Source organism: Salmo salar, chromosome 01 (assembly GCF_965601325.2).
Source record: "Salmo salar chromosome 01, fSalSal1, whole genome shotgun sequence".
Taxonomy (NCBI): domain Eukaryota; kingdom Metazoa; phylum Chordata; class Actinopteri; order Salmoniformes; family Salmonidae; genus Salmo; species Salmo salar.
In genome coordinates this window covers 80691736-80746809 of record NC_138291.1, presented here as the reverse complement: position 1 = coordinate 80746809, position 55074 = coordinate 80691736, and the positions used below count along the sequence as shown (strand labels likewise).

General features: G+C 42.2%; 1 protein-coding gene across 2 annotated transcripts; it reads left to right on the top strand.

Moving 5' to 3' along the window:
• The first annotated feature begins 3065 nt into the window (after nt 1–3065).
• LOC106612554 (1-acyl-sn-glycerol-3-phosphate acyltransferase epsilon) lies at nt 3066–54579 on the top strand. Of its 2 annotated transcripts, XM_014213810.3 has the most exons (9): nt 3066–3580; nt 3753–4054; nt 21907–21976; nt 22109–22224; nt 22341–22430; nt 24487–24577; nt 39236–39397; nt 50797–50920; nt 51400–54579. In XM_014213810.3, exons 2-9 carry the CDS (start codon nt 3836–3838, stop codon nt 51623–51625), a joined length of 1098 nt encoding a protein of 365 aa, XP_014069285.1. In that variant the 5' UTR covers nt 3066–3580; nt 3753–3835; the 3' UTR covers nt 51626–54579. The 2 variants fall into 2 exon arrangements, with proteins under 2 accessions (XP_014069285.1, XP_014069280.1); XM_014213805.3 differs by having other exon boundaries at nt 3066–4054.
• The last annotated feature ends 495 nt before the right edge of the window (nt 54580–55074 follow it).

The following is a 55074-nucleotide window of genomic DNA, read 5'->3' as shown; positions in this document are numbered from 1 at the left end:
GCATCAAATTGTACAAGTCGGCAGCTTGACCGAAATGGTAACAGAATGTGAATGTTTAACTTTCTGTGTGGTCAAGGCAAACAGCATATTCAAATGCTGCGTACCAATTTGTGCAATGTTGGTGTGATCGAGGCATAATGTCTTATTAGTCAACTGTCCTTGCTATCTGGGTTCCTTGGGATGTCCCTACCTCAGTTGAGTTTAAATTTAAGTGATTGCGTTATGGTAAAGCCTTGATCACACTGACAGAGTTGTTGCATTTCTACACCAGAAGGACATTCATTTCCAATGGAATGCTGTTTGCGCCTTGCAGCATTGCAGTGGCAGTTGCAGTGTTGGATTTATCAAACAAATGCATCAAACTGTATGCGTGGACCACTTGACAGAAATGGTAGCAGAAGGTGAATGTTGGACTTTTGTTGCACACATCCAGATGATGCTGCATTCCATTTTGCGCAATGACGCTGTAGGTGTGATCGAGGCGTAAGGGTAGGGTTTAGGGTCATTGTCTTCAGTCAGATAGCGTGACCGCAGTCTACACTGATTGCGCATTTATGTGGTAGTTGGAACTAGGAAACTGACATTTCCGACTTGCCAAATGGTTGTAGTTATACAGGTGCCACTGCCACTTTCAACCAGTTAGCAAGTCGGACATTTCTGAGTTTCCTTGTTTCGAGTAGTGCATGATGATGACGAGGGACGAGCGTAGCATAGGAGTGGCGCCATCTGACATGACACGAGGTGCATTCAGTTTGCTACTTTGCGGAATGGGTTTGTACTGAATGACAAGTTTCCCCAAAACGTTCTTGAACAGACTTTCGCCTTGATCACACCTACAGCATCATTGCGCAAATTGGTACGCAACAGCAAGCTGTCTACAGCATACAATTTGATATATATGTTTGATAAATACAAGGTAAGTGCCACACAGAATGAACTACACCTGCCTCTACAACTCAATGCTGGAAGGAAAACACCTTGATCACACCTACAGTGTCATTGCGCAAAATATACTGCTCAAAAAAATAAAGGGAACACTTAAATAACGCAATGTAACTCCAAGTCAATCACACTTCTGTGAAATCAAACTGTCCACTTAGGAAGCAACACTGATTGACAATACATTTCACATGCTGTTGTGCAAATGGAATAGACAACAGGTGGAAATTATAGGCAATTAGCAAGACACCCCCAATAAAGGAGTGGTTCTGCAGGTGGAGACCACAGACCACTTCTCAGTTCCTATGCTTCCTAGCTGATGTTTTGGTCACTTTTGAATGCTGGCGGTGCTTTCACTCTAGTGGTAGCATGAGACGGAGTCTACAACCCACACAAGTGGCTCAGGTAGTGCAGCTCATCCAAGATGGCACATCAATGCGAGCTGTGGCAAGAAGGTTTGCTGTGTCTGTCAGCGTAGTGTCCAGAGCATGGAGGCACTACCAGGAGACAGGCCAGTACATCAGGAGACGTGGAGGAGGCCGTAGGAGGGCAACAACCCAGCAGCAGGACCGCTACCTCCGCCTTTGTGCAAGGAGGAGCAGGAGGAGCACTGCCAGAGTCCTGCAAAATGACCTCCAGCAGGCCACAAATGTGCATGTGTCTGCTCAAACGGTCAGAAACAGACTCCATGAGGGTGGTATGAGGGCCCGACGTCCACAGGTGGGGGTTGTGCTTACAGCCCAACACCGTGCAGGACGTTTGGCATTTGCCAGAGAAAACCAAGATTGGCAAATTCGCCACTGGCGCCCTGTGCTCTTCACAGATGAAAGCAGGTTCACACTGAGCACATGTGACAGACTTGACAGACGTGACAGAGTCTGGAGACGCCTGCTGCCTGCAACATCCTCCAGCATGACCGGTTTGGCGGTGGGTCAGTCATGGTGTGGGGTGGCATTTCTTTGGTGGGGCCGCACAGCCCTCCATGTGCTCGCCAGAGGTAGCCTGACTGCCATTAGGTACCGAGATGAGATCCTCAGACCCCTTGTGAGACCATATGCTGGTGCGGTTGGCCCTGGGTTCCTCCTAATGCAAGACAATGCTAGACCTCATGTGGCTGGAGTGTGTCAGCAGTTCCTGCAAGAGGAAGGCATTGATGCTATGGACTGGCCCGCCCGTTCCCCAGACCTGAATCCAATTGAGCACATCTGGGACATCGTGTGTTGCTCCATCCACCAACGCCACGTTGCACCACAGACTGTCCAGGAGTTGGCGGATGCTTTAGTCCAGGTCTGGGAGGAGATCCCTCAGGAGACCATCCGCCACCTCATCAGGAGCATGCCCAGGCGTTGTAGGGAGGTCATACAGGCACGTGGAGGCCACACACACTACTGAGCCTAATTTTGACTTGTTTTAAGGACATTACATCAAAGTTGGATCAGCCTGTAGTGGGGTTTTCCACTTTAATTTTGAGTGTGACTCCAAATCCAGACCTCCATGGGTTGATAAATTGGATTTCCATTGATTATTTTTGTGTGATTTTGTTGTCAGCACATTCAACTATGTAAAGAAAAAAGTATTTAATAAGATTATTTCTTTCATTCAGATCTATGATGTGTTGTTTAAGTGTTCCCTTTATTTTTTTGAGCAGTGTAGTATGCAGCATCATCTAGATATGCTTGTGTAACAGTGTAGGCTATTAGCGCGCACCACCGCTAACTAACTAGCCATTTCACATCGGTTACACTTGCACCAAAAGTTCAACATTCACATTCTGCTACCATTTCTGTCAAGCCATCTATGCAGTTTGATGCAAAAAAAAATCGATAAATCCAACATATGCACCACAGAACATACTGCCTCTGCAACACAATGCTGCAAGGCAAACTCAGCATTCCATTGGAAATGAATGTACTTCCTTCTAGTATACCAAAATGCAATGATGCTGTCGGTGTGACCATGTGTAATGTACTGGTGAACCCTGTCGGTGTGAACAAGGCGTTTGAGGTACGTTTGCTCCCGTTTGGTGGGTGTGGCTTCAAGCAATGAATTACGGATTTAAAGGGAAGTAGCGATGCTGACAGCGTCCCACAACCCTTCCGATGTTTCAAATGGTCGTTCTCTACTGCAGCGTAGTACGGGTTACGTTTAGGGTACAGAAGCCCCAAGGACCCCAGATGGCATGACTCATTATTAAACATGGCTAGAATTTAAATAGCCAGTGCTATGCGGGATCATTGGGATGTCCCTACCTTATTCATTTAAACATTAATTTAAAATGTCAACTTCAGTGGAGTAGAGACGTCCCAATGATCCCGGATAGCACGGACCAATCGCAATTGCGTCCTCGCTCCTCCTCAAACCCCATTAGATGAGAAAGCCAGAAGTCCCGCCCCTCCGACCTACTCCTCCAATGGGTTTTGAGGAGGCGAGGAGAACGCGATTGAGATTCCCCCATTGAGTCCATGAGGAGGCGTGTGTGTGACTTTGGTAGAGGCAGTTTTTGAACTAAAACTTCACTGTTGACTGAAGAGAATTTACATGCTAAGCATGTAGTAATGATTTACCACTGCTGTTTTAACCGTGGTTTTGTACGAACCATTCGTTTGGTTCATGTGCCGGTTGAGCAGTGTTTAGCCGCAAAGTAAGTTAGCTTAGCTAGCTAGGTAAAGTTAGCTGGCTATCAGAGATTCGAGGTCGTTTGCTGGTTGTTACATTGAGCTGTTGCGATATGCATAACGTTGACATGTGGTGTTACTATGTGGCCGTTGTATAAGCTATATTTGCAACTTCTCATCCTAGCTTACTTTCAACAGGAAACAGTCAACCGAGAAGTGAACGTGCAGATACCTTATAATTATAGCTAGTTGAACAAGCTATAAGTGTGTAGTAGTACAGAATGCTGCTCTCCCTGGTTGTGCACACGTACTCGTTGCGATACTGGTTTCCTGCGGTGGTAATGCTAGGCACAGCTCCGGCTTATGTGCTGTCATGGGGTGCATGTCGTGTGCTTACCGCTGTCCTACCATCAAGACTATACCGCAGGATGGACGACCACCTCTATAACATCTACCAGAGCCTCGTCCTATTTTTCTTCGAAAACTATACCGGGGTGGAGGTGAGTAGGCCTGCATTTCATTTTAAGGACTCACATTGAACTGTTAGGTCCTAAATGGAATTGCATGCAACCTGTATTGCCCCCTGGCTTGCTATACGATAGCTGATTGCACGTGGGGAATCCTCATTGCAGTCAACCTATCCTGAAAATGATCGGTCAAGCCATACGAGCTGTTGAATTTTAGTGCGCGCATGCACTGTACATTATGGTATCGCGCGGAATATGCTTGAAAGGGGAGAATCTCCGATCTATGAACCTCTTCTGAACATATTTAGTGTTGCCAGTGAATTGTATGATGGCGTGATGTTTACACCCAGTAACTTGATTCAAAAAGTGAGGTGAATTTGTATTGACTTTATTCACCCTTTTTTTTGTTTCGCTTCGGAAACGCGCTAGATCGGTTAGACCATCTTTAGTGATTGAGATTGCTTTTAACTATGATTGCAATTGGATGTCATGACATAAGTTAGGTCAGGAATAGTCTTGCTGCAAAGAAACATCTAACAACTTTATAAAGGCACAGTTCTGATTTAAAATCATATTCGGATTAGTATAGCCATGATTGGAAATTCTAATCATATCCTATTGTCAAATATGATCATGTATAATATTTGAATGGTTATTTTTTTTATTGAAGAGCTAATTCAAATAGATTGCCAATACAAGTATTTACTGGGTTAGTTTCATCTCATATTCCAAAAATATGTATCCTGTATTTGAGACTGAGTGTTAGTTTAACATACTCTTTCAAATACGGTATGTACCATTTTGAAAATACACATCGCATTTGTAATAATGGCATTTATCCCATATTGGAGACTCGATAAAAGGACCTTTTCAAATATTTTGTCAGCTAACTCAGTGTATTTATGTTGTACAACTACTCAATCACATTTTATTTAAATCCCTTTATGCATCAGCAGATGTCACAAAGTGCTTATACGGCTAGATACCCATCCTTAAACCCCAAAGAGCAAGTAATGCCGATGTAGAAGCAGTGGCTAGGAAAAACTCCCCTAGGAAGACAGAGTGAAACCAGGCTCCGAGGAGTGGCCAGTCCTCTTCTGACTGGGCGGAGTGGAGATTATAAGAGTACATGGCCATTAGGGCCAGATCGTTCTTCAAGATTTTCTAACATTCATAGATGACTAGCAGGGTCAAATAATAATACCAGTGGTTAAAGAGGGTGCAACAAATCAGCACCTCAGGAGTAATTGTCAGTTGGCTTTTCATAGCTGAGCATTCAGAGGTAGAGAGAGGTAGAAATGGCAGGTCGGGGACAAAGTAGCACAACCAGTGAACAGGTCAGGGTTCCAACTACTCCACTATCTGTTATGCATTAGAAGCATTTTTACTTTACCATTTTGGAAATGCACCCCTCCAAACATACTTACATCAATCACATAAGCGATAATGGCATTCATCCCTATTAAAGACTCAATTAAAAGACTGTTTCAAATACATGAATCAATTGAGTTTACTTAGTGTTACAACTACTCCACTATCTATCTTATGTACTAAAAGCATTTATACTGTACCATTTTGAAAATGCACCTCCAAACTACTTACACTACATGACCAAAGGTATGTGGACACCTGCTTGTCGATCATCTCATTAAGAAATCATGGACTTTAATATGGAGTTGGTCCCCCCTTTGCTGTTAAAACAGCCTCCACTCTTCTGGGAAGGCTTTCCACTAGATGTTGGAACATTGCTGCAGGGACTTGCTTCCATTCAGCCATGAGCATTAGTGAGGTCGGGCACTGATGTTGGGAGATTAGGCCTGGCTCACATTTGGCTTTCTAATTCATCCCCAGGGTTTAAGGGGTTGAGGTCAGGGCTCAGTACAGGCCAGTCAAGTTCTTCCACACCGATCTCTACAAACCATTTCTGTATGGACCTCGCTTTGTGCATGGGGCATTGTCATGCTGAAACAGGAAAGGGCCTTCCCCAAACTGTTGCCACAAAGTTTGAAGCCCAGAATTGTCTAGAATGTCATTGTATGCTATAGCGTAAGATTTCCCTTCACTGGAACTAAGGGGCCTAGCTCGACCCAAACTTTACAGTTGGCACTATGCATTGGGGCAGGTAGCCTTCTCCTGGCATCCGCCAAACCCAGATTCGTCCATCGGACTGCCGGATGGTGAAGCGTGATGCAAAACTCCAGACAACGCGTTTCCACTGCTCCAGAGTCCAATAGTGTCGAGGCACAGATCTGGGGAAGGGTACCCTAAAATGTCTGCAGCATTGAAGGTCCCCAAGAATACAGGGGCCTCCATCACTCTTACATGGAAGAAGTTTGGAACCACCAAGACTCTTCCTAGAGCTGTCCGCCCAGTCAAACTGAGCAATCGGGGGAGGTGACCAAGAACCCGATGGCCACTGACAGGGCTCCAGAATTCCTCTGTGGAGGTGGTTGTCCTTCTGGAAATTCTCCCATCTTTGCAGCACTCCACCAATCAGACCTTTATTGTAGAGTGGCCAGATGGAAGCCACTCCTCAGTAAAAGGCAGATGACGGCCCACTTGGAGTTTGCCAAAAGGTACCTAAATGACTCAGACCATAAGAAACAAAATTCTCTGGTCTGATGAAAGCACGATTTGGCCTGAATGCCGGTAAAGCATGATGATGGCGGCATGCTGTGGGGATGTTTTTCAGCTGCAGGCACTGGGAGACTAGTCAGGATCAAGGGAAAGATGAACGGCGCAAATTACAGAGATCCTTGATTAAAAACCTGCTCAGGACCTCAGACTGGGGGGGAAGGTTCACCTTCCAGCAGGACAACGACCCTAAGCACACAGCCAAGACAACGCAGGAGTGGCTTCGAGACAAGTTTCTGAATGTCCTTGAGTGGCCCAGCCAGAGCCTGGACATGAACCCGATGGAACATTTCTGGAGAGACCTGAGAATAGATGTGCAGCAACGCTCCCCATCTAACCTGACAGAGCTTGAGAGGATCAAAAGAGAAGAATGGGAGAAATTCCCCAAATACAGGTGTGCCAAGCTTGTAGAGTCTACCCAAGAAGACTCGAGGCTGTAGTCACTGCCAAAGTTACTTCAACAAAGTTTGAGTTAAGGGTCTTGTAAATGAAATATTTCTGTTTTCCATTTTTTATAAATGTGCTTTGTTGTTATGGGGTATAGTGTGTAGATCGATGAGGAAAAACAATTGAATCAATTTTATAATAAAGTTGTAACATAACAAAATGTGGAGAAAGTCGAGGGTTCTGAATAATTTCCGAATGCACTATAGGTCTGCTGATTTAGTCAGTGACAATGGAGTAGTCAATTACTGCTTTCTGTGTAGCAAAGCCATATTGAACAACTGCTTCATTCTTCAGTCATACCTGTTTTGTAGAGAAAATGCCTCAACGTCAAATGGAATATCTACTCTGTGCTCCCAAGCTTGTATGCTAGCTCTGTTAGCATCCTCATACTCTTCAGACTTTGTGGCTGTGTTATTTAGTGGGAACCCGTTAGCATGGCAGGCTCTGGTGCCTTCTTGCCGTGGGCTCCAAACAATTGCTCTAATTGTGTAGCAACTTGTCTGTTCTCTTTTTTTTTTTTTGGTCACCATGTTCTCTGTGGAGTTGGCTATGGGAGTTTTGTCACTTTTCCCTCCTTGGCTTAGTGCTAGCATGCTAGCTGACTGACATCTGGAATCTATGTAATTTAGATTTTCTTGCTATTAGATTTCCCTCAGCCTGGTGAAGTGCCCGCCTCCCCCTTGCTTTTGTAGCTAACTCAACCTGCATTCTTTGAAAGGTTTTATCAACGGATGAGCCCTAGCCAACAATCTGTAAGTCTCTGCTCTCTTTGCTTTTGATCTGTGGTTATGTTTTAGTTGTGGTGGTCTAGCTGGTCTCCAGTAGTTGGGCTCTGGCTTGCTGACCATAACTGTGGTGATTGGCTAGGATGGCGAGGCTAATAGCTATTTGGTTAAATGGCTAACGTTAGCTGGCTGGCTAGGATTACTGCATATAGCTAACATTCTTTGATAACTGGTTAGATGATGTTGAGGTGAATCCAGGCCCTGCAGTGCCTAGCTCCACTCCTACTCCCCAGGTGCTCTCTTTTGATGACTTTTGTAACCGTAATAGCCTTGGTTTCATGCATGTTAACATTAGAAGCCTCCTCCATACGTTTGTTTTATTCACTGCTTTAGCACACTCTGCCAACCCGGATGTCCTAGCCCTGTCTGAATCCTGGCTTAGGAAGTCCACCAAAAACTCTGAAATCTTCATCCCAAACTACAACGTTTTCAGACAAGATAGAACGACCAAAGGGGGCGGTGTTGCAATCTACTGCAGCGATAGCCTGCAGAGTTCTGTCCTACTATCCAGGTCTGTACCTAAACAATTTCAAATTCTACTTTTAAAAATCCACCTCTCTAAAAACAAGTCTCTTACCGTTGCCGCCTGCTATAGACCACCCTCGGCCCCCAGCTGTGCTCTGGACACCATATGTGAACTGATTGCCCCCATCTATCTTCAGAGCTCGTGCTACTAGGTGACCTAAACTGGGACATGCTTAACATCCCAGCCATCCTACAATCCAAGCTTGACGCCCTCAATCTCACACAAATTATTAACGAACCCACCAGGTACCACCCCAAAGCCGTAAACACTGGCACCCTCATGGATATCATCCTAACAAACTTGCCCTCTAAATACACCTCTGCTGTTTTCAACCAAGATCTCAGCGATCACTGCCTCATTGCCTGCATCCGTAATGGGTCAGCGGCCAAACGACCTCCACTCATCACTGTCAAACGCTCCCTGTAACATTTCAGTGAGCAAGCCTTTCTAATCGACCTGGCCCTGGTATCCTGGAAGGATATTGACCTCATCCCATCAGTAGAGGATGCCTGGTTATTTTTTTAAATGCCTTCCTCACCATCTTAAATAAGCATGCCCCATTCAAGAAATGTAGAACCAGGAACAGATATAGCCCTTGGTTCTCCCCAGACCTGACTGCCCTTAACCAACATAAAAACATCCTGTGGCGTTCTGCATTAGCATCGAACAGCCCCCGTGATATGCAACTTTTCAGGGAAGTTAGAAACCAATATACACAGGCAGTTAGAAAAGCCAAGGCTAGCTTTTTCAAGCAGAAATTTGCTTCCTGTAACACAAATTCAAAAAAGTTCTGGGACATTGTAAAGTCCATGGAGAATAAAAACACCTCCTCCCAACTGCCCACTGCACTGAGGATAGGAAACTCTGTCACCACCGATAAACCCACTATACTTGAGAATTTCAATAAGCATTTTTCTACGGCTGGCCATGCTTTCCACCTGGCTACCCCTACTGCAGTCAACAGCACTGCACCCCCCACAGCTATTCGCCCAAGCCGTCCCCATTTCTCCTTCTCCCAAATCCATTCAGCTGATGTTCTGAAAGAGCTGCAAAATCTGGACCCCTACAAATCAGCCGGGCTAGACAATCTGGACCCTTTCTTTCTAAAATTATCTTCCAAAATTATTGCAACCCCTATTACTAGCCTGTTCAACCTCTCTTTCGTGTTGTCTGAGATGCCCATAGATTGGAAAGCAGCTGCTGTCATCCCCCTCTTCAAAGTAGGGGACACTCTTGACCCAAATTGCTACAGTTCTATATCCATCCTACCCTGCCTTTCTAAGGTCTTCGAAAGCCAAGTCAACAAACAGATTACCGACCATTTCGAATCCCACCGCACCTTCTCCACTATGCAATCTGGTTTCAGAGCTGGTCATGGGTGCACCTCAGCCACGCTCAAGGTCCTAAATGATATCGTAACCGCCATCGATAAGAAACAATACTGTGCTGCCGTATTCATTGACCTGGCCAAAGCTTTCGACTCTGTCAATCACCACATCCTCATCGGCAGGCTCAATAGCCTTGGTTTCTCTAATGATTGCATCGCCTGGTTCACCAACTACTCTGATGGAGTTCAGTGTGTCAAATCGGAGGGCCTGTTGTCCGGACCTCTGGCAGTCTCTATGGGGGTGCCACAGGGTTCAATTCTTGGGCCAACTCTTTTCTCTGTATACATCAATGATGTCGCTCTTGCTGCTGGTGAGTCTCTGGTCCACCTCTACGCAGACTACACCATTCTGTATACTTCTGGCCCTTCTTTAGACATTGTGTTAACAACCCTCCAGATGAGCTTCAATGCCATACAACTCTCTTTCCGTAGCCTCCAACTGCTCCTAAATACAAGTATAAGTAAGTGCATGCTCTTCATCCGATCGCTGCCTGCACCTGCCCGCCTTTCCAGCATCACTACTCTGGACGGTTCTGACTTAGAATATGTGGACAACTACAAATACCTAGGTGTCTGGTTAGACTGTAAGCTCTCCTTCCAGACTCACATCAAACATCTCCAATCCAAAGTTAAATCAAGAATTGGCTTCCTATTTCGCAACGAAGCATCCTTCACTCATGCTGCCAAACATACCCTCGTAAAACTGACCATCCTACCGATCCTCGACTTCGGCGATGTCATTTACAAAATAGCCTCCAATACCCTACTCAACAAACTGGATGCAGTCTATCACAGTGCCATCCGTTCTGTCACCAAAGCCCCATATACTACCCACCACTGCGACCTGTACGCTCTCGTTGGCTGGCCTTCGCTTCATAATCGTCGCCAAACCCACTGGCTCCAGGTCATCTACAAGACCCTGCTAGGTAAAGTCCCCCCCTTATCTCCGCTCACTGGTCACCATAGCAGCACCCACCTGTTGCACGCGCTCCAGCAGGTATATCTCTCTGGTCACCCCCAAAGCCAATTCCTCCTTTTGCCGTCTCTCCTTCCAAGTTCTCTGCTGCCAATGACTGGAACGAACTACAAAAATCTCTGAAATTGGAAACACTTATCTCCCTCACTAGCTTGAACCTCTTACATCTAGACGTTCCGCTAGCGGAACACCTGCTCCAATATCCAATGATGGGCGTGGCGCGAAATAGAAACTCCTCGAAAATCCGAAAACTTCCATTTTTCAAACATATGACTATTTTACACCATTTTAAAGACAAGACTCTCCTTTATCTAACCACACTGTCCGATTTCAAAAAGGCTTTACAACGAAAGCATAACATTAGATTATGTCAGCAGAGTACCCAGCCAGAAATAATCAGACACCCATTTTTCAAACTAGCATATAATGTCACAAAAACAAAACCACAGCTAAATGCAGCACTAACCTTTGATGATCTTCATCAGATGACAATCCTAGGACATTGTTATACAATACATGCATGTTTTGTTCAATCAAGTTCATACTTATATCAAAAACCAGCTTTTTACATTAGCATGTGACTAGCATTCCCACCGAACACTTCCGGTGAATTTACTAAATTACTCACGATAAACGTTCACAAAAAAACGTAATTATTTTAAGAATTCTAGATACAGAACTCCTTTCTGCACTCGCTATGTCCAATTTTAAAATAGCTTTTCGGTGAAAGCACATTTAGCCCGGCCATCACAGGCTAGCTATTTTGACACCCACCAAGTGTGTCACTCACCAAACTAAGATTTACTATTAGAAAAGTTGATTACCTTTGCTGTTCTTCGTCAGAATGCACTCCCAGGACTTCTACTTCAATAACAAATGTTGGTTTGGTTCAAAATAATCCATAGTTATATCCAAATAGCGGCGTTTTGTTCGTGCGTTCAAGACACTATCCGAAGGGTAAAGAAGGGTGACGTGCCCGACGCGTTTCGTGACAAAAAAAAATCTAAATATTCCATTACCGTACTTCGAAGCATGTCAAACGCTGTTTAAAATCTATTTTTGTCATTTTTATCGTAAAAAAGCGATAATATTCCGACCGGGAGTCGTTGTTTTCGTTCAAAGAGAGAGAAAGTAAACATTGTGTCTGCTCGTGCATGCGCCTCCAGTCTCATTGTCCTCAGATCGACCACTATCCAAATGCGCTAATGTTTTTCAGCCATGGCCTGCAAAGCCACCATTCATCGTTCTCGCGCCTTCTGAGAGCCTATGGGAGCGTTAGAAAATGTCACGTTATGCCAGAGATCCCCTGTTTTGGTTAGAGATGATCAAGAAGGCCAAGAAATAGTCAGAGAGCGCTTCCTGTTTGGAATCTTCTCAGGTTTTGGCCTGCCAAATGAGTTCTGTTATACTCACAGACACCATTCAAACAGTTTTAGAAACTTTAGGGTGTTTTCTAATTATATGCATATTCTAGTTACTGGGCAGGAGTAGTAACCAGATTAAATCGGGTACGTTTTTTTATCCGGCCGTGCAAATACTGCCCCCTATCCCCAACAGGTTAATATAATACATCAATAAAATCAATTTAGCCTCAAATAAATAATGAAACATGTTCAATTTGGTTTTAATAATGCAAAACAAAGTGTTGGAGAAGAAAGTGCAATATGTGCCATGTAAGAAAGCTAATGTTTAAGTGCCTTGCTCAGAACATGGGAACATAGGAAAGCTAGTGGTTCCTTTTAACATGAGTCTTCAATATTCCCAGGTAAGAAGTTTTAGGTTGTAGTTATTATTATAGGAATTATAGGACTATTTCTCTCTATACGATTTGTATTTCATATACCTTTGACTTTTGGATGTTCTTATAGGCACTTCAGTATTGCCAGTGTAACAGTTTAGCTTCCGTCCCTCTCCTCGCTCCTACCTGGGCTCAAACTAGGAACACATCGACAACAGCCACCCTTGAAGCAGCGTTATCCATGCAGAGGAAGGGAAAAACTACTCCAAGTCTCAGAGCGAGTGACGTTTGAAACGCTATTAGCGTGCACCCGGCTAACTAGCTAGCCATTTCACATCGGTTACACCAGCCTAATCTTGGGAGTTGATAGGCTTGAAGGGGTGGGTATAATTTGTGGAACGTTCCAACAGGAATCGGTTCCAAAAAACGTAAAGTAAAAGGTTGCCAACCAACAACGCATACAAACCTAGCTAACTAGCTGCCGAATAGGCATCAACTCAACACGTAGCTTATTCTTAATGTTTGTCCATAGGCAAACAGACATGTGAGGACAGACATTTTTCGGAATAAACGTGATGAGTGAAAAATGCTATGAAATAGACCACTCCCTACCCGGTATCTTATTCTGCTGCTATACAACTTTGTATGCGTTGTTTTTTGGAAACCTTGTTATTTACGAAGTTTTTGGAATAGATTCCTGTTGGAACGTTTCACAAATTATACCCACCCAGGTTGAAGTCATAAACAGCGCAATGCTTGAAGCACAGCGAAGGGCTGTTTGAATGAATGCTTTTACGAGCCTGCTGCTGCCTACCATCGCTCAGTCAGACTGCTCTATCAAATCATATACTTAATTAAAATATAATAAACACACAGAAATACGAGCCTTGGGTCATTTAATATGGTCGAATCCGGAAACTTTCATCTCAAACTTTTTTTTTTTCTTTCAGTGACATACGGAACCGTTCTGTATTTTATCTAACGGGTGACTAAGTCTAAATATTCCTGTTAGGCATTGATGTTTATGGTTAGGTACATTGGTGCAATGACAGTACTTTTTTCGCAAATGCGCTTGTTAAATCAACACCCGTTTGTCGAAGTAGGCTGTGATTCAATTAAAATTAACAGGCACCGCATCGATCATATGCAATGCAGGACACATTAGATAAACTAGTAATATCATCAACCATGTGTAGTTAGTGATTATGTTAAGATTTATAGTTTTTTTATAAGTCTAATGCTAGCTAGCAACTTACCTTTGCTTCTTGCTGGCCCCGTGTTACAGGTAGTCAGCCTGTTAATCCTTGTGGAGTGTAATGTAAGGCAGGTGGTTAGAGCGTTGGACTGGTAACTGAAGGTTGCAAAAACGAATCCCCCCTGAACAAGGCAGTTAACCCCCGTTTCTAGGCCGTCATTGTAAATAAGAATGTGTTCTTAATCTGACTTGCCTAGTTAAATAAAGGTGTAAAAAAAAAAAAAAAAAAAATCAGCAAATCGGTGGCCAAAATACCGATTACCGATTGTTATGAAAACTTGAAATCGGCCCCAATTAATCGGCCATTCCGATTTAATCAGTCGACCTCTTATTGACTGTATGTTTGTTTTACTCCATGTGTAACTCTGTGTTGTTGTATGTTGTCTAACTGCTTTGCTTTATCTTGGCCAGGTCGCAATTGTAAATTAGAACTTGTTCTCAACTTGCCTACCTGGTTAAATAAAGGTGAAATGAAATGAAATGAAAAGATAGTGTTATGTATTTCCCAAACTTTGGTTTACTTTAATGTAGCTGTAAGCCAGGTGTTGATTGCACTGCACAAGTCAGGCAATTGCTAACGTAAAGTTGATTTGTAACAATAAATTCATAAAGTATTTGCTTGTTGGCTGAAAATGAAGTTATTCATTTGATGTTATTTCAGTTGGAGTTTACATTACAGAGAATATTATATCACCTCAAACATTTCCTGACATGGTTTCGGGAATTCTGATTGGTTTAAGTAATAACTTGAAAAATAGAAAAGTGAGGTGTGACTTTGCGTTGGGACTTTTGATGTGTATACTAATGCAAATCCATATGTTACATGTAGTTACGTTTATGTTAACTACCCTTTTAATAGTTTTATTCTGTGTTAGAGGTCATACCAAGGATCAATTTGAAGACCCCTTGAAGTATAAAATGTATAAAAGTTTTTGATGGAACATTTTATTTGGCCTTACTGCTATTAGCCCATACAAACTCATTGAATAACATATTCACTACATGGAACAACAGATAGTCCTTTCTCAAAATTAAGGCAGTTTGTTCTGTGTCTGACCTATATCTGAGATATAAGATCGGGACACATTTTTGGAACTAAACAGTCTCCATATATACTTCCATTCATTTTTCAACTGTTACTGGGTGTCCTTCAGACAAGTCTTGTGAGGCCTGTAGGCGTCCTAGAGCAAAACAACCGTGTTCGTGAGAGTCTCACCTTTGCACAGAGCGGTCATATTAGTGTATAGCCCAAACGGTTTGGACACTATCGTTTTTGTCTTCTCGAAAACTGATTATTTTTTAACAATCTAACTGAAACCAAACCGGTTGTCATTAATGTTGGGTTACTTCACCATTTACATCATTTAGCAGACGCTCTTATCTAGAGCGACTTACAAATTGGTGCATTCACCTTATGATATCCAGTGGAACAACCACTTTACAATAGTACATCTATATCTTTTTTGGGGGGGGGTAGAAGGATTACTATATCCTATCCCAGGTATTCCTTAACCTCTTGAGCATCTGATCCCGTTAGCGGGATCAAAATCCAGCGAAAAATCATATCGCCAATTAGCATTAAAAAATTATCATAATTTTTATAGATACACCTCTCCTGAATCGACCCACGTCGTCCGATTTCAAAAAGGTTTTACAGGAAAAGCAAATCATTAGATTATATTAGATGAGTCCATCGTAAAAAGCAGCTTCATAGCCATTTTCCGACCAACCACTTCCATCACATATTATCAATAAACAGCTAAATGTAGCACTAACCTTTTACAAACTTCATCAGATGGCACCCCTAGGACATCATGTTATACAATGCATGCATTCTTTTGTTCAATAAAGGTCATATTTATATATAAAAACAGCATTTTACATCTCTGTCTGACGTTGACTACCTAATTTCCCCTCAAAAGCGTCCCGGTAAACAATGCTACGTTTCAATAAATTGCTATACTATAACGATTTTTTAAATGTATATTGTCAATCTAACATTTATAGATGAATATCTCTTGAGAACACCCGTCATACCAGATTTTAAATTAACTTTACTGGGTAATCACACTTTGCGATAAAAGGAGATGCGATACTCAGAAAATCAGCTAATATACAGTGCTCGGCGCCATCTTGGACGCAACAGTATGAACCATCTCATCTTCAATAATATTGTCAATAATCGCCTACCTTTAGTTGTCTTCATCAGAAAGCATCCCAGGTCCACAACAGATGTATTTTCGGTCAAAAAGTCCATACTTCACGTTCCATTAGCCTGATGTTGGTAGCGCGTCCTATGGCTCTCTCCAAACGCAGCTCTGCACTTCATACTGAAAGCAATCCTCGCGCATGTAGGTTCGTTCAAACATGTCAAACGTTGTATAAAATAAATGTTCAGGGCCTCTAACACCAAGAGAGCCAATAAGATTCGAGGGGGATGATTTCATTGCCTTTAAAACCGTTTCCAAAGGTGGGGGCAGACATGGCCGCCGGCGTCATAATGGTGATGGCCCATCCCCTGTGACCAATTTCAAACTCCTGTCATTCACTGAGTTTTGACTCTATAAGGCTCAAACCACTGTGAAAGGACTGGCGACATCTAGTGGAAGCAATAGGAAGTGCCAAAATATTCCTAAACCCCTGTGTTTTTCAATGGGATAGGTTTAAAGTCAATACAACACATCAGGTATCCACTTCCTGTCAGAAAATGTCTCAGGGTTTTGCCTGCCAAATGAGTTCTGTTATACTCACAGACACCATTCAAACAGTTTTAGAAACTTTAGAGTGTTTTCTATCCATATATAATAAGTATATGCATGCCCTATCTTCTGAGTTTGATTAGTAGGCCGTTGAAAATGGGAACGATTTTTTTTCAAAATGCGCTGTGGCGCCCCCTATCCTAGGGTATCCTCAAGAGGTTTTAACCTCTTGGGGCTATGTGGGACGCTAGCGTGCCACCCGTGGTGCACCCTATCAACAGCAGGTGCATTTCAAGAGCGGCAAATTTGAAACCAAATAAATGTCAAAATTCAAATTTTTCAAACATACAACTATCTTACACCCTTTGAAAGATAAACATCTCCTTAATCTAACCACGTTGTCCGATTTCAAAAAGGTTTTACGGCGAAAGCATAAAGTTAGATTATGTTAGGAGAGTACATTGACAATAGCTGTGTGTAATGTTTTGTCAATTCAAAGACAGGCGTCACCAAAACCATAAAACCAGCTAAAATGATGCACTAACCTTTGACAATCTCCATCAGATGACACTCCTAGGACATTATGTTAGACAATGCATGCATTTTTAGTTCTATCAAGTTCATATTTATATCCAAAAACAGCGTTTTACTATGGCGTTGATGTTCAGGAAATCGTTTCCCTTCAATAACCGGCAGTCAAGTCAGCACCACAAATTAAATAATTAAAATTAGAAAACATTGGTAAAATATTATATTGTCATTTAAAGAATTATAGATTTACATCTCTTGAACGCAATCGACTTGCCAGATTTAAAAATAACCTTACTGGGAAATCACACTTTGCAATAATCTGAGCACTGCGCCCAGAAAAATACGCTTTGCGATACAGACAAACGGCCATGTTGGAGAGATCTAAAATCGAAAATACTATGTAAATAATCCATTACCTTTGATTCTCTTCATCAGATGTCACTTCCAGGAATCCCAGGTCCATAATGAATGTAGTTTTGTTCAAAAAAGCTCTGTGTTGTTAGCACATGATCTAAGCCCGCCGGACTTCACTTCATGAACGAGGGGAAAAAATATATTTACGTTCGTTCAAACATGTCAAATGTTGTATAGCATAAATCATTAGTGCCTTTTTTAACCAGAACATGAATAATATTCAAGGTGGACGAATGCATTCTCTTTTAAAACGTATTGGAACGAGGGTACCCAACATGACCTCGCGCGCCAGAGTCTAATCGGCCATCACAGTTCCAAGGCTCTTGTTCGGTCAGATCTCATAGTAGAAGATTCAAAACACTTTGTAAAGGCTGGTGACATCTAGTGGAAGCAATATGAAGTGCCAAAACATTAATCAGCCCCTGTGTGTTTCAATGGCATAGGCTTAAAGGTAATTCAACACATCAGGTATCCACTTCCTGTCAGAAAATGTCTCAGGGTTTTGCCTGCCAAATGAGTTCTGTTATACTCACAGACACCATTCAAACACTTTTAGAAACTTTAGGGTGTTTTCTATCCATATATAATAAGTATATGCATATTCTAGTTACTGGGTAGGATTAGTAACCAGATTAAATCGGGTACGTTTTTTTATCCAGCCGTGAAAATACTGCCCCCTAGCCCCAACAGGTTAAAGAGGTGGGGTTTCAGGTGTCTCCGGAAGGTGGTGATTGACTCCGCTGTCCTGGCGTCGCGAGGGAGCTTGTTCCACCATTGGGGTGCCAGAGCAGCGAACAGTTTTGACTGGGCTGAGCTGGAACTGTGCTTCCGCAGATGTAGGGAAGCGAGCAGGCCAGAGGTGGATGAACGCAGTGCCCTTCGTTGGGTGTAGGGACTGATCAGAGCCTGAAGGTACGGAGGTGCCTTTCCCCTCACAGCTCCGTAGGCAAGCACCATGGTCTTGTAGCAGATGCGAGCTTCAACTGGAAGCCAGTGGAGTGTGCGGACGAGCGGGGTGACGTGAGAGAACTTGGGAAGGTTGAACACCAGACGGGCTGTGGCGTTCTGGATGAGTTGTAGGGGTTTAATGGCACAGGGAGGGAGCCCCGCCAACAGCGAGTTGCAGTAATCCAGACGGGAGATGACAAGTGCCTGGATTAGGACCTGCGCCGCTTCCTGTGTGAGGCAGGGTCGTACTCTGCGAATGTTGTAGAGCATGAACCTACAGGATCGGGTCACCGCCTTGATGTTAGCGGAGAACGACAGGGTGTTGTACAGGGTCACGCCAAGGCTCTTGGCACTCCGGGAGGAGGACACAATGGAGTTGTGAATCGTGATGGCGAGATCATGGAACGGGTAGTCCTTCCCCGGGAGGAAGAGCAGCTCCGTCTTGCCGGGGTTCAGCTTGAGGTGGTGATCCGTCATCCATACTGATATGTCTGCCAGACATGCAGAGATGCGATTCGCCACCTGGTTATCAAAAGGGGGAAAGGAGAAGATGAATTGTGTCGTCTGCGTAGCAATGATAGGAGAGACCATGTGAGGATATGACAGAGCCAAGTGACTTGGTGTATAGCGAGAATAGGAGGGGGCCTAGAACTGATCCCTGGGGGACACCAGTGGTGAGAGCATGTGGTGCGGAGACGGGTTCTCGCCACGCCACCTGGTAGGAGCGACCTGTCAGGTAGGACGCAATCCAAGAGTGAGCCGCGCCGGAGATGCCCAACTCGGAGAGGGTGGAGAGAAGGATCTGATGGTTCACAGTATCAAAGGCAGCAGATAGGTCTAGACGGATGAGAGCAGAGGAGAGAGAGTTAGCTTTAGCAGTGCGGAGAGCCTCTGTGACACAGAGAAGAGCAGTCTCAGTTGAATGACCTGTCTTGAAACCTGACTGATTTGGATCAAGAAGGTCATTCTGAGAGATAGCAAGAGAGCTGGCCAAGGACGGCACGTTCAAGAGTTTTGGAGAGAAAAGAAAGAAGGGATACTGGTCTGTAGTTGTTGACATCGGAGGGATCGAGTGTAGGTTTTTTGAGAAGGGGTGCAACTCTCGCTCTCTTGAAGACGAAAGGGACGTAGCCAGCGGCCAAGGATGAGTTAATGAGCGAGTCCTCTATGGAGCAAAATAATGGCTAGTTAAAAACGTGTGATTGTGGTCTGTATACATTTAGTGCTTTATCAGTCTGGGACATTGCATTAGGCATCCAGTTTTACCTGTGGTATGCTTTTTTTATTGTTTTGGTTATTTTATGTGGCACCACGCCTCTTAAATGTGAAGTCCCCATATTAGATTTGTATTTATTCAATTCTGTCTGGTATGAGAACAGTAGCCCCTTTCTGCAAAAGTAGGATGTCTGCGGAAAGCTGAGTATCTTGGCTATTGATCTGTGCCTTAAAGCCGTTGGTGTGACTTACATTCATATGCCCATATATGGTAGTTAAGAGCAGGCCGAGCCGATGACCTAATTTCAGTATTGCTGCTACCTACGTTCCGGTTAGGGTTGCGAAGCATAAACATGGAATACGTTGATTCACACCTAAATCCAGGACTCCACAGATCATGATGATGTCTTATTTGTCTCTCTGTGACCTACCGCTATTGACCACCAGCCCTGAGTCAAAATGTTTATTTTACACTAGGGCTGGGCAATATGGCCAAAATATCATGTGGTATTTTTCCAATTCAATGGTATTTTATGTTTTTGATTAATAAAAGTTCTACATTTGCTTTGAGTAGTGTGTGACCCTAGGCCACACATATATTCAAAATTATTTCAATGGGTCTTTCTCCATTCTGATTGTTTGTTTTATACTGTTCAATTCAACTTCAACCTAAAATAATTTCCTGCATTTCCATCAATTTCTGCATTTCCTGCGCTCATTTCCACACTGCCACAATATGGGCAAAAAACTAGGCCTTATTTTTAACCAAATGTTGCGATTTAGATCAAAACACTTGGGTGAACTGTTGGAATCATGGAAATAGAATGTTTATTCTAATTCCATAGTTAGAATACTAATAATAGTGGGCACTTTGAATACAGTGTTTGACATGACAACGAATGAAAAATGCAATGGATGAGTTATTGTGACAGGGTAGGAACCAAAGTGATGTTCAGTGTTTCCTAGGGGCCCTATAATCTTTGGCTACATTAAATCTTTATTCATGTAGCCAACATAGGCAAACCATAACTATTTCTCTTTGATTTAGAAGATACTGTTGCACAAACATGCTGATTTAGGCCTCCACCAGCACTGGATCAGGCTGTATTAGCTAGCTACATTTTCTCTGACTTTTAGCCAGCTGACTAGCGATTAGCATTAGTGGCTAACACGATGTAGCTGAACTTGCTAAGACAATACAAACTAGCTGTTTGCTGATGTAAGAAACACAAACTAATATTGTAATTATAGAACGCTTGTGGATTTATATTAAGATTAAAGTGGAAACAACTTTGTTGCATGTACTGCGTTGACCATTAGACATGGCGTATCACATTTAACAAACATTCAAATACTGTTATAGAGGGTAAAGTAAAAACCCAAACCGGTCCGTGCATCAATACCAGTATAGTAAAATACGGTATACCGCCCAGGCCTATTTTACACAACGTTTTCACCAAACAACTAACAAAGTAAGCTTTGATTTGGTCTGTGTTTGAGCTATTGCTACATGGGGGTTATGAAATGAATCCTTAGGTTGTTAGGAACAAATCTAGCCTATTGCCAATGTTATCTGATTTATGTATGACTTAACTTCACAGCCATTCTTTTGTGGTTCATCTTTGTTTGCTATTTAGGCCTAGTCTGGTGACGACTTCATTTATTATGGGTGTTCTTGCATATGGCTTTCAAAATGATATTTCACATAGGCCCACAGTGGGAATACCAGTAGACACGTTGAAGACCTGGAATTCCCTACTATTTTCAAACATTTTGGGTGTTTCTCAATATGCATTATACCGTGCTCCAAGCAAGAAAATTGGAGCATGCAACGGTCAGAGAATGACTCCAAATCAAACTGTCAAACTAGCTGGCTAGCTATATTAATACGATTCACATATAGCTAGCTTCACAAATTCAAATGTTTATGCGTTCTCAACCCTCTCGTCGTCACAAGAACGTCATTGGAGAACTAACTCGGAGCATGAGTGTGGATAACATTAGTATGCATATTGAGAAACACTCTTTGTTTTATGAAGCACACCAACACTTCTGAGTTGTGGTGTTTTAACAAGTGGCAAAGTTGGTTCATTAACAGCTTCTAAAAGGCTAAGACGATGAGACCCGTTTTTATGAACAAAACACTTAAGACACAATTGGCTTGCCTCAGCACAAACCCAGGATTTTGTGGAAAATCCAATTAATGTCTAATTACAAACATTCGCATAAATTTCAGTTTGGTTGCCACCCAAATTTCTTCCATTTTGTTTCTGTTTGTCATTATGTCCTTATGTCTTTTAGGCCAAGTAACAGTATTCATTCTTCTTTAGATTGTTATTTATGGAGACGTGCCAAAGAAAAAAGAGAATGTAGTCTACCTTTCCAACCATCAATGCACAGGTGAGCTGTTCCTTTTCAACAAAATGCTTAACTAATTAATTTCTGTTCATTCTGAGCGAGAATAATTTGTTAAAGTTTGGCACATGATGCAGTTGGACTAAAACCCTTGCTTTCTCTTGTCTTGTCATACAGCGGACTGGATCATTGCTGACATGTTAGCCATTAGGCAGAAAGCACTTGGCCATGTGAGATACGTCCTAAAAGATGGGCTGAAATGGCTCCCATTATACGGATGGTATTTCTCTCAGGTAATATATTTATCTAAAAGTTTTGGACTGTTAGATGCTATAATATATATTGTGCTTATTGGTAAGAGCTATTTAAGCCTATTTGGTATCAGTTTTCTTATCAAATGTTCATTTAGCATGGAGGTGTCTACGTGAAGCGAAGCGCAAAGTTTGACGAGAAGGCAATGAAAAAGAAGCTCTCTTCACAGACAGTGTTGGGAACACCAGTAAGTATTTAAGGAGCACACTGACAGAAACTGTCTGATTTATGAATGTTATTTACTCCCAAAAGCATTTTTGGTGATAAGCATGTTATTTCTTGCATCGAAGCCAATAACTTTTTACATCACTGCCAACAAAACTAATATTTAATACTGTCACTTCATTCAATGGATTTTATTGATGGGCTGTGAGGCTGCCAGTGAAATACCATAAAAGTGCTCTTACTTTATCCCAATTTGTCATTCTTTGAAGAGCATTGCTATTCTAAAATATACAAAATACATGAAACCAACTGAAATATTTATAATGGCCGTTTTGGTCACTGGCATGTCCGTTCTAAATGTTTCCCTGTGCCTAGTCCATATCAGGAAGAACAGCTGTTGCCAAATAACTTTTTCCCAGGACACGAAGATCCACAGCTTGTTGTTTGAGCTTCTGGGCTACCCTTTGTCCCTGGGCTTCTGTGCTAGCATTTTATCATGATTTTCTGACTAGTCTTGTCTTCATGACACCCAGGTTTTCATATGTGCATGGGTACAGTGCATTCGGAAAGTATTAAGACCTTTTTCCACATTTTGTTATGTTACAGCCTTTTCCTCATCAAGCTACACGCAATACCCCATAATGGCAAAGCGAAAACAGGTTTTTAGGAATCTTAGCAAATTTGTTAAATGAAAAACAGCTTATTTGCATAAGTATTCTGACCCTTTGAATTGAGACTCAAAATTGATCTCAGGTGCATCCTGTTTTCGTTGATTATCGTTGAGATGTTTCTAGAACTTGACTGGAGTCCACCTTTGGTAAATTAAATTGATTTGACATGATTTGGAAATGCACACATCTGTCTATGTAAGGTCCCATAGTTGACCGTGCATGTCTGAGCAAAAACCAAGCCATGAGGTCGAAGGAATTGTCTGTACAGCTCCGAGACAGGATTGTGTCGAGGCACATATCTGGGGAAGCGTTGCAAAACATTTCTGCAGCATTGAAGGTCCCCAAGAACACTGGCCTGCATCATTCTTAAATAGAAGAAGTTTGGAACCATCCAGACTCATCCTAGAGCTGTCCGCCCGCCCAAACTGAGCAATCGGAGGAGAAGGGCCTTGGTCAGGGAGGTGACCAAGAACCCGATGGCCACTCTGAAAGGGCTCTAGATTGCCTCTGTGGAGATGGTTGTCCTTCTGGAAGGTTATCCCATCTCTGCAGCACTCACCCAGTCAGGCCTTTTATGGTAGTGGCCAGACAAGCCACTCAGTAAAAGGCACATGACAGCCCGTTTGGAGTTTGCTAAAAGGCACCTAAATGATAAAATCAAGATTCTCTCGTCTGCTACAGTCAATATTTAACTTGGCCTGAATGCCAAGCGTCACGTCTGGAGGAATCCTGGCACCATCCCTACGGTGAAGCATGATGTGGCAGCATCATGCTGTGGGGATGTTTTTCAGTGGCAGGGACTGGGAGACTAGTCTGGATCGAGGGAAAGATGAAGAGCGCAAAGTACAGAGAGATCCTTGGTGAAAACCTGCTCCAGAGTGCTCAGGACCTCAAACTGGGGCGAAGGTTAACCTTCTAACAGGACAACGACCTTAAGCACACGGTCAAGACAACGCAGGAGTGGCTTCGGGACAAGTTTCTGAATGTGCTTGAGTGGCCAGAGCCCGGACTTGAAACCGATCGAACATCTCTGGAGAGACCCATCCGACCTGACAGCGCTTGAGGATCTGCAGGTGTGCCAAGCTAGTAGCGTGATACCCAAGAAGACTCGAGGCTGTAATCCCTGCCAAAGGTCCTTCAACAAAGTGCTGAGTAAAGGGTCTGAACACTTGTGATATTTTGCTTTGTCATTATGGGGTGTTGTGTGTAGATTAATCAATTTTAATATAAGGCTGTAACGTAACAAAGTGGAAAAAGTCAAGGGCTCTGAATACTTTCCGAATGCGCTATATGTAGAGTGTAGAAACAGTCTTAGACTACTTACCTTACGAGTAATGATGTGCTGATCTCCCCTGCAAGTCTTCACTTGCTGTAACTAAACCCCCGTTTGTTTTGATTTCTGTGCAGATGTATCTTGTCATCTTCCCAGAAGGAACCCGATACAACCCTGAACTCAAGAAGATGATCAGCGACAGTCAGGCTTTTGCCACTAAAGAAGGTGCTCTTTCATACTTTCACATTGATTTATAAATTCCGAGCTAGTGTATTCTTTCATGACTAATAGCAAAGCTTTGGGAAGGATTAACGAATAGAGGTCATGTAGGGGTAATGCATTGGAACGGGTACTTCACCTTCTTCCCCTCCCATGCTTAATGGATTCCTTATCCCACATTGAAAGTGATTGTTGTAGCACTGCTTTCTTTTTAAACCTTTAACCTCAGCAACTTCCCAGTGGCCATGTTCAGTGGCAGAATACAGAGGAGGACTCAATCCCTAACTTTTTTTTAAAACGGTATAATGGTTTTTGGGTCATAAGGTATTTGGTAACAAGGTTTTGAACAAATACAACTTGCAATTTAAAAGCAAGATACATTTACTGTAACAGCGGATACAATCTACCCTCCCAACTAACTTTTTGCAATCTTTTGTCAAAATCTCACAACCCAAATGTTTGTTGACCGCATTAGAGTGGATCCTTAGAACAGGCGGCTTTTCATTTTGCCTATTTTTTTTTATCCTTGTCAGTGGATTGCTGGTACAGTGCTAAGAGTTTGGCAGCTTGGACCAGTGAGCTCCTTTTAATTAAATATTCCAGAGGCTGTAGCTTATAAATTGGGCAAAAGATTAATTTGTGATTACAAAAGTATGTTACTGCTGACCTGTAAGTGATTTATGTTGGTAGACCTAATTCTCAAGAGCAAGTTGAAAGGTTTGAAATGGTTTCTTGTTTTATGACCTTTTGTTTCATAAAGTAGGATATTTTCGTTTGGTAGCCGACTACCACACTACATGGCCAAATGTATGTGGACACCTGCTCGTTTAACATCTCATTCTAAAGTCATGGGCATTAATATGGAGTTGGTCCCACTTAAACTGCTATAAAAGCCTCCCCACTTCTGGAAAGGCTTTCCAGTAGATGTTGGAACATTGCTGCGGGGCCTTGCTTCCATTCAGCCACAAGCATTAGTGAGCTTGGCTACTGATGTTGGGCGACTACGTCTGGCTCGCAGTCGGTGTTCCAATTTATTCCGAAAATGTTCTATGGGTTTGAGGTCAGGGCTCTGTGCAGGCCAGTCAAGTTCTTCCACACCGATCTCGACAAACCATTTCTGTACGCACCTCACTTTGTGTACGGGGGCATTGTCATGCTGAAACAGGAAAGGGCTTTCCCCAATCTGTTGCCACAAAGTTGGAAGCACAGAATCGTCTAGAATGTCATTGTATGCTGTAGCTTTAAGATTTTCCTTCACTGGAACTAAGGGGCTTAGCCCGAACCATGAAAAACAGCCCCAGACCATTATTCCTCCACCAAACTTTACAGATGGCGCTATGCATTGGGGCAGGTGTTCTCCTGGCATCCGGCAAACCCAGATTTGTCAGTTGGACTGCCAAATGGTGAAGCGAGATTCATCACTCCAGAGAACGCGTTTCCACTGCTTCAGCCGACACTTGGCATTGCGCATGCTCATCTTAGCCTTGTGTGTGGCTGCTCGGCCATGGAAACCCATTTCACGAAGCTCCCGATGAGCAGTTATTGTGCTAACGTTGCTTCCAGGGGCAGTTTGGAACTCCGTAGTGAGTATTGCAACTGAGGACAGACGATTTTTATGCGCTGAAGCACTCGGCGGTCCCATTATGTGAGCTTTTGTGGCCTAACACTTCTCGGTTGAAACGTTGCTCCTAGACGTTTCCACATCACAATAACAGCACATACAGTTGACCGGGGCAGCTCTAGCAGGGCAGAAATTTGACGAACTGACTTTTTGGCATCTTATAACAGTGCCATGTTGAAAGTCACTGAGCTCTTCAGTAAGGCCATTCTACTGCCAATGTTTGACTATGGAGATTGCATGGCTGTGTGCTCTATTTTACACACGTCTGCAACGGGTGTGGCTAAAATAGCCAAATCCACTAATTTGAAGGGGTGTCCACATACTTCTTGTTTACTATAATGTACTTATTTTTCTATACTTAGTAGAGTATTAATAAAATTAAGCTAATGCTAAAGATCAAACGCCCTGTGCAGTCAAGTGATATTCCTGTGTTTTTATATTTCTGTGGTTGGAATAATATTATGAAAATGATAATGCCCTTAAAGTGTATGAGCTGTTTGAAAAGACTGCCTGGGATTTCAGTCTGTTTTGGTGGAATGTGGTTTTGGCCTGCCTGGTGACCTTACCAGGCAGTTAATTAGTTAGTAGACCAATAAGAACGAGAGTTCCAAACCTCTGCCAATAACAGCTAGTTTTCCTCTCCCCTCTCGGACCACTCCCAGAATGTCCTGGCAAAATTCTTGCTTGAGAAATTTCTCTTTGCTAAGAAGCTATTTTTGTTTATTTTTTACCATTTTAATTGAAAACAATTAGGTACTTAGTTTGTTACCCAGAAATTGTTTGATATTGAGATAAACTGCTGCTTTGGGTCTTTTAGATCATAATCCCTTGTGTGAGCCGCTTCTGAAGTTATAACATTTGCAATTGCTGATTTCTCAATTAACTGCTTTGGCCATCATAGCCATATCACCATGAAATGGAATGCAATATTTACCCAGTGTGGCACTCGATAAACTGTAGTCTTATGTTTGCATAGCAACAGATTTAACTACACTGAACAAAAATATTAACGCAACATGTAAAATGTTGCTCCCATGTTTAATGAGTTGAAATAAAAGATCCCAGAAATTGTTTGCACAAAACGCTTATTTCTCTCAAATGTTGTGCACAAATTTGTTTACATCCCTGTTAATGAACATATCTGCTTTGAAAAGATAATCCATCCATCTGACAGGTGTGGCATTTCAAGAAGCTGATTAAACAGCATGATCATTACGCAGATGCACCTTGTGCTGGGAACAATAAAAGGCCACTCTAAAATCTGCAGTTTTGTCACATAACACAATGCCACAGATATCTCAAGTTGAGGGAGCATGCAATTGGCATGCTGACTGCAGCAATATCCGCAGGTGGACGACAATGCAAATAGTCTTTGTAACAATTTGATTAGATGTTCAGTAGTCTTATGGTTTGGGGGTAGAAGCTGTTTAGAAGCTTCTTTGACCTAGACTTGGTGCTCTGGTACCGCTTGCCGTGCGGTAGCAGAGAGAACAGTCTATGACTAGCGTGGCTGGAGTCTTGGACAATATTTTGGGGGCCTTCCGACACTGCCTGGTATAGAGGTCCTGAATGGCAGGAAGCTTGGCCCCAGTGATGTACTGAGCCATACGCACTACCCTCTGAAGTGCCTTGCGGTCGGAGGCCGAGCAGTTGTCATACAGGGCAGTGATGCAACCAGTCAGGATGCTCTCTGGTGTAGAACCTTTTGAGGATCTGAGGTCCCATGCCAAATCTTTTAAGTCTCCTTAGGGGAAATAGGTTTTGTCGTGCCCTCTTAAAACCTGTTAGGGACAGACGTTCCGCTACCGATTTCCAAAAGGCTTTACAGCGAAAGCAAAACATTAGATTATGTCAGGAGAGTACCCTCCCAAAAATAATCACACAGCCATTTTCAAAGCAAGCGTATATGTCACAAAAACCAAAACCACAGCTAAATGCAGCACTAACCTTTGATCTTCATCAGATGACACTCCTAGGACATTATGTTATACAATACATGCATGTTTTGTTCAATCAAGTTCATATTTATATCAAAAACCAGCCTTTTACATTAGCATGTGATGTTCAGAACTAGCATACCCACCGCAAACTTCCGGTGAATTTACTAAATTACTCACGATAAACGTTGACAAAAAACATAATTATTTTAAGAATTATAGATACAGAACTCCTTTATGCAATCGCGGTGTCAGATTTGAAAATAGCTTTTCGGTGAAAGCACATTTTGCAATATTCTGAGTACATAGCCCGGCCATCATGGCTAGCTAATTTGACACCCACCAAGTTTGGCCCTCACCAAACTCAGATTTACTATAAGAAAAATGTAATTACTTTTGCTGTTCTTCGTCAGAATGCACTCCCAGGACTTCTACTTCAACAACAAATGTTGTTTTGGTTCCAAATAATCCATAGTGATATCCAAATAATAACTCCGGTTTGTTCATGTCAGTATCCGAAGGGTGACGCGCGGGTGCATTTCGTGACAAAAAAAATGCTAAATATTCCTTTACCGTACTTTGAAGCATGTCAAACGCTGTTTAAAATACATTTTTATGCTATTTTTTTTATGCTAATATTCCTACCGGCGACGTTGTATTCATTCACACACTGAAAGAAAAACATGGAGTCGTCTCGTGCACTCGCGCCTCAGTGTCATTGTTCTCAGCAGGACCACTCACAAACTCCTGCTGTTTTTCGCCCAGAGACTGGAGAGCTCTCATTCCACTTTCTGGTGCCTTCCTAGAGCCAATGGAAGCCTTAGAAAATGTCACGTTACAGGAGAGATGCTGTATTTTTGATAGAGATGCCCAAGAAGGAGAACAAATTGTCAGACAGGGCACTTCCTGTATAGAATCTTCTCAGGTTTTGGCCTGCCATATGAGTTCTGTTATACTCAGACACCATTCAAACAGTTTTTTAGAAACTTTAGAGTGTTTTCTATCCAAATCACTATGCATATTCTAGTTTCTGGGCAGGAGTAGTAACCAGATTAAATCGGGTACGTTTTTTTTATCCGGCCGTGAAAATACTGCCCCCTATCCCAAACAGGTTAACCTCTTGGGGCTAGGTGGGACGCTAGCGTGCCACCCGTGGTGCACTCCATCAACAGCAGGTGCATTTCAAGAGCGGCAAATTTGAATCCAAATAAATGTCAAAATTCAAATTTTTCAAAAATACAACTATGTTACACCATTTGAAAGATAAACATCTCCTTAATCTAACCACGTTTTACGATTTCAAAAAGGTTTTACGGCGAAAGCATAAATTTAGAGTATGTTAGGACAGTACATTTACAAGAGTTGTGTGTAATGTTTTGTCAAGTCAAAGACAGGGTCACCAAAACCATAAAACCAGCTAAAATGATACACTAACCTTTTACAATCTCCATCAGATGACACTCCTAGGACATTATGTTAGACAATGCATGCATTTTTAGTTCTATCAAGTTGATATTTATATCCAAAAACAGCGTTTTACTATGGCATTGATGTTGAGGAAATCGTTTCCCTCCAATAACCGGCAGTCAAGTCAGCGTCACAAATTAAATAATTAAAATTAGAAAACATTGGTAAAATATTATATTGTCATTTAAAGAATTATAGATTTACATCTTTTGAACGCAATCAACTTGCCAGATTTAAAAATAACCTTACTGGGAAATCACACTTTGCAATAATCTGAGCACTGTGCCCAGAAAAATACGCGTTGCGATACAGACTAGACGTCATGTTGGGGAGATCTAAAATCGAAAATACTATGTAAATAATCCATTACCTTTGATTCTCTTCATCAGATGTCACTTCCAGGTATCACAGGTCCATAACGAATGTAGTTTTGTTCAAAAAAGCTCATCATTTATGTCCAAAAATCTCCGTCTCGTTAGCACATGATGTAAGCCAGCCGGACTTCTCGTCATGAACGAGGGGAAAAAATATATTTCCGTTCGTTCAAACATGTCAAACGTTGTATAGCATAAATCATTAGGGCCTTTTTTAACCAGAACATGAATAATATTCAAGGTGGACGAATGCATACTCTTTTATAACGTATTGGAACGAGGGTACCCAACATGAAGTAGCGCGCCAGGTGTCTAATGGGACATCACCGTTCCATGGCTCTTGTTCGGTCAGATCTCCCTCCAGAAGACTCAAAACACTTTGTAAAGGCTGGTGACATCTAGTGGAAGCAATAGGAAGTGCCAAAATATTCCTAAACCCCTGTGTTTTTCAATGGGATAGGTTTAAAGTCAATACAACACATCAGGTATCCACTTCCTGTCAGAAAATGTCTCAGGGTTTTGCCTGCCAAATGAGTTCTGTTATACTCACAGACACCATTCAAACAGTTTTGGAAACTTTAGAGTGTTTTCTATCCATATATAATAAGTATATGCATATTGTAGTTACTGGGTAGGATTAGTAACCAGATTAAATCGGGTACATTTTTTTTATCCAGACGTGCAAATGCTGCCCCCTAGACCCAACAGGTTAACGACTGTCTTGGTGTGCTTGGACCGTGTTCGTTTGTTGATGTGGTCACCACGGAACTTGAAGCGCTGATCCTGCTCCACTACAGCCCTGTCGATGAGAATGGGGGTGTGCTCGGTCCTCCTTTTCCTGTAATCCACAATCAGCTTCTTAGTCTTGATCACGTTGAGAGAGAGGTTGTTGTCCTGGCATGACACGGCCAGGTCTCTGACCACCTCCTTATATGCTGTCACGTCATTGTTGGTGATCAGGCCTACCACTTGTCATCGGCAAACTTAATGATGGTGATGGAGTCGTGCCTGGCCGTGCAGTCATGAGTGAACCGGGAGTACAGGATGGGACTGAGCACGCACCCCTGAGCGGCTCCCGTGTTAAGCGTCAGCATGGAGGATGTTGTTCCCTACCCTTACCACCTGGGGGCGTCCCGTCAGGAAGTCCAGGACCCAGTTGCAGAGGGAGGTGTTTAGTCCCAGGGTCCTTAGCTTAGCTTTGAGGGCACTATGGTGTTGAACGCTGAGCTACTGTCAATGAATAGCATTCTCACATGGGTGCTCCTTTTGTCCAGGTGTGAAAGGGCAGTGTGGAGTGGATCTGATGGGGCGGTATACAAATTAGTGGGTCTTTGGTTTCTGGAATAATGGTGTTGATGTCAGCCTTTCAAAGCACTTCATGGCTACAGACGTGAGTGCTACGGGTCGGTAATTATTTAGGCAGGTTACCTTAGTGTTCTTGGGCACAGGGACTATATTGGTCTGCTTAAAACATGTTGGTATTACAGACTCGGACAGGGAGAGGTTGAAAATGTCAATGAAGTCACTTGCCAGTTGGTCAGCGCATGCTCGGAGTATACGTCCTGGTAATCTGTCTGGCCCTACGTCCTTGTGAATGTTGACCTGTTTAAAGGTCTTATTCACATCGACTGTGGAGAGCGTGATTACATAGTCATCTGGAACAGCTGGTGCGCTCATGTATGTCTCAGTGTTACTTGCCTCGAAGCGAGCATAGAAGTAATTTAGCTCGTTTGGTTGGTTCATGTCAATGGGCAGCTCTCTGCTGTGCTTACCTTTGTAGTCTGTAATAGTTTGCAAGCCCTGCCACATCTGACGAGCATCAGAGCCAGTGTAGTATGATTCGATCTTAGTCCTGTATTGACGCTTTGCCTGTTTGATGGTTCGTCGGCGGGCATAGCGGGATTTCTTATAAGCTTCCGGGTTAGAGTCCCGCTCCTCGAAAGCCTTTATCTCAGTGCGGATGTTGCCTGTAATCCATGGCTTCTGGTTGGGGTATGTATGTACAGTGTCTGTGGGGACAACATCATCAATGCTCTTATTGATGAAGCCGATGACTGATATGGTGTACTCCTCAATGCCATCGGAGGAATCTCGGAACATATTCCAGTCTGCTAGCAAAACAGTCCTGTAGCTTAGCATCTGCTTCATCTGACCTCTTTTAAAAAAAAAAAAAAAAATAATTGTATTGATCTAGTCACTGGTGCTTCCTGCTTTAGTTTTTGCTTGTAAGCAGGAATCGGGAGGGTAGAATTAAGGTCAAATTTGCCAAATGGAGGGCGAGGAAGAGCTTGGTAAGCGTCTGTGTGTGGAGTAGAGGGGGTCGCTAGAGTTTAAAATGTATTTTTCTCTCTCCTCTGGTTCCACATTTAACATGCTGATGGAAATTGGGTTTAACAGATTTGTTTCCCTGCATTAAAGTCCTCGGCCACTAGGAGAGCCGCCTCTTTGAGCTTTTTCCGGTTTGCTTATGGTGGTATACAGCTCATTGAGTGCCGTCTTAGTGCCAGCATCAGTCTGTGGTGGTATGTAGACGGCTACGAAAAATACAGATGAAAACTCTCCAGGTAGAGTGGTCTACAGCTTATCATGAGATACTCTACCTCAGGTGAACAAAACCTTGAGACTTCCTTAGATATCGTGCACCAGCGGTTGTTTACAAATATGCATAGGCCGCCACCCCTTGTGTTACCAGAGGCTGCTGTTCTATCCTGACGATGCAGTGTGTAACCCACCAGCTGTATGTTAATCATGTCGTTGTTCATTCGTTTTACAGTTTTTAATGTGCTGTTGGTAGGATAAACGTGCATTTAGCTTGTCCAGTTCATTTTCCAGCGATTGTGCATTGGCCAGTAGTACGGATGGCAAGGGCAGATTAGCCACTCGTCGGCAGATCCTCACAAGGCACCCTGATCTCTTTCTGCGATATCTTTTCCATCTCTTTCTCCTGCGAATGACAGAGATGAGGGCCTGTTCGGGTGTCTGGCGTAAATCCCTCTCGTCCGTCTTGTTAAAGAGCGATTCTTCGTCCAGTTCAAGGAGCGTAATCACTGTTCTGATTTCCAGAAGCTCTTTTCGGTCATAAGAGACGGTGGCAGCAACATTATGTACAAAATAAGTTACAAAAATGCGAAAAAACAAACAAAATAGCACGGTTGGTGAAGAGCCCATGAAACGGCAGCCATCCTTCGGCGCCATTACATATATGGTTTTAGATAATTGCTGGTCTCAAGTGCAGCTGACGTTCTATCTGATTTTAGTGATTACAACAACCGGGTGACATTTTTGAAAGACTACATTAGTCACCTCTCAGTGAAGTATGGGCTCGTTTGTCCATTGATCCTGCAATTTGTCCACTGTCTACCATTCAGATATGTGACCTGATTATTTAAATGGAGCACTGTATTGCTGTTAGCATTTATTGAAAGATCCAAAAATCATTTGCATAACCATGGCAGCAATTGAAAGGGAACAGTTTGGAGATAATGGTACAATTATTACATTTACTGTGGTGGTAAATTATTATATTTACTGTACTTTTCATTTTCGTTAGCAAAATCAGAAAATACTCTGGATACATGAGAGGAATATTCCTGGAAAATGTGGGGTAGGTGCAACATACCAACATCCCTGGATCGCTCCTCTTTTCAGTTCGCTGCAGCAAGCAACTGGAACGAGCTGCAACATACACTCAAACTGGACAGTTTTATATCAAAGACTCAATCATGGACACTTTGTGACAGTTGTGGCTGCTTTGTGTGTTGTATTGTCTCTTCCTAATGAACCTTTGTGCTTTTGACTCTGCCCAGTAATGTTTTATACCATGTTTTGTGTTGCTACCATGCTGTCTTAAGTCTCTGTGTTGTTGTCTCTCGTGATGTGTTTTGTCCTATATTTATATTGTATGTTGTTTTTTTTTTATCCCAAGCCCCCGTCCCCGCAGGAGGCCTTTTGGTAGGCCGTCATTGTAAATAAGAATTTGTTCTTAACCTCTTGGGGCTAGGTGGGACGCTAGCGTGCCACCCGTGGTGCACTCCATCAACAGCAGGTGCATTTCAAGAGCGGCAAATTTGAATCCAAATAAATGTCAAAATTCAAATTTTTCAAAAATACAACTATGTTACACCATTTGAAAGATAAACATCTCCTTAATCTAACCACGTTTTACGATTTCAAAAAGGTTTTACGGCGAAAGCATAAATTTAGAGTATGTTAGGACAGTACATTTACAAGAGTTGTGTGTAATGTTTTGTCAAGTCAAAGACAGGGTCACCAAAACCATAAAACCAGCTAAAATGATGCACTAACCTTTTACAATCTCCATCAGATGACACTCCTAGGACATTATGTTAGACAATGCATGCATTTTTAGTTCTATCAAGTTCATATTTATATACAAAAACAGCGTTTTACTATGGCATTGATGTTGAGGAAATCGTTTCCCTCCAATAACCGGCAGTCAAGTCAGCGTCAGAAATTAAATAATTAAAATTAGAAAACATTGGTAAAATATTATATTGTCATTTAAAGAATTATAGATTTACATCTCTTGAACGCAATCAACTTGCCAGATTTAAAAATAACCTTACTGGGAAATCACACTTTGCAATAATCTGAGCACTGCGCCCAGAAAAATACGCGTTGCGATACAGACTAGACGTCATGTTGGGGAGATCTAAAATCGAAAATACTATGTAAATAATCCATTACCTTTGATTCTCTTCATCAGATGTCACTTCCAGGTATCACAGGTCCATAACGAATGTAGTTTTGTTCAAAAAAGCTCATCATTTATGTCCAAAAATCTCCGTCTCGTTAGCACATGATGTAAGCCAGCCGGACTTCTCGTCATGAACGAGGGGAAAAAATATATTTCCGTTCGTTCAAACATGTCAAACGTTGTATAGCATAAATCATTAGGGCCTTTTTTAACCAGAACATGAATAATATTCAAGGTGGACGAATGCATACTCTTTTATAACGTATTGGAACGAGGGTACCCAACATGAAGTAGCGCGCCAGGTGTCTAATGGGACATCACCGTTCCATGGCTCTTGTTCGGTCAGATCTCCCTCCAGAAGACTCAAAACACTTTGTAAAGGCTGGTGACATCTAGTGGAAGCAATAGGAAGTGCCAAAATATTCCTAAACCCCTGTGTTTTTCAATGGGATAGGTTTAAAGTCAATACAACACATCAGGTATCCACTTCCTGTCAGAAAATGTCTCAGGGTTTTGCCTGCCAAATGAGTTCTGTTATACTCACAGACACCATTCAAACAGTTTTGGAAACTTTAGAGTGTTTTCTATCCATATATAATAAGTATATGCATATTCTAGTTACTGGGTAGGATTAGTAACCAGATTAAATCGGGTACATTTTTTTTTATCCAGACGTGCAAATGCTGCCCCCTAGACCCAACAGGTTAACTGACTTGTCTAGTTAAATAAACAAACTACAAGGGTTTGAGTGAGAGGACTGGTGTCTCCAAGTGGCCATGCACCTCTCCAAAGTGTGCACAGTTCCTAAGCAATTTCAATGCACTTTTGACTCAAATAAGTCTTCAACTATAAGGTACTTTTTTAGGTCTCCCAGCAGTGCCATTGAGGAACTAGAACAAGCACACTTGTAGTTTTGTTTGGAACACAACCCTGCACCCCCCCATCACACAAATCCTGTTTATTTTACACAATCTAAAAAAACGGCCATTATAAAATCGCAATCTGGGTCACTTGGGCATGATTTAAGCTAAGTTATGAAATACGATCGTAGGCAATTCAGAGAAACCGATTCTGTAATTTTTGTGTGAGAAGAATGGAGTCAAGTGCATGCAAGTGTGTGTGCCGCAGTAAATTTTCTTCACAATAAACAGGCTAATTATGTTCAGAACAACCCAGGGTATGGCATGATATCTTGTAACTGTATGTTGAATGTTGACACTATATACAGTTGAAGTCAGAACTTTACATACACTTAGGTTGGAGTCATTAACTTGTTTTTCAACCACTGCAAATTTCTTGTTAACAAACTATACTTTTGGCAAGTTGGTTTGGACATCTACTTTGTGCATGACACAAGTAATATTTCACTTATGATTCACTGTATCACAATTCCATTGGGTCAGAAGTTTACATTAAGTTGACTGTACCTTTTCAACAGCTTGGAAAATTCCAGAAAATGTTATGGCTTTAGAAGCTTCTAATAGGCTAATTGACATTATTTGAGTCAATTGGAGGTGTATCTGTGGATGTATTTCAAGGCCTACCTTCAAACTCAGTGCCTCTTTACTTGACATCATGGGAATATCAAAAGAAATCAGCCAAGACCTCAGAAAAACAATTGTAGACCTCCACAAGTCTGGTTCATCCTTGGGAGCAATTTCCAAACGCCTGAAGGTACCAGGTTCATCTGTACAAACAATAGCACGCAAGTATAAACACCATGCAGCCGTCATACCGCTCAGGAAGGAGACATGTTCTGTCTCCTAGAGATGAACGTACTTTGATGCGAAAAGTGAAGATGCTGGGGAAAACGGGTACAAAAGTATCTATATCCACAGTAAAACGAGTCCTAAATCGACATAACCTGAAAGGCTGCTCAGCAAGGAAGAAGCCACTGCTCCAAAACCGCCATTAAAAAAAGCCAGACTACGGTTTGCAATTGCACATGGAGACAAAGATCGTACTTTTTGGAGAAATGTCCTCTGGTCTGATGAAACAAAAATAGAACTGTTTGGCCCCATAATGACCATCGTTATGTTTGGAGGGAAAAGGGGGAGGCTTGCAAGCCGAAGAACACCATCCCAACCGTGAAGCACGGGGGTGGCAGCAGCATGTTGTGGGGATGCTTTGCAGGAGGGACTGGTGCACTTCACAAAATGGATGGCATCACGAGGAGGAAAATTATGTGGATATATTGAAGCAACATCTCAAACATCTCAAGACATCAGTCAGGAAGTTAAAGCTTGGTCGCAAATGGACAATGACCCCAAGCATACTTCCAAAGTTGCGGCAAAATGGCTTAAGGACAACATAGTCAAGGTATTGGAGTGGCCATCACAAAGGCCTGACCTCAATCGTAGAGAATTTGTGGGCAGAACTGAATTAGCGTGTGCGAGCAAGGAGGCCTACAAACCTGACTCAGTTACACCAGCTCTGTCAGGAGGAATGGGCCAAAATTCACCCAACTTATTGTGGGAAGCTTGTGGAAGACTACCCAAAACGTTTGACCCAAGTTAAACAATTTAACCTGTTGGGTCTAGGGGGCAGCATTTGCACGTCTGGATAAAAAAAATGTACCCGATTTAATCTGGTTACTAATCCTACCCAGTAACTAGAATATGCATATACTTATTATATATGGATAGAAAACACTCTAAAGTTTCCAAAACTGTTTGAATGGTGTCTGTGAGTATAACAGAACTCATTTGGCAGGCAAAACCCTGAGACATTTTCTGACAGGAAGTGGATACCTGATGTGTTGTATTGAGTTTAAACCTATCCCATTGAAAAACACAGGGGTTTAGGAATATTTTGGCACTTCCTATTGCTTCCACTAGATGTCACCAGCCTTTACAAAGTGTTTTGAGTCTTCTGGAGGGAGATCTGACCGAACAAGAGCCATGGAACGGTGATGTCCCATTAGACACCTGGCGCGCTACTTCATGTTGGGTACCCTCGTTCCAATACGTTATAAAAGGCTATGCATTCGTCCACCTTGAATATTATTCATGTTCTGGTTAAAAAAGGCCCTAATGATTTATGCTATACAACGTTTGACATGTTTGAACGAACGGAAATATATTTTTTCCCCTCGTTCATGACGAGAAGTCCGGCTGGCTTACATCATGTGCTAACGAGACGGAGATTTTTGGACATAAATGATGAGCTTTTTTGAACAAAACTACATTCGTTATGGACCTGTGATACCTGGAAGTGACATCTGATGAAGAGAATCAAAGGTAATGGATTATTTACATAGTATTTTCGATTTTAGATCTCCCCAACATGACGTCTAGTCTGTATCGCAACGCGTATTTTTCTGGGCACAGTGCTCAGATTATTGCAAAGTGTGATTTCCCAGTAAGGTTATTTTTAAATCTGGCAAGTTGATTGCGTTCAAAAGATGTAAATCTATAATTCTTTAAATGACAATATAATATTTTACCAATGTTTTCTAATTTTAATTATTTAATTTGTGACGCTGACTTGACTGCCGGTTATTGGAGGGAAACGATTTCCTCAACATCAATGCCATAGTAAAACGCTGTTTTTGTATATAAATATGAACTTGATAGAACTAAAAATGCATGCATTGTCTAACATAATGTCCTAGGAGTGTCATCTGATGGAGATTGTAAAAGGTTAGTGTATCATTTTAGCTGGTTTTATGGTTTTGGTGACCCTGTCTTTGACTTGACAAAACATTACACACAACTCTTGTAAATGTACTGTCCTAACATACTCTAAATTTATGCTTTCGCCGTAAAACCTTTTTGAAATCGTAAAACGTGGTTAGATTAAGGAGATGTTTATCTTTCAAATGGTGTAACATAGTTGTATTTTTGAAAAATTTGAATTTTGACATTTATTTGGATTCAAATTTGCCGCTCTTGAAATGCACCTGCTGTTGATGGAGTGCACCACGGGTGGCACGCTAGCGTCCCACCTAGCCCCAAGAGGTTAAAGGCAATGCTACCAAATACTAATTGAGTGAATGTAAACTTCTGACCCACTGGGAATGTAATAAATAAATAATAAGCTGAAATAAATCATTTTCTCTGCTATTTTTCTGACATTTCACATTCTTAAAACTTCTGACTTCAACTGTATGACATGAGTTTAATGATTTGGAAATGTGCAGTGCACATTTGGACTCACTGGTGTTTGGCTTGTATGACATCAAAGCAGTATTTATTATAATCCTCAATGTCTCATCTTTCAAAATACTTTGAGTCCTCTTAATTTACAGCATTTCCCTCACTCAGACAAAATATTTGCCAAAGTTTCCGAATTACTGGGAGGGAGGAGGGGGACTACTTGTCATGCTCAAGTTCAGAACAGCTGTCAATCAAAACCCATACAGCACTGTGAAGCTCAGAGCCCGAGCTCTGACGTCATGTATAGCATGTTACTGTAAAGCTGAGACACATATTAGTGCCCAAATCTGCCATTTTCAACATGTATACAGGTACGAGTGTAAAGGGCTACCACTGCATGTTGCCTGGCACATCAGAGTTAACCAATGCTCTCCTGTTTTATTTCCCTCAGGGCTGGCTGCCTTAGACCATGTTCTGACCCCAAGAATGAAAGCCTCTCATGTTGCCATAGAGACCATGCGGGATCACCTGGATGCTGTTTATGATATCACCGTTGTGTATGAGGCAACACTGGGCAAAAGCAGTGATAGACAACCTGCCCCAACCATGCCAGGTATGAAGTTGTTCGAGACAATTCAATTCTTTCAGGTATTAAAGGGGAATGGGAACACTTTAGGAAGTAAAACTAAGCAAAGCGACGTATTCAATCCACTAATACTAAACATGTGCATTTAACAAACGCTCTATTTAGTATTTTGATCATCGACAAGGCTGATTCAGAGGGATTGGGTTAAGTGCGGAAGACACATTTCAAAATGCATTCAGTTGTACAACTGACTAGGTATCCCCCTTTCCCTTTATTTGAGCTATGGTCAGCGCCATTTTAAATTGCAATAGTATTGACTGACGCCAGTGAGTCACTGGCAGGAATCATCAAATTGTCTGTGGCAGCCTTAAAGTATGAGTCTCGACCCAAAGTGGGTCGCGGACCTATTAATGGTGGGTTGCGATGTGTCCGAGTCGATTAATATTTTGTTGTTTTGGCCAAGTGCAACTGCTCTCACTGTTAAGTGCGCTCTCTGCTCAGTTTGGCAGCTGTGCGAGAGGGAGATGCCCGCTAAGCGTTTTATCAGATTTTGTTTTTTTCCCCCCGGCAGTTTTCTTGAAGATCACTCTGCTACCCACACGCTCCAGCACTGTCTTTCAACAGCAGATGATGCGCTGTCAGCCACTGACTTGTCATTCCCTCTCGCCAGCACTCACCACTCATCAAATGGACTCAAGCTAGCCACAAGTTCTGACTGAGCTCGATCGCCATGGAACGCAAATACAGCGATGAGTTACGCTCTCATTTTCATACAAACTTTGAGACATAACGAGGATCGCCCAGTGTGTTTTTTTTGTGCGGGGAAGTACATAGTATTACTCGTAGACGTCTATTTACCGCCACAGACCGATGCTGGCACTAAGACCGCACTCAACCAACTCTATAAGCCCATAAGCAAACAAGAAAATGCTCACCCAGAAGCTGTGCTTCTAGTGACCGGGGACTTTAATGCAGGCAAACTTAAATCAGTTTTATTCCACTTTTACCAGCATGTCACATGTGCAACCAGAGGGGAAAAAAACTCTGGACCACTTTTGCTCCACACACAGAGATGCATAATAAACTCTTCCCCCGCCCTCCATTTGGCCAATCTGACCATAATTATATCCTCTAGATTCCTGCTTACAAGCAAGAACCAAAGCAGGAAGTACCAGAGACTCGTCAATACGGAAGTGGCCAGATGACGCGGATGCTACGCTACAGGACTGTTTTGCTAGCACAGACTAGAATATGTTCCGGGATTCATCCAATGGCATTGAGGAGTATACCACATCAGTCATCGGCTTCATCAATAAGTGCATCGACGACATCGTCTCCACAGTGACATCGTCCCCAAAGTACAGTCGTGGCCAAAGGTTTTGAGTGACACATTAATTAGTCTGCTGCCTCAGTTTGTATGATGACAATTTGCATATACTCCAGAATGTTATGAAGAGCGATCAGATGAATTGCAATTAATTGCAAAGTCCCTCTTTGCCTTGCAAATTAACTGAATCCCCCCCCAAAAAATTCCACTGCATTTCAGCCCTGCCACAAAAGGACCAGCTGACATCAAACCAGGGATTCTCTCGTTAACACAGGTGTGAGTGTTGACGAGGACAAGTTGGATATCACTCTGTCATACTGATTTGAGTTCAAATAACAGACTGGAAGCTTCAAAAGGAGGGTGGTGCTTGGAATCATTGTTCTTCCTCTGTCAAGCATGGTTACCTGCAAGGAAACACATGCTGTCATCATTGCTTTTGCACAGAAAGGGCTTCACAGACAAGGATATTGCTGCCAGTAAGATGGCACCTTATTGACAATTACATGAAGTTGATGCAAAGGACAATATTTGCGGTGTTGACCCTTCTTTTCAAGACCTCTGCAATCCGCCCTGGCATGCTGTCAATTAACTTCTGGGCCACATCCTGACTGATGGCAGCCCATTATTACATAATCAATGCTTGGAGTTTGTCAGAATTTGTGGGTTTTTGTTTGTCCACCCGCCCCTTGAGGATTGACCACAAGTTCTCAATGGGATTAAAGTCTGGGGAGTTTCCTGGCCATGGACCCAAAATATCGATATTTTGTTCCCCGAGCCACTTAGTTATCACTTTTGCCTTATGGCAAGGTGCTGGAAAAGGCATTGTTCGTCACCAAACTGTTCCTGAATGGTTGGGAGAAGTTGCTCTCGGAGGATGTGTTGGTACCGTTCTTTTTTCATGGCTGTGTTCTTAGGCAAAATTGTGAGTGAGCCCACTCCCTTGGCTGAGAAGCAACCCCACACATGAATGGTCTCAGGATGCTTTACTGTTGGCATGACACAGGATTGATGGTAGCGCTCACCTTGTCTTCTCCGGACAAGCTTTTTTCCAGATGCCCCAAACAATCAAAGGGGATTCATCAGAGAAAGTGACTTTACCCCAGTCCTCAGCAGTCCAATCCCTGTACCTTTTGCAGAATATCAGTCTGTCCCTGATGTTTTTCTTGGAGAGAAGTAGCTTCTTTGCTGCCCTTCTTGACACCAGGCCATCCTCCAAAAGTCTTCACCTCACTGGCCGTGCAGATGGACTCACACCTGCCTGCTGCCATTCCTGAGCAAGCTCTGTACTGGTGGTGCCCCGATCCCGCAGCTGAATCAACTTTAGGAGACGGTCCTGACGCTTGCTGGACTTTCTTGGGCGCCCTGAAGTCTTCTTCACAACAATTGAACCGCTCTCCTTGAAGTTCTTGATGATCCGATAAATGGTTGATTTAGGTGCAATCTTACTGGCACCAATATCCTTGCCTGTGAAGCCCTTTTTGTGCAAAGCAATGACGGCACGTGTTTCCTTGCAGGTAACCATGATTGACAAAGGAAGAACAATGATTCCAAGCACAACCCTCCTTTTAAAGCTTCCAGTCTGTTATTCGAACTCAATCAGCATGACGGTGATCTCCAGCCTTGTCCTCGTCAACACTCACACCTATGTTAACGAGAGAATCACTGACATGTCAGCTGGTCCTTTTGTGGCAGGTCCTTTTTTTGGGGATTCAGTTCATTTGCATGGCAAAGAGGGTCTTTGCAAGTAATTGCAATTCATCTGATCACTCATAACATTGTGGAGTATATGCAAATTGCCATCATACAAACTGAGGCAGCAGACTTTGTCACAAATATTATTTTTCATTCTTAAAACTTTTGGCCACGACTATGTCAGATGTAGACATGGAGAGAGAAATTTGCTAAAATTATTTGTGTAACTTTTATGTCTCTAGGACCATCCCAGAAGACTCCCTGAGTGCCCAAAGGGAAAGAGCGGTGGTCACTTTGGGGAAGCGGGCTGATGTTCCTGAAAATGGAGAAGGAGCAGGCCATTCAACAGCAAATTCAAAGATACACCCATCCATAGAGGCAATTTGAGTGGAATTGTTTTTATACAGATTTTTTTGTTGTTACCTGTTTCAAAAGACGTGCGACCTTGTCCCGGACCTGCAGTTTCGACACTTTCACCCTCCTACCCCCCCGGACCTGCTGTCTGGACGTATGAATGCTCAGCGATGAAAAGCCAACTGACATTTGCTCCTGAGGGGGTGAAGTGCTGCACCTTCTATAACCACTGGTTATTATTTTGATGTAGAAAGGGATTTGTAAATTTTTTGCTATGCTGTGTATTCACTAACTGTGTGAGTTATGTGACATTTTTATAGTATCTAACATATTTTGGTATTAAATATGCAATTTCTTCTTAAAGCGGCAATCAGCAGTTGAAATAATAAAGTGTTCTCCCTGCTCCTCTTTCGGTAAAAAGCTGAGGGATGGGGCTGAAGAAATGTAACCACACTCAAATTAGGCCTATGTCTTGAAAACATTACAGCAGGCTAGATTTACTAAATTAACTGGTTTTATTCAAACTCAAACCCTATGTGAATGCCACTTGCCCTTTATGGAAGAGACGGCATGCCCAGGGATGGCACACCATACACCTCGTCCAATTCTCCCTTGTGTTCATAGGGTGAACTGGCGGTTAGCTGCCAGAGTGTATGCACTGCAAACAAAATCATAAAAGAGAGTCCGATACTAAATCATAATGTATTTATACACTGCTCAAAAAAATAAAGGGAACACTTAAACAACACAATGTAACTCCAAGTCAATCACACTTCTGTGAAATCAAACTGTCCACTTAGGAAGCAACACTGATTGACAATAAATTTCACATGCTGTTGTGCAAATGGAATAGACAACAGGTGGAAATTATAGGCAATTAGCAAGACACCCCCAATAAAGGAGTGGTTCGGCAGGTGGTGACCACAGACCACTTCTCAGTTCTTATGCTTCCTGGCTGATATTTTGGTCACTTTTGAATGCTGGCGGTGCTTTCACTCTAGTGGTAGCATGAGACGGAGTCTAAAACCCACACAAGTGGCTCAGGTAGTGCAGCTCATCCAGGATGGCACATCAATGCGAGCAGTGGCAAGAAGGTTTGCTGTGTCTGTCAGCGTAGTGTCCAGAGCATGGAGGCGCTACCAGGAGACAGGCCAGTACATCAGGAGACGTGGAGGAGGCCGTAGGAGGGAAACAACCCAGCAGCAGGACCGCTACCTCCGCCTTTGTGCAAGGAGGAGCAGGAGAAGCACTGCCAGAGCCCTGCAAAATGACCTCCAGCAGGCCACAAATGTGCATGTGTCTGCTCAAACGGTCAGAAACAGACTCCATGAGGGTGGTATGAGGGCCCGACGTCCACAGGTGGGGGTTGTGCTTACAGCCCAACACCGTGCAGGACATTTGGCATTTGCCAGAGAACACCAAGATGGGCAAATTCGCCACTGGCGCCCTGTGCTCTTCACAGATGAAAGCAGGTTCACACTGAGCACATGTGACAGACGTGACAGAGTCTGGAGACGCCGTGGAGAACGTTCTGCTGCCTGCAACATCCTCCAGCATGACCGGTTTGGCGGTGGGTCAGTCATGGTGTGGTGTGGCATTTCTTTGGGGGGCTGCACAGCCCTCCATGTGCTCGCCAGAGGTAGCCTGACTGCCATTAGGTACCGAGATGAGATCCTTAGACCCCTTGTGAGACCATATGCTGGTGCGGTTGGCCCTGGGTTCCTCGTAATGCAAGACAATGCTAGACCTCATGTGGCTGGAGTGTGTCAGCAGTTCCTGCAAGAGGAAGGCATTGATACTAGGGACTGGCCCGCCCGTTCCCCAGACCTGAATCCAATTGAGCACATCTGGGACATCATGTCTCGCTCCATCCACCAACGCCACGTTGCACCACAGACTGTCCAGGAGTTGGCGGATGCTTTAGTCCAGGTCTGGGAGGAGATCCCTCAGGAGACCATCCGCCACCTCATCAGGAGCATGCCCAGGCATTGTAGGGAGGTCATACAGGCACGTGGAGGCCACACACACTACTGAGCCTCATTTTGACTTGTTTTAAGGACATTACATCAAAGTTGGATCAGCCTGTAGTGTGGTTTTCCACTTTAATTTTGAGTGTGACTCCAAATCCAGACCTCCATGGGTTGATAAATTGGATTTCCATTGATTATTTTTGTGTGATTTAGTTGTCAGCACATTCAACTATGTAAAGAAATAAGTATTTAATAAGATTATTTCATTCATTCAGATCTAGGATGTGTTATTTAAGTGTTCCCTTTATTTTTTTGAGCAGTATATTTAGCATGCCCCGTTTTTGGTTAGATTGAGATTTCATGAGTCATGTCTGCGACTCAAATGCGTTACCATTGCGCCAAACAGCGCTTGTGATAATGATCGTTATAGGTTACTGATTATGCATGTTGAGCACTTGCCCACTACTGTTAGCTTTTAAACAATGTATAATCAAGAAAAATGTCAGTAACCTCTTCTACCAAGAAGTGACACGTCCAATACATCGCCATCAAAACAGACTGACAGGAACTGCTGAATGTATGTAATACAGCCACCATCCGCTGGGATTGTATGCTGTATCCTTACAATCTCTCTCCAATATAATTACAAATCATTTGTAGACTGAAAATTGACCAAGAAGCCCAAACATATATCTGACTAAGACAATCATTTCAAACCTTGCTTACATTTGTATACGTTAATGTGTCTTTCTATTATGTATGGGAGTACTTGAACAGATTTCTTAAATTAAAATCACTTGGAGCAGATTTCCTGGTGTTTTTACTCTTTTTATAAAGATGGTTTTGATCCTGATTGCTGATTGGTTAAAACTGCATTCCAGCCCGTGTCTATTCCACAAGTTACCACCAGCTAAATCTACGACGTTAAAATGCCTATTTAACTCCATCTGACTTTGCACTCAACTGTCTCATCGGTCCAGCCAGGCAATTGTATTTATAAAGCCCTTCTTACATCAGCTGATGTCACAAAGTGCTGTACAGAAACCCAGCCTAAACCCCAATTTATTAACTTGATCTCCACTGTAAAAAGCATCTAGACATTCTCACATTTCTTTTAGACTAATATTTAGTTTTCAACAGCGGAGATTTATATAAACCTTGCTGTCTGCCTCTGACATTTGCAGGATTGTTTCAGTATTCAAATTCGATCTCCAGCTGTAATGTAATGAACGTGTCAGGATGAGACAGACTGGCAGGCAGAATTTCTCAGCCTGTCAATCATGAATCAGCTGGCATCATTTTATGTATTTTTATATATACTGCTCAAAAAAATAAAGGGAACACTTATTAAACAACACAATGTAACTCCAAGTCAATCACACTTCTGTGAAATCAAACTGTCCACTTAGGAAGCAACACTGATTGACATTACACAGTACCAGTCAAGAGTTTGGACACCTACTTATTCAAGGGTTTTAATTTATTTTGACTATTTACTAAGAGTGTGCAAAGGGTGGCTACTTTGAAGAATCTAAAATATAAAATGTGTTTTGATTTAACACTTTTTTTTGGTTACTACATGGTTCCATGTGTATTATTTCATAGTTTTGATTTCTTTACTATTATTCTACAACGTAGAAAATGGTAAAGAAAAAAAACTGGAATGAGTAGGTGCCAACTTTTGACTGGTACTGTATATGTGTGTGAGCTATCTATCTATCTACACACATACAGTTGAAGTCAGACATTTACATACACTTAGGTTGGAGTCATTAGAACTCATTTTTCAACCACTCCACAAATTTCTTGTTAACAAACTATGGTTTTGGCAAGTTGGTTAGGACATCTACTTTGTGCTTGACAAGTAATTTTTCCAACAATTGTTTACAGACACATTATTTCACTTATAATTCACTATCACAGTTCCAGTGGGTCAGAAGTTTACATGCACTAAGTTAACTGTGCCTTTTAAACAGCTTGGAAAATACCTGAAAATGATGTTATGGCTTTAGAATATTCTGATGTGCTGCAGGAGGGACTGGTGCACTAAACAAAATAGATGGCATCATGAGGAAATTATGTGGATATATAGAAGCAACATCTCCATACATCAGTCAGGAAGTTAAAGCTTGGTCACAAATGGGTCTTCCAAATGGACAATGACCCCAAGCATACTTCCAAAGTCGTGGCAAAATGGCTTAAGGACAACAAAGTCAAGGTATTGGAGTGGCCATCACAAAGCCCTGACCTCAATCGTAGAGAATTTGTGGGCAGAACTGAATTAGCGTGTGCGAGCAAGGAGGCCTACAAACCTGACTCAGTTACACCAGCTCTGTCAGGAGGAATGGGCAGAAATTCACCCAACCTATTGTGAAAAGCTTGTGGAAGGCTAGCTGAAACGTTTGACCCAAGTTAAACAATTTAAAGGCAATGCTACCAAATACTAATTGAGTGTATGTAAACTTCTGACCCACTGGGAATGTGATGAAAGAAATAAAAGCTGAAATAAATCATTCTCATTCTCTCTCTAACTTGAAGCTTTTGACCTGCTCCACTGCAGCCCTGTTATCAAATGTATTTATGAAGCCCTTTTTAAATCAGAAGATGTAACAGAGTGCTTTATACAGAAACAGTCTAAGACCCCTAACAGCAAGCAATGCAGATGTAGAAGCACAGTGGCTAGGGAATACTCCCTAGAAAGGCAAGAACCTAGGAAGAAACCTTGTAGAGGAACAAGATGTTCAAACCTTCATAGATGACCAGCAGGGTCAAATAATAATTAGTGTTTGTAGAGAGTGCCACAGGTCAGCACCTCAGGGGTAAATGTCAGTTGGCTTTTCATAGCCAAGCATTCAGAAGTGGAGAGAGGTAGAGAGAGAGACTAAAACAGCAGGTCCGGGACAAGGTAGCACGTCCGGTGAACAGTTAAGGGTTGCATAGCCGCAGGCAGAACAGGTGATGTGGATGGGGCCGTGCTCGCCCTCCCATTTCCTGTAGTCCACAATCAGCTTTGAGGGAGACTGAGGGAGAGGTTGTTGCTCTGGCACAGCACTGCCAGGTCACTGACCACCTCCCTGTAGGCTGACTCATCGTCGCTGGTGATCAGGCCTACCACCATCGTGTCGTCAGCAAACTTGATGATAGTGTTGGAGTTGTGCGTGGCCACGTAGTCGTGGGTGTACAGGAGGGGGCTAAGCACACACCCCTGTGTTGAGGGTCAGCGTGGCGGAGGTGAAGTTGCCATCCCTCACCATCTGGAATTGGCTCAGTCTCAACATCAACAGTGAAGAGGCGACTCCGAGATGCTGGCCTTCTAGGCAGAGTTGCAAAGAAAAAAACATATCAGACTGGCCAATAAAAAGAAAAGACTAAGATGGGCTAAAGAACACAGACACTGGACAGAGGACTCCAGCATCCCGGAGTCACCTATTCACTGTTGACGTTGAGATTGGTGTTTTGCGGGTACTATTTAATGAAGCTGCCAGTTGAGGACTTGTGAGGCAGCTGTTTCTCAAACTAGATACTAATGTATTTGTCCTCTTGCTCAGTTGTGCACTGGGGCCTCCCACTCCTCTTTCTGTTCTGGTTAGGGCCAGTTTGCACTGTTCTGTGAAGGGAGTAATACACAGCGTTGTATGAGATCTTCAGTTCCTTGGCAATTTCTCGCATGGAATAGCCTTCATTTCTCAGAAAAATAATAGAGTTTCAGAAGAAAGTTATTTGTTTCTGGACATTTTGAGCCTGTAATCGAACTCATAAATGCTGATGCTCCAGATACTCAACTAGGCTAAAGAAGGCCAGTTTTATTGCTTCTTTAATCAGAACAACCATTTTCAGCTGTGTTAACATAATTGCAAAAGGGTTTTCTAATGATCAATTAGCCTTCTAAAATGATAAACTTGGATTAGCTAACACAACGAGCCATTGGAACACAGGAGTGATGGTTGCTGATGATGGGCCTTTGTACGCATAGGTAGATATTCCATAATAAATCTGCTGTTTCCAGCAACAATAGTCATTTACAACATTAACAATGTCTACACTGTATTTCTGATCAATTTGATGTTATTTTAAAGGACAAAAGAGTTGCTTTTCTTTCAAAAACAAGGACATTTCTATGTGACCCCAAACCTTTGAAAGGTAGTGTAGGTAGGAGCTACCGAATGTCTTTTTATTTATTTTTTTACATTTACAAGTGAATGTGAACAAGAGACATTGTGCAAATTAACAAAATGTTGATGCATGCTTGTTTGAAGGAAGAACTGTACTGGCCCTGGAGCAGCATGTGTACACACTGTGGAGTCTGGAGGTGCTAGGGCAACGGGCCTGCCTGTTCTGCTCAGAAAAGAGGGGGGAGGAGCAGACAGACAGAGATTAGAAAAAACGCAAGGAAATGAAGATAGCAGTGGCAGCTGTACAGATTTCAGATGGCAGAAAGCTAGCGATATATAATGCCCCATCTCTCAATTCAGCCACTTACTTAGATAACTAGCAAGTTAAGCTTCAGGGTTAACGCAGAATTCTTTGTTTTTCACTCAGAAAAAAAACTAAACGCATAAGAATTATCTTGCTGTGTTTTGTAAACGAAGATCTAAAATGCTTTTTATTGTAATTTCTGCTCGACATTCATGAACAGGCATTCGATCAGCAGACATCAGTGCTGGACTGATGTGTAGCTACATTCTCTGGTACTTTTCAATGTAGCCTACTTTTCTCAGGTAAAATACAAGATTAACTTTTAGCAAAACATTGGCTACATTCTTTCTATGATAAACATTAGAAATGTGATGGCTATGCATAGTTTTTGGGGAAAAAAAGACCTTGCTTCTTCATTTTCTTTTCTGGCTGCCAGCCAAATAGCATTGCACTTCTCTTGTAATCTGATGAAAATGAAGCTATTTTCTGCCAAATGTGTTGCACTAATGTATTTTCTGTGAAGGAAAACTATAGTTGCACGTCCCCGATCACTCGATTGACGCTCGATTGATTTTCAATATAAAACGCAGGTGAAATTGTTTAAAACGCAGATTTTTGGAAGGTCTGCTTTTTGAAAATGTCGATTTCTGAACTCTAAATGAGTCTACAGACAATATGCAAACAGGGCCGACGGCGCATAGCGCAGTGTTGCAATGCCGTTTTTCGTCACAAAAGGGGCAGCTCCTTGTAATAAGCTCCGTCATTCAACACAGTTTTTTCCTACCTGGAAATTGAGACCCGAAGTATCATTCCTTATAAAGACTGACCGGCGGTATTGAGCAAGTCCAGCCCCTGTGTCAACGTCACATCTTTTCCGGTATCCCTTCTGGTATAAACACAGAAGATGGCTAAGCGCCATTGTCTGACCAGTTTGGAGGAGTGTCTGTGTGAGCTGGTGAGACGATACGAGAACCTTTACAACCCTTCGATGCGGTTGTATTCGGACAAGCAAGCAAAAGACGATAGCTGGAGAGAGATATCATGAAATTTGAGCACCGATATCAAAGAAACATGGAGAAAGATTTGGGACTGGTATGTTCATAATCTGAAAAGCGTGAAGGAGACTAGGAGTGCGGCCACAGCAAAGGCTGACTCTTCTGGCCTGATGTGACTTGGGTTCTTTGGGGTTTCTTATATCTCAGGAGGTTTTCATGATACAATCCAGCTGGTAGTGTGCAATAATGATTTTAATGATTGCTTTGCCCTCGTGGATCTGGCTGATTGGTTGAGTCATATGAAAATGCCAAATAAGTGCTATGATTAAGAATAGGCTTATCTGAGGGGCCTGTAAGAAAAACACAGCAGGCAGGGCTCTTGAGGATTCTATAGTTTCTTAAAATGGGCAGTCAAATTATGCTCAGATTATAGTGTTTTGGAAATTATGGGGAAAACCACCTGAGTGTAAATTGTAGTTGCTTAATTTCCTAATTTGGAGTTAGAGGACGGAAGAATTTAGGGTCACATCCATAATCTTCTGAACCTACATGGTGCCTCATTAACAACCAGTTGAACACACTTTTGATTTGATCGCTGACTACATGGCCTTTGGCTCCTATGCTCTTCCTCATGTTGTTCTGTGTCTCATTCATGTTTTCTCTGTTTGATAGAATTCCTGTGTAAGGAATCTCCAAGAGTTCACATCCACTTTGAACGTGTGGACATGAAGGAAATTCCTCCGGAGTCTGTGTTTTTCCGTGGGTGGCTGCACAAGCGATTTGAGATCAAGGATCAGTGAGTATCCTCTTACTTACCCCCTCTCTCTAACCCTGTCTGACATTACGACACTGACCAACCTGCTACACACAATTTCCACATGTAGGCCAAGGTTCAGTTCATGTTAGGAAAATGAATCAGAAATGCCGAAATGTCCACTTCAAATGGTGGACTGCAATGTTAGTTTTAAGGATGTTAGAGCTGGTCTGTTTTGATTGCTCATTCAATCATATGAGTGCCCTGACTACACAATAAAAGTGTGCACAGAATATCCAGGTTTTACGGGAAAACCTGATTGGAGGATTCCGGACTTCTTGGTTATTCTCATTTGATGCCGGGAATCTTTCAACCATAATTTCTGGAAAATCTCAGAATTAGCAAAAATGTGCAAACCTAGAACTGACCATTTACAGTTATAAATTGGTATGATTGGCTAATTTTATACACAAACTGGGGATATGTGTTAACTCTAAAGTGAACCTTCTCTTTCTCCACAGGATGTTGACTACTTTCTATGAGTCTGAGGATCCAGACAAAAAAGGCAAATTCCCTGGAGAAGGTCAAAGGTCCCATCTGAGTATTATGAAGACGTTGCCATCACTGCTATTTTTGGGGGGGCTAACACTGCCAATGCTGTTGACGGAGTCTGGCAGGAAACTCTATGTCCGAACCTGGGTGTATGGGACTCTGTTGGGATGGCTCTGGGTGAATGTTAGTCCATAGGAAGCTTGTGGTGGTCATCATGCCATCTGCTATGGGTATGGAAAGACCTTGCCCTTTCACTCACCCATCAAGCAGGGGAGTGTTTTTTCAAACAAAGCACTTGTTGCTGTTAAGGTTTATGGGCTTCTACAATTCTGTCCAAATAATGTGGCTCATTTCCTAACTAAACAGCTGTAAGAGAGATTGTGAGAGAGAAGCAGTTTTGTTTGTTGTGCTGCTTGTTCCTTGCTCTATTGTTGCGTGCATCAGAACTTGCAGCCAGATAAGGTGAGAAAAATATAAATGGGGATGTTGAAATGGAGGCATATTTCTTTCTTGAATTTCCCCCTTTATTTCAGCCATAAAGTATGACTCGATCGATTTCTTCCATAAAACCTTTAGGCCTGTTACATAATAAATGTAGCCAATTCTGTACTTTTGCATGTCCAGTGTCCAGCATCCCTTTTCAACATGATGTAATCTTCCATTAGTTGACTAGAGTTAGAGTTCAGCTCTCTGTTTGAGATGTTATGCTGCACTCATGCGCTCTTGGAATTATTGACATCTCAGGACAGAGAAACTCCCCAAAAGCTCCCAGAATGTTCAGAACTGAGTTGACAACATCCAAAAACGTTCTTTGAGTTTCCAAGTAGTAAATAGGAGTGGGGAGTTTCACATGTAACAATAACATGTATCGTACTCTGAGTCTGAGCTTCCCAGTAAGATAGCTTAGAGTTTACTATTCTGAGAAGCATGTGAACCCAGCATTAGAGAACAGATTTAATATTCAGTACTCATTACAAAGTACTCATTACAGAAGAGTGATTAGTGTTTATCCAATTGATTAATATGTTGATGATGTAGGGTTTAGGTCTTTAGTGATGGTTACTTAGCCATACATGTTTAATGTTCTCTTTTTTTAATACGAAGTTCCAAGGTGTCTGCTGTATTTGTTTTGCTTGTTTGAGTTGTTGCAAAAGTTCCACAAATTGTTGCCAAACTTGATACAAGTGCAGGGGTATCGAATAGGTATTTTAGGTGGAGCAACACATCTGTTATCAGGTCAATGTCCTGTCTGCTCTACCTGAAGAACCAATATTGTATTGTCTTTTGTAGTTGACCTAAAGATTGCAAGTGTACTACATTTTCATTAGATTTTCTTAAACAAATTATGTTGGGACAGCTTGTTATTCAGAGGAATTTTTGTGTACACTGCCTTTATACCATGTTATAGATTACACAAGGGGTATAGATAGCTATGTATTGAGAAGGCCAACTGTAGAGTATCCCTATATATAATTAATATTTCTTTGTATACAAAGCCAACTGTATAATAGGCATCACTATAACAAAATAATACTGTATGTCCATTGTTTTTCATAATATAAACATGACTTTTTCCATTGTCACTTTACATGACGCTATTCTTAGTTTATTTATTTATTAAAGGGCTCTTCCGATAAGGATTTAATTAGGCAGTGGTAATAGAAACTGCCACGCCAAGGCCTCGCTTACTTATCCTATCCTTCCTTTAATAACAATGTGTAACGACAAAACAGTTAAAACGTTATTTCATTCAATTTGTTTAATTCCGTCAATTTGATTAAAAAAGCAAACAAGCTGATTGTAAATAATAACACAATTCTTGTAGAAACTATTGTGCCAATTGTACACAGAAATGTATGCCTTATATAGGAGTTAGTCAGTCCTTGGCTTCGCTTCTACTGAGGACTGCATGTAATGACTGCACTGGGACTCCCTCTACTGGGCAGCACTTGAACTGTTCTGCACACAACAGTTTATTGGTCTGTCTTCAGTTTTTTATTTTTTTATTTTATTTAACTTTTATTTAACTAGGCATGTCAGTTAATAAGAACTAATTCTTATTTACATTGATGGCCTACCCCGGCCAAACCCTAACCTGGGTGACACTGGGCCAATTGTGCGCTGCTCTATGGGACTCCCAATCACGACCGGTTGTGATACAGCCTGGATTCGAACCAGGGTCTGTAGTGACGCCTCTAGCACTGAGATGCAGTGCCTTAGACTGCTGCTCCACAGTTCATGAGCTTTTGGTGGGCAGTAGTATATGCTGGAATATTTTTGTTTTAATGCACTTGATTTTGAGAAACTTGTGGAATTTCCAAAGTAATGTTTTAATATTTGAATTTTTTTGTTGTAAATAAAGTACCTCTTGGTGTTTCATCAAGCTAAGAGGACTTTATTTGTTTTTCAATGTCCATGTCTTTTTCATACACTGGCGCAAAGCTTCAAGTCTCTATTTTATTCTGTTATTACATGACAGCATGATAATGTATCATGCTTTTGTATATCACTGGTCAGAAAATAAATCCTGGCTACCAAACGCACCCACATGCAATGCTGTTGGAAATGTCTACCAAATGGCGTTGTATAAAAAGTTTAGAATCACAAATGTTACTATTCCGCTCGGTTTCAATGGTATATTATTGTTCACTTTGAAGTTTGTTTCAAGTCTACTTTGAAATTCAGGTATTTTCTTTCAAATTGTCAAATTTGTTTAATTTCTGATATGTACATGGACAGACTGTGTTTTGCTGAAATGTTGTAGTACTGGGACTTCTACCGCTGCCTTCGCTACAGATCAAACATTCCTAAAAACAAATATGGAATGAAAAATTGAAGGCTCTGAAGTTTAGAGTCTTTGCATGTTGATTGAATAGATTTCTATTTTTTATGTTAATTTCAAAATGTCCCTCTAAAACAATCTAATGCACTGCTTAGAATGTTCAGAAGATTGTGCTGCTCTTATGCCTGTCCTTTAATACTTATTAATGCAGTCAGCCAAAGAAACATACCTATGTACTTCGATCTTATGTACTCACCTTTACCCTATAGCACATAACTGAACCTGATCTGAAAGTGATGATTCAAGCATGCTTGTGTTCATTTGTGTTTTTGAGACTTTAATAATAAAGGAATGACATTCAAAATCATTTGGATTGAATTTCTTACTTTTTAGTGGGTTGAAAACTGGTTGAACGAGAAGGGTGCAGTCAATATCCTGAATATTCATCTGTAAATATAGTACCTGTTGGGTGATTGGTTGAGCCTTCTTGAGTGTGTGACTGCACAGATGCTCTACAGAGCCATCTATTTAGCTAGCTCGTGCCGCCGGCATGAGCAGTTAGCACCGTCTGAACGACTTGGGAAACCAGCTTCAGCTTCATCACCAAATTAATTGGGAAATAAATAAGTCTCACCAGCTAGCTACCAATTTATTTTGGTTTCGCTGTCCGATCATTCAAAAAACGATCACTTGTTATTTTTACCTTTCCACAAACTGGTATGTGTTGCTTGATATGAGCAAGATAACCCAAATGTATCAAATAGGTAGTGGCGATTTTAGCATGAAAATCTTGGTGTGGCAAAAAAAATAAGTGGGATGCATGCCAGCAATGCCACTAAACAATACATTAACTGCACTATAA

What these genes read in the sequence shown, in the direction of transcription:
- LOC106612554 (XM_014213810.3), top strand. Translation starts at nt 3,836, where the DNA reads ATGCTGCTCTCCCTGGTTGTGCACACGTACTCGTTGCGATACTGGTTT. An exon ending in AGACAGTGTTGGGAACACCA is followed by an intron (nt 22,431 to 24,486) that starts GTAAGTATTTAA and finishes ATTTCTGTGCAG; the next exon opens with ATGTATCTTGTCATCTTCCC. An exon ending in GGCTTTTGCCACTAAAGAAG is followed by an intron (nt 24,578 to 39,235) that starts GTGCTCTTTCAT and finishes TATTTCCCTCAG; the next exon opens with GGCTGGCTGCCTTAGACCAT.